Here is a 68,403-nt window from a genome sequence, read left to right as displayed (position 1 = left end):
TGCTGGGAATCCGTAGCTCAGTTCTTGCAGTCTGTGTTTTGGTTTTTTTGAGACAGGGATTCTCTGTGTAACTCTGGCTGTCCTGGAACTCATTCTGTAGACCAGGCTGGCCTCGAACTCACAGAGATCCGCCTGCCTCTGCCTCCCGAGTGCTGGGATTAAAGGCGTGAGCCACCACCGCCACAGCTAGCTCCTGCAATCTTAGAAGAGCTTGCTGGGTGTGGTGTGGCAGCCACCGGTCCTGTGTTCTGCGGGAAGGCAGACTGACTTCCCCCACCCCCAGTGATCCCTTGGCTGCTGTTTTGCAGATTACATGGCCCACCTGGTGGAGGTGCAGCATGAGAGAGGTGCTTCCGGAGGCCAGACCTTCCACTCGCTGCTCACGGCCTCCCTGCCACCCCGACGAGGTACAAGGCCTCCCTACACACACACACACACACACACACACACACACACACACACACGTTACTGACCCACACACGTTACACACGTTACACACGTTACTGACCAGCCTGAACTGCTTTTGGCCTATGTGTTATTCCCTGGCGGGTGCCAGCCTCCAGCCAGTGGGGCTCTTATTTTGGATCTACCCTTCATATGGGCCCTGGCGGACAGGACCAGAAGCTTATCAGAAAGTTTTGAGGTCACATGCTTCCTGTTTTTCTGCAGACAGCACAGAGGCTCCTAAGCCAGAAAGCAGCCCTGAGCCCCCACCAGGCCAGGGCAGGACTCGGGCAGGGACACAGGTCCCAGTGCTCGGCCCTGAGGACGACTTGGCTGGCATCTTCCTACAGGTACAAGCAGCACTCCCTGCACTTGTGACCCTCCCTGTCTCTTATGGCATGTGTGTCTACCCACTACTACATACTTATCTTGTACTCACCATGCTCTCAGTATGAAATCCAGCTCTGGGTTCCTACCTAGACCACATGGACTGTAGGTACCTCTGTCCTTCCCAGCAACTCCTGGGGTATTGGGGTCCCTTGCTACTCTTCCAGCCAGCTCCTAGGTCCCTTAGTCGTGCAGTTGAGCCCGAATCAGACAGACTTGAAGAATGGTATACATGGGAGCCACAGGGGTCTGGGACCTCTGCACTCTTCACTCTTCTGCTTTCAGATCTTCCCACTGAGCCCCGACCCACGGTGGCAGAGCTCCAGTCCACGCCCCCTTGCCCTGGCACTGCAGCAAGCCCTGGGCCAAGAGTTGGCTCGTGTCCGCCAGGGGAACCCCGAGGTGCCAGGCATCACAGTGCGCCTCCTGCAGGCCATGGCCACACTGCTGAGCTCCCCGCATGGTGGCACTCTGGCTCTGGCTATGCACCACAGCCACTTCCTGTCCTGCCCACTGATGCGGCAGCTCTACCAATACCAGGTACATGAGCTGGCGGGAGGGAAGGGCAGCAGGAGACTGGTGACCCAGAATGGATAGACTCTGCTTACTGCAGGCAGCTGGACATCTCCCCAACCCAACCTCAGGCCTGATACAGTCCCCAGCATGCCTGAGGCTTTCCTCAGCAGGCCTACACTCCCTTAAATACAAAAAGCCAGCTACCTTGGGGCAGGGGTGGAGGTGGGGGTCCTGCAGTGGAGGGTGAGTGAGGTCTCTCATCCTGTCTGCAGACTGGTCTGGGTCTGTCCTGTCTGCACGCACATGTGAGTGCATCTATGTGTGTGCTGTGTATGTGTGCACACCTGTGTTTCTTCTCCTCGCCATGAGTTGTTAGTGGAGGCACCTCCTCAAGGGACAGGCTTTTAAACTCCTTCAAGGTCATCCTGGCATTCAAGAGACTGCTTTTGAGTGGCAAGTGGGATGATCCTGGGTCCTGGCCCTGGACTCCGGTACCAGGTTGCAGACTACTTCCCATGCAGAGCTGTTGCAGTTCTGTGTCGGTCAGTGTGCTCACATATGGCTGACTGTCCCCACAGCGTGCTGTTCCTCAGGACACCGGCTTCTCCTCGCTCTTCCTTAAAGTGCTTATGCAGATCTTGCAGTGGCTGGACAGCCCCGCTGTGGAGGATGGGCCCTTGCAGGCCCAACTCAAGCTGTTTGCTACCCGCTTCTCAGCGAGACGCAGGATCAGCGATGGTGAGCACGCTGAGGGCAGCAGGTGTGCGGGGGCTGGGTGTTGTTAATGCGTTGGGGCCAAGCCTTCAGAGAGGCAGGCTGTAAGTGTGTGGGCAAGCCAGAGCCATGGTATCGGTCCCATGGTTTGCTTCATTGCTCACAGTGCGCAGTGGGCTCCTGCACCTGGCTGAGGCCCTGAACTTCCACCATGACCTGGAGGTGGCCAACTCCACTGTGAGGGCTGTCATTGCCACCCTGAAGTCCGGGGAGAAGTGCACTGTGGAGCCTGAGCTCATCAGCAAAGGTACTGCCAAACCCAATGCTGTTCCCTGTCCCCTATGCCCCACATGGAACCTCTTGAGGTGTGTGTGTATCTGCCTTGGGGAACTCCAGGTTGTAAGCCTACTCCGCTCAGCCAGCTTCCTGTCCCACAGTGCTCCGGGGCCTCATTGAAGTGCGCTCCCCTCACTTGGAAGAGCTGCTCACAGCGCTTTTCTCAGCCACCGCAGAGGCCTCCTGTCCGAGCTCGGCCTCTGGGCCCATTGTGGTGGTGAGCTCCTTGCTGCTGCAGGAAAAGGATGAGCCCTTAGGCCCTAGCAAACAGGATGCAGAGGGTGCCAGGTAGGTGGGGTGTGACTAGAGAGTGGGAGGGTGGTGACTCTGCAGCCTGCTCTCTGTTCTGATCCTTCTGCCCTGCAGCACGGAGACCATGCGCCTGGGACCAGCGTCTGGGCTGCTTGTGGACTGGCTGGAGACGCTGGACCCAGAAGTGGTCAGTAGTTGTCCTGATCTTCAGCGGAAGCTGCTCTTCTCACGAAGAAAGGTAACAGGGACAGTGGCCAGTGCCCTCCAACAGTGCTGCTGATTTTTGTGTCTTTTATCTCCCAGAGGAGGGCTGGGATTAGCCAGGCCTGGGCTTCCTAGTACAGGTAGTGTATATCTCTTTGAATCAACATTGGCAGCCACATCTGGGACTAGGGCTGGAGTAGGGGTAAGGTAGGACAGTTCCACCAGACCTTAAAATCTAAAGAACGCAGGTCAGCTAGAGGTATGGGGAAGATGAGAACATGGAAGGGTATTGACTCTGCAGTGCCACTTAAGCCCAACCCTGCCCAGGGGAAGATGGAGAAGGTGGGTAGAACCGGGGGCCTTGCCTTGCATGGTGGAGAGGAGATGGTGCCAGGCCTGGCCCCTTGCTGCTGTTTCCAGGGCGGCCCCACCAGAACATGGTCAGCTGACATGACCTATCAGAACTGGTTGTCCCTGGGCCCAATTGAAACCATCCCAACCTCTTTCTTCTCCAGGGTAAAGGCCACATAAGTGCCCAGGTGCTGTCTTTCCGCCCCTACCTTCTAGCCCTTCTCACACACCAGGCCAGTTGGTCTACACTGCACCGCTGCATCCGTGTCCTGCTAGGCAAGAGCCGGGAGCAGAGGTGAGGCCAGCCCCAAATCCCTGGGCGCCATGCATTATGCCCCTGCACCTTGCTTCAGGGCAGCAAGCCCCTCCTGAGGGTCTCCTGTGTGCTCAGTGCCTTAGGACACCAGTGTTCCCGCAACTGCCTTTGGTGCCCAGCCCCTCACCAAGGGCAAGACAGTCCAACCTCTCCTATCTTCTTGCCACATTTTCTCTTGTGGAGAATTTGGCTTAAGTCCATGCTGTGGTGTAGGTGGCAGAGGGACCGTGAGAAGCTGCCTATCTAGCCTGGTGGCAGGCCCCTAGTGAGGGCATAACCTGTGCTTGAGTTTTGTCATGGGAACCCAGCTCACACACACAGGACCTGGGAGTGTGGGGGTCAGGGAGACCCCTGTTGTCTGGCCATTGTGTACCAGCGCCTCCTCAGGACAGTGGTGGCCCTTTCCAGAGGCCTTTTCCAGGAAGTTTGCCCTGGTTCTGGCTTCAGATACCTGCTTGCTTCCTCCAGGCTCGACCCCTCAGCCTCCCTGGACTTCCTCTGGGCCTGCATCCATGTTCCACGGATCTGGCAGGGCCGGGACCAGCGTACTCCACAGGCAAGTGTCAAGAAGTTGGCCCAAACCTGCGGGTGGCAGCTGCATGTCCTGGGACTGACCTGTGGCCACCTGATTGCAGAAGCGCCGGGAGGAGCTGGTGCTTCATGTCCAGGGCCCAGAGCTGCTCAGCCTGGTGGAACTGATCCTGTCTGAGGCAGAGACCAGGAGCCAGGATGGGGACAGTGCCGCCCGCACTCTCATCCAGACCCGACTGCCCTTGCTGCTTAGCTGCTGCCGTGGCAACAGTGAGAGTGTCGGAAAAGTGACGGAGCACCTGACCAGCTGCATCCAGCAATGGGGGGACAGGTACCTGAGTCCCCACTGTGTCCCCTTGCTGCAGATGACTGCTCTCACTTGAGTGGCTTCTTCAGCATATGGCCCTCCCCTGGCCACATCACCCCGTAACCCAGTCCCTCTGCCCTCTGCTCTTTGCAGTGTGCTGGGCCAGCGCTGCCGAGACCTACTGTTGCAGCTGTACTTGCAGCGGCCTGAGGTCCGGGTGCCGGTGCCCGAGGTCCTGCTGCAGAGTGAAGGTGCCACCAGCAGCAGTATCTGTAAGGTGAGGGACACAGCCTATTGCTGTAGCCTTGCAGCCCACAGACCCTGAGCAGGGAAGGGAGGGCCGTGCTGCCAGCCTCACCTGACCTTGTGGAGCCTTGAAGGGTGCTGTGGTGGGCTCTTGCCTGGAAGAGCGGCCTGGGTACATAGGGTTGCTTTCCACTGCCCTTCCCCACAATGTGCTCAGACAGAAGTTGGCACATATCTATCGTGTAATGTGGACACCATGGCCTCCGTCAGGAGGGGAGTGCCATGCTACCCCAAGAACGTCCCTGAACCTGCCTGCCTCCTACACATCCTGGCCAGCGCCACTGTGCCTTGGCAGTGTGATGAGCTGTGTCCTCTGGAATTTTGTGTGAGGGGCCACATGAGTGCTCCTGCCTGTGGTGTGATCTCCAAAAGTCCATGCTGGGCATGATGCTGCCTCGTGGGATGGGACAGTTCAAGCGGTGCAGACCAGTGTTCTCCCTCACACACAGCTGGATGGGCTCATCCACCGCCTCATCACGTTCCTGGCAGATACCAGTGACTCCCGGTCTTCTGAGAGCAGAGTGGCTGATGCCAACATGGCCTGTCGGAAGCTGGCTGTGGCCCACCCCATCCTGCTACTGAGGTGCTTACTCTCACAGCTGTGGGCACACTGTGGGGTTGGGGTGTCTTGTGGGAAGATGTGACCAGGGGTCCCTTTCTGTTGGCCCCCAGGCACCTGCCCATGATTGCAGCCCTCCTGCATGGCCGCACACACCTGAACTTCCAGGAGTTCCGGCAGCAGAACCACCTGGCCTTCTTCCTGCACGTGCTGGGCATCTTGGAGCTGCTGCAGCCGCGTGTCTTCCAGAGCGAGCACCAGGGGGCGCTGTGGGACTGCCTGCGCTCATTTATCCGCCTGCTTCTGGTGGGTGCCAGGCCAGTTGTCCTCACATTCCTCAGCCCGAATATCCTGCCATGTTCCCGCTTGTCTTTGCTTGGCTTCCTTCTGCTCCCACAGGAGAACCTGGAGTGAGGGACAAAGCCAGACAGAGCTTCTGTCTCTGCTGTCTGAAGACCAACCCTATATTGAACCATAAGTCCCAGCATCCCCTGCCTGGGGACCCCCATATTCTAGACCCCTGGTGCTAAGCCCCTTTGCGTGCTGTTGTTGGCATCACATGCTCTCGTCTGTACATCTTTGATGTGATGTTACAGAGACAGAAGTCAAACTAGTCAGGCATAGCAGCAGTGCATAACTGCAAATAGCACATGGGTGGCTGAGGCAGGAGGATTGCAAGTTCTAGACTGGCCTTGGTTATAATATTGTGAGACTATATATAGGTTAGACAATCTCAAACAGAAAGAAAGAAGGAGAGCAAGACAGAAAAGGAAGGGGGAAAAGCCCAGAGGTTGGAGCTTGGGCTCAGTGACTAAGTGATTAGAGCAGCGGCAGCTCTTGCAGAGGACCTGGGTTTGGTTCCCAGCACCCACATGGCAGCTCACAACCATTTGAAACTCCAATTCCAGGGGATCTGTCGCCCTCTTTCAGATTCGGTACTGGGCACTCATGTGGTACACAGACTTAAATTCAGGCAAAACACTCATACAATAAAATCTAATAACCAAAGTGCCAGGCACCAGTCAGCCTGACTTTGGAACCGAGGCTGTCATGGGGGTCACATGTCATGTAGAGAGGGTCCGAGGAAGCCCCTGGTGACTCTGCCTTCTCTCCAGAACTACCGGAAGTCCTCCCGCCATCTAGCCCCCTTCATCAGCAAGTTCGTGCAGTTCATCCACAAGTACGTGGCCTGCAGTGCCCCAGCAGCCGTGGCCTTCCTGCAGAAGCACGCGGAGCCCCTCCAGTGAGTCCCCACACTTGCTGTGGCTGTCTGGTGGCTCCAGGCTTGAGCCAGGAGGCACAGTTCAGACATGACTGTCCTGCTGGAACTGGAGCCCTCATCCCCACTTGCTCCTCCCCTCCCTCCCTCCCTCCCTTCCTCCCCTCTCCCTCCTTCCCTCCCTTCCTCCCTCCCTCCCTGCCTCTCTATTTTCCACTGACCTCGCCCCAGGCAATCCTTCCTGCCCTGCTGCTTCTCCTCGCCTGCCCTCCTCGAGGGCAGTGGTTCTCAATCCTCCTAACTGTAATTTTGCTACTGTTGTGAATCATAATGTAAATATTTTTGGAGACAGGTTTGCCAGAGGGGTAGTGACTCACAGGTTGAGAGCCACTGCTCTAAAATGAACCCATGCTCTCTCCACAGTGACCTGTCCTTTGACAACAGTGACCTGGTGATGTTGAAGTCTTTACTGGCGGGGCTCAGCCTGCCTAGCCGGGACGGGAGAACGGACCAAGGCCTGGATGAGGAAGGCGAAGGTGAGGGGACAGGTGGGCTCCTCGGTGGAGTGCAATAAGGGTTCTGGTGGGTCTAGCTGAGCCCTGAAACCTCACCTGTCTCATGCCTGGGCATGGCAGTGCCATGACACACTGAACAGAACCATCCTGTGGGAATGTTGGGTTCTGCTCCCATGTCAGATGCTAACCTCGATGCTTCCTGGGCAGGCTGGTCCCTAGGTCAGGGTCTTTTGCCTTACTTGTGTGGTGGTGGCACATGCCCCACAGGCGGGCTCTATCCTTTGCTGACATGGTCACTGGCAGGTGAGTGACTCAGCCAACGATGCCTGTTGGCTTGATGATTGTGGCTAGGCCCTGCTGCCTGTGCTGGTTAGACTGACTGGCCGGCCTCTCTGAAAGCACACAGAAGCTATTTCACAGAGGACATACTATGTCCAGACACCAGTCTCCCATGTGGACTTGCACCTTGAGGGCAGAAGCAAGAGAATGCTCTCCTAGGCTGTCTGTAGGTCTTAGCTGTGTCTCCCAGGGTAGCCCAGCTCCTGAATGCCACCTTCCACATGACACTCCCCCACCCCGGTAACCACACATGTACCAATCATTTTGTTGCATCCTGGGTAGTGGCCAGTGTGCCTCTAGGGTGGGCATAGTCTTTCCATGGAGACTGCAGGTCTGGCTGAGTTTGTGTTCAGCCATTGCCTGACCCTGACTCACCTTTCACAGATGAGCGTTCAGCCGGCTCCCTGCCCCTGGTCAGTGTCTCCCTGTCCACCCCACTGACTGTAGCTGACGTGGCTCCGCACATGAAGAGACTCTCCCGGGGCCAGGCTGTTGAGGGTGAGTGAGCCAGCTGCTCCTGAACCACCCTAGATGCACTGTGCTGTTTGCTCAGATAGCACAATGAACCCCCAAAAGCAATGAGGTGCTTAAGGAAGACCCAGCAGGGTGGTTGATAGGAACGTCAGTTTTCAGAGGAGAACCAGGGAATGAGTAGAGGGGTCTGATCACAAGGTGAGCCGCTTGTCAAGTCCTCCCTGGAGACCAGTGTAAGGCCAAACAGGAAGGAGGGTGTAGTGTCGGGATAACCACTGAGCATAGCACACAGTGCCTGGTGCATCTTGGGGAGCCTCTAGAGGACCGGGATACCTGGGGACTACCCTTCCTGTCTCTAGAGAACCGGGATACCTGGGGACTGGCCCTTCCTGTCTCTGGTATCTTGGGATAGGAAGGAGGTTTCCCCCTAGGTCCTCCTAGACTTTCCAACCTGGCCCATTGTCCTCAGATGTGCTCGAGACTCTGAGCGACATAGATGAGATGTCACGGCGGAGACCTGAGGTCCTGGGCTTCTTCTCGGTGAGTGAGACTGGGAGGACCTGGGATCTAGGGTGGCACTCATCTTGCGGCTTGTGAGCTGGGCACTGCCCCAACCTGAAGCAGGAAGCCAAGCAGGCTATCCCATTGCCCCATGGCACCTTGGGAACAGGCCCTGTAGTTGCCAATAGGCTGAGTCTCCACGGTTGCCTGGTAACACTCCTCTCCCACCCGAGCAGACCAACTTGCAGCGGCTGATGAGCTCAGCGGAGGAGTCTTGCCGCAACCTGGCCTTCAGCCTCGCACTGCGCTCAATCCAGAACAACCCCAGGTGAGTAAAGCCCCAACCCAGGGCACTATCCTGCCCAGCTAGCTGAGCCAGGCCATAGGAGGCCAGTGCAGACTGGGGAGGCTCCTGGGGACCTGGGCCATGGGGCAGTACCCCTGGAACATGTCTCTTGCAGCATCGCCGCTGACTTCCTGCCCACCTTCATGTACTGCCTGGGCAGCCGGGACTTCGAGGTAGTCCAGACAGCCCTCAGGAACCTGCCAGAGTACACCCTACTCTGCCAAGGTGAGCCATCCACCCAACACCCACCTGCTGCCCTGGGAGGCACTGCTGGCCCAGAGCTGTCTGACTGCAATTCTTCCATAGAGCATGCGGCTGTGCTGCTGCATCGAGCCTTCCTGGTGGGCATGTATGGCCAGATTGACACCAGCGCCCAGATCTCGGAGGCCCTGAAGATCCTGCACATGGAGGCTGTCATGTGAACCACTGTGGTCATCATGATTGCAAGCTATACCAGCAAGCCTGTCTTGTGGTCGTCTCATCCCTGAGCCCCATGAGGCTGAGAACAACTCTCCAGCCATTGACTGGTGCTGGTAGTCTGAGTACTCGCCATTTTTCCAGTGACCGGACATATAGCAAGGAGAGATTGGTGTGCCAGCAAAGCACACTGAGGACCACTTTAAATGAAACATTAAGTCCCTGTGTGCTGTCTGGTGTCCTGTGTTCCTGTGTCCTGTGTGGCCTGGGTTCCTGTACGTGGTGCAAGACTTCGAAGGCGTTGAGCAGAGACGTGGGGGACAAAGCCTGAGCATCCCTGATGGACAACCCTGCAGACCACACACACTGACCAGTTGTCTCCAGGGGCATGGCCTGCTTGGCCCTGGGTTCTCTACCCCAAGATCAGCCAGGCGGAGTGATCTCACCCCAAACAGATGATGGAGCTCTGTGGTGCAGACAGCAATGGCCCTAGTGGCCTATGATTCTGGGAAGGCACTGTGGGTGGCCCCAGAGATAACCAGTTCCCATCCACCAGGGGACATCAGGGTGCCTGAGGGGAAATTGTGGGACAGACCATTCTGCAGTGGCATTTGTCTCTGACAGCTCTTGCCCTCCAGGTTAGAATCAGAGCCATCCTCAGGGTGGCCAGGGGACCTTCCTACTGACTGGTGCAGGCCATCTCCCCAGACTGCCCCTGCAGGATTGGCCCTGGTGGTTGGCTGTTCTATCTCTGGCCACCTGGGGGCACTGTTCCCCCAGAAAACCAGCTGCAGCTTCAAGTTCTCCAGAAGTCCTATCGCTTCTGGTGATGACCTGGGCTACACAGGCTCAGAGTGGCAATCCCCGTGCCCATGGTAGCCGCTGAGCCAGGTCTACTTACCCACACACCTTCCCAAATGCACTTGCTGACTGCTATTGTACCTGCCTCCCATCCTTGAGTCTTCCACAGTGATGTGGATTCAGTGACAGGGGCCCCAGTGTACTAAGGCTGGCTTTGTTCCCAGGAGGATTCCTGGATGATTTGGAGGACCAGGTTAGACAAGGAATGAGGACCAGGAACCAATGTCAGGTAGTCTGGTCCTTACCAGGCCTTCATACACCCATTCAAAGCAGCAGACCTGTGTCTCAGTACAGGTAGGGGAGGCAGTAATGGTCCTCCTGGATGGTTGAAGGCACCTGGGTACAGGGAGGTTCCTACTTGCCTTTCCCCCACCCAAACCCCCATATCACTGCTCTCTAGCCCCCTGGCTTCTGCTCTGGGCCAGCCCCACTTACACCTGGGTGTCCACAGCTCACAGTGTGGAAGCCACTGGCCCCCAGTGAAGGCCCTGCCAGGGTGGGGCCGAGCCTGGTATCGAGGAGTCCGCACACAGCTCCACCTGCATCTCATCTGCTTGCTTAGGGCCCGAGCCTGGCCTTGGGCCACTGCCCTCGGCACGTGACCTAGTTTCCTGGCGCTGCCATCTCCCTTAGACCTAAGTCACCTGACAGGGCAAGTGGTACCTTCCTGCCCCAAGCGTGGGAAAGCAGTGGGAACTCCATGATGGGAGAGCTGGGACTGGAGCTTGGCCCTGCCCCCGCCCCTCCTGGCACCACAGCATATGGGGCAATGGGTACTGAGTGACAGATGAGACTGCCTCTGGAGCAGGCGGAGGAATCTTGGGCACTTCCTATGTAGGCACCCAGCCAGAACCTGGGGCTCCCCCCAAAGACAGGGTTTCTCTGTGTAGCCCTGGCTATCCTGAGACTTGCTCTGTAGACCAGGCCGCCCGACTACCTGGGACACTCTAATTCAGCAGAGACCCAGGCTCATGGACACCATGGGCCTATGTGGATTGAGCAAGCCAGAAGTAGGTACCTGGGAAGTGTTTTCTGCTGCAGTGAGCAGCGGCTGGGTGCCCATCCCCAGCTACTAGGAGAGAAAGTCGCCATGTGACAGGGTCCAAGCAAAGGAGGTTTTTTATTAGGGGGAGGGATCATTAAAAGGGGAAAAGAGAAGGGGGAGACCGGCCTCTGGGGACAGGAGCAGTGGGAGAGAGGATGGGAAGCAGGCAGGACCCTTTTAAAAGAGACGTAGTGAATGTGCACAGGTGGTGCTCTTAGCGGCTGCAGATGAGGGCGTATCCTGTCAGAACCCCAAGAACAGCCCAGTACAGATGCCTGGATGCTAACAACTACCACCTGCTATACATAAGAGGCTAGGTGGCAGGGGCAGGGTGCCCCTGGTTTAAGGAGATGGAGCCTAGAGGCAGCAGGGCTCCCAGCCTAGTAGCTTGTGCAAAGGGCAGAGGTCTGTCCCCACCCCGTGCTGGGCTCACGAGACAAGACAGGGTTGCGGGCAACGCCCAGTCCTGGGTGTGGGTGTGTAAGGTGTGCAGTGCCACTCACAAAAGCCATGTGGGTGGTAGAGGGGCTGGTGTCTCGAGGTTTGTTTGGTTTCAGGATAAGCCCGAAGGTTGACCTTGGTGTCAGCCTGGAGCCTGCAGTAGACCACACTCTATCTTCAGATTCCAAACACATCCTTCGGGAAGGTGTCTGCATTCTGCACTCAACGCCACTTCCTTCTCAGGCAGCCTCAGGGCCTCTATTCTCACTTGCTCTGCACAGGGCTGGGAGATGGCCAGTGTCCAACTGCATGGTAGAAGCTGTGTCTTAAGCAAAACCCAAACCAAGGAGAGGAGATGAGATTCAGCTTGGGTTTGTGAGCCCGGATGCTGGAAGGGGTACAAGAGTTAATCACGGCCTTGAACCTGAGTCCAGAGGGACAGCTAATGCTCAGCTCCATGCCCAGCCAGTATCCCTGGTATACAGAGAAAACTGGCAGGAGCTGAGGTCATCTCTAGGCCACTCTGGTCTGTTTCCCCTCTCGTTGTGAAGGGCAATGTTCACACTTTCTTACAAGGCTGCAAGGCTGAGCAGAGCAGCTGAAATTCTGGGGGAGAGGCGGGGCCAGGTAAAGGGTGCCCTGCACTCCATGTTCACTAAATAAAGAGACCTGTCTATGCCCCAGATAGCCAGGCTGTTGAGGGCAGGGCCCAGGGAGGGCTCCTGCCTGTACATGCACCAAACTGACGGCTTCCATAGTTCCTGGAGGACAGCCTGCCCCCAGTTCAGAGGGAGCCACAGTGTAGCCTAGCTGAGATGGACAGGCCTGTGGTGGGGTGGCTGCAGGGTCCCTGCCAGTGAGGGACTGTCCGGTGGAATTAGGGTCTGGACAATATCAGGCCAAATGAAGACAGACACACAAGGGGTGTAGAAGGACCCAGAGCCAGAGACCCCGACCCAGACCGTGTCCCCCACTCCTGGCTTTGCCTCCTCCCCACCATCAAAACCCCAGAGGTCTGTCTGCTGTTGTGCACCTGATGGACCACAGGACAACCATGTTCTGGAGAGAGTCTGGGGTCAGCATCCTGCGTGGGGAAGTCCCCCCAGGAGACCCAGGCTAGACTCAGGTCTTGCCAGCCCATTAGCCTTTGATTCTGAGGAGGAAAAGAAGGTGGTTAGAGGACCAGGTCCCAAGCCCACTCCCTTCCCTGTGGCTGCTGACTGTGCCTGACTTGGGGTGTGGTGTTGTCATGGTGATGAACATACCTGCTTCCTCCTTGGCATTAAAAAAGCCTTTAGGTTTCATTGTTAGCCCTGGGCAGCTGTGACCCACACATGGGGATAGAGCTCTGGTCCCCCCACACCTGGGAGGCCCAGGGATACCTGGGAGGCCAGGTAGACAGAACACGGGGACCCATGGTGGCTCAAGGTCGAGCTTGTGGATGGGCACCTGAGAACTGGGAGGTTCTGGGTACTCAAGCCTTTCCCTCCCCATTTCTTCCTGAGGGCAGCCAGGAACTCTGACTCAGTTAGCCTGTTCAGGTAGGCTAGGGTCATGCCAAGTATCTGCAAGTGCCTCCTGGGACGGCAGCCCCTTCCCTCCTGAGCGGTGATCTGCTAGGAGGACGAGAAGGCTCAGAAGTCCAGGATTTCTCCCCTTACCCCTGCACAACTGTAGATCTGAAAGTACAGTTTTTCAGCTGTTGGCTGCCTTGGGCTTGCTGGGTCAGTGGCTTACTGGAAGAAAGAGAAAGTCGCATGTGGAAGGGACCTTAAGGGGTGACGAGAAGCTGGGTGTGGTGACGCACACCTTTAATCCCAGCGCTTGAGAGGCAGAGGCAGGTGAGGTGCAGGCCAGCCTGCTCTACAAACTCAGTTCCAAGACAGCCAAGGCTGTTACACGGAGAAACTGCCTCAGAAACAACAACCAAAACAAAACAAAAGCAAACAAACAAAAAAAAAAACCAAAAAACCCACCCCTCCTAAAACTAAAACAAAACAAAACAAAACAAAAAACAGAAAAAGGGGGGATGAAGAGGGGTTTCCCAGATAAGTTCTTCAACACATTGATTTCTGTTGAGGACTCGGGAGTCTCACTGACCCTGTGGGCATTTGCCCAGGGAGCAGTCTGATCCTGTAGCTCCATGAAGGGAAACTAGGAACCAGAGGAGAGAAAGGTCAACTAGTAGAAGCTATGTCCTCCTTGAGACAGGAAGATGTCACTTAGCAAGGCTTGGCCTCACTCACCCAAAGTCAGGGTCACCCAGAGAGTGGGGCTGGTCCAGGGCAGGAACTTCTGCAATGCCCAAGACCCCACCAAACCCTAAGTAGAGGGGCCTCATGCCGACCATCAGTGGCTCTGAGTTTGGCCCCTGCTGGGGTCCTGGGTCCTGGGAACAGAGGTAATGGGGACTGTGCTGGGTCCCTGGTCTTCTCATCCATGGTGGTAGTACAGCAGGGCACCACAAGGTTCCTGTGGAGACCTCTGGGTGTGCTGGGTAAGGTGTGTCCCTCTGGGAACTGAGGAGTCACCCAGGAAGTCACCTTGGAGGTTGTTGGCCAGGGTTTGGGCCTGCTCTTCTCTCCCTGGCTGGCCCTCAGGCACACTTTTGGGCCACAAGGAGGCTGTGGGGAAGATACACGTGGTGTGCAGAAGAGCTTCTGGTGCTACGTGAACAGAGAGGGGATGTAATTTGACAGGGCCACACAGCCAACAGCACAGGCCAGCTCCCTCCATCCACGGGTCCTGCTGCCCTCAGTACTGAGTACTGTTTGCTCTGGGTGTAGAGGGTCGGGCCCTATTACAAGAGGTTCCTATCAATGGTATGAAGAGGATTAATAATGTATTTATAGCACATCGTTGTGGTTGCTCAGAATGATCTATAAATGTGCGGTAAATGTTTTATAATGTTTTTGTAACCCGTTATAAATGATAAATGGCTGACTCTAGATGCGGGATCAAATATTTATAACGCATTGTGCGCAACGCTGGCCTGCAACAGTCCAGGAAAGCCATTAATAATAAAGTGGATGGAAATGTAAAAGTTACAGGCATGCCCAGCAAAGCCATTTATAATGAAATGTAAAATTTGGCTGTTGGAAGCAGCCCATGGCCAAAGCTCCAGCTGTGGCCAGTGTCTCCCAACTCCTGGAGGCCAGAAAGATGTGAGAGGGAATGTCCATAAGGCCATTCAAAGCTATTAATGTATCCACAGTGGCCAGTGGGTACACTCTTCCATGGAACATAGTTAATTAGCTAGTAGGTCTAAAAACAGGATTCACAACCTGCTCTCCCTTTCCTGCCTGGATCCATAGGGATAGTGGCCTTGGGAGTTGCGGGGGGGTGGGGTGGGGGGGAGACTCCCTGGGGCCATTCTTCAGTGTATGAGGATCCAAAGTGATACCTCCCTCCTTAACTGTCCACAGTTCCTCTGGGCAGCATCATGTAAAGGCTCTGACAAGTCCTGCAAGAAACAGCTCACTCTGGGCCTTGCTGGGCTGTTTCTTTTGTGCCTGCTCATTTCCTGCCATCCTGTTGTCTCCCCTCATCAGCCCTGAGGCAACCACCGCTTTAGGGGTACATTCACCAGTTGAAGGTCTACAGGCTCCACTGTATGGAGTACCCCACTCAGAGTGAAGCTCCAAAGCCCCACAGGCTACAGGGAGCAGTGGATCATTGTGTGTGTGTGTGTGTGTGTGTGTGTGTGTGTGTGTGTGTGTGTGTGTGTGTGTGTGTGTGTGTATGCATGCAGGTACCCTCAGAGGCCAGAAGAGGGCACCAGGTCCCCTGCAGCTGGATTTACAGGCCATTGTAAACCACAACACATGAGTTTGGGGTGCCAGACCTGGGTCCTCTGTGAGAGTAGCAGGTACTTTACAGTTGAGCCTACTCTCCAGCTCCCATGCTGGCTTTTGAATCGATGTGAACAATAATACTTCCTTCTCTATCCTTTCCAGGTACCCAGCTCTGCTTCTGCTGCCTTAAGAAGATGCAACACAGGTGGAAACAGGAAACAGGGAAATTCAGGCTGGACTAGAAGTTCTGTGCCAGACCAGGGAGGCCACACAGAGAAAGACACCACTGGTCAGCCTGGATCTCCAAGCCCCTCCTCACATTGGGATGGGGCAGGGCTGGTGTTGGAAACTTGTTTTCTTCATCCAGAGTGAAAACATGGGGTGTGAGAATAGCTGAAGAGGCCAGGGAAGGGTTGCTGTCTTTCCTAGCTCTCCCAAATCACCCAGCTACACTTCTGTCCATTCCTACCCCCAGAGCCTCTGGCCCTTCCTCCTCCTGAAGTGAGGCTGATGCACACACATCCTTCAGGGCTCAGTTCCGACATCCTCTCCCTGGAGAAGTCTTCCAGCCTTCCGGATCCTTGTCTTGCCTACACGACATCACACACCACACACCACACACACACACACACACCTCCAAGATACCACTGGCTAGCAAGCGCTTAACTTGCCCCATGGGAGCCAAGCAGAAGGGTAGTTTCACCAAAGCCCCATGCCCATCTGCTCTCAGTGAGGATTCAGTGGCTAGCCAGCACTGACGGAAAAGCTCCAGCATGCCTGGTGCTTGGGGATACAGCAGGGAGCCCACAGACAGCTGAACTGGCCACAAGAGGCTGCCATTATAACAGGTTGGATGGAAAACGGTGGGGGGAACCTGGGGTTCAGTGTTAAGCACGGGTGGCAGTGGGCTTTCAGCAAGAAGGAAATATTTGAGCATCAGTCAGCAGGAGGTGAGGGGGAAACTAAGTGGACATTGGGGCAAAGGTCCTGAAGCAGGAATGTTGGACTGCCTTCCAGGCACAGCTGTGGAGGTCGTGTGGTGATGATGAAGAGACTGCAACAGAGCACCACGCTCTGATGTGAGTGAGGAGGGTGGGGACTTAGGAACAAGGATGGGACCAGCAATGGGGTGTCCAAAGCGACAGACAGCCTGCCCCACTTAGCAGGTTCCACAGAATCCCAGGTGAGAACTTGGGGAGCCATGGAGGTGATCTGCAGCAGGGAGGTTAGGGGCTAGAGCTGAAGGCAAATCTCAAAAGTGTCCAAGAGTCAGCCTGTCTGTCATCCAAGCAGCTGACTGGAGTAATGGCCTCAGCTGTGTGGGGCTGGGATGTGTGGATCTGGGCCAGAGAGTCAGGCCTTCACTGAGCAACATTGGACTTGAGGCTGCCTGGAGTCATCTAGGATGCTGGGCTCAGGCTAGAGGCAGATGCCTGTGATTCATCAGCAAGAATGTGAGTTTAGGAGCTGGAGAGATCACTTGGTAGTTAAGAGCACTTGCTGCTCTCACAGAGGACTGGAGTTTGGTCCCCAGCACTGAGTCAAGTGACTTACAGCCACTGTCCATGACTTCCGCTCCAGTGACTCCAATGGCCCTGGCATGTGGGCCCTGCTCTAACTCACATGTGGACATGTACATAATTTAAGAATAAATAGCCAGGCGATAGGAGTGTATGCCTTCAATCCTAGCACTCAGGAGGCAGAGGCTAGCCTGGTCTATAGAGTTCCAGGATAGTCAAGGGTATGCAGAGAAACCCTGTCTGGAAAAACAAACAAACAAATAAACATAAACACATTTTTATTTGTTTCTTCAAGACAGGATCTAACTATGTAGCTCTGACTGTTCTTGAACTCCCTCTGTAGGCCAGGCTGGCCTAGATCCACGGGCCTCTGCCTCCTAAGTGCTGGGATTGAAGGTGAGTGCCACTATGCCCAGGTTTAAACATAAGGCTTAAAAAACAAGAACAACAAAACTAGAATGTTCAACTAAAGCTGGTGGTGGGTACATACCTGTCACCCCAGCACTCAGGAAGCTGCGCCAGGAAGGAAGGAGTTCGAGGCTAGCATGGGTACACAGCAAGACCTTGACTCAAGCGTACAAGAACCAACAAGAGAACCGGTCGTGAATTCACTAAGGGAACAGAGGGAAGGCAGTCAAGACTGGGGTGGGAGGGATTCAAGAGTGGAGTCGATGGCCTTGGGAGCTGGCTGTAGCCTGCAATGTGAAGCAGGACAGACTCACCGGAGTGACTTGTGCATTCCGTGGTGTTGTTGTGTGGGGTTTCCTCCCAGACTGAAACATTCATCCTGCAGGGAAGTACATTAAGACAGAAGGGGAACAATGCTAAATAGTTTCCGGAAGTTCCTGAAACTGACCAGAATCACTAGGTCCTTCCCTCCCATCATTCAGAGACAAGTTTAGATGCAAAGAAGACTCTCAGGCTAGACCAGCTAGCTGCCTGGAAGAGGTGTAGACCGAGTCACCCAGGAAGGACACTCTTCAGTCAGTCTGTTGAGCTGCCTGGAGACTGTGTAGTGTGCTTCAGGTCCTCAGCTTTGGTGACCCGTCCCCCATGCTGAGGTGTGTTTTGCTGATGGAGCTGCCTTTGAGTTATTTCTGCTCCTGTAACTACCCACTCACATCCCTATAACTAACCCCAATAAGGCTCATTGGTTCACCAAGTTAGACTTTGGTCTGTTGTGGGCTCCCTATCTGAGGTGAGTAGATGTGTGTGTTGTGTCTCCCCAGCAAGTCTTGCCACACAACAAGTGCCCAATGATGTCAGAAGGGGACATCAGTTCCCCTGGGACTAGAGTTATAGATAATTGTGGGCCACCTATGGGTGCTAGAAATGAAATCCAAGTCCTCTAGAGGAGTAGCCAGTGCTCTTAACCACTGAGCCATCTCTCCAGCCCCTTTTCTTTCTTTTCTTTTGGTTTGATTTTGTTTTGAGACAGGGTTTCTCTGTATATCCCTAGTAGTCCTAGAACTCACTGCGTAGACCAGCCTGACCTTGAATTCACAGAGATCTGCATGTGAGTGCTGGAATTAAAGGTGTTCGCCACCCCTGCCTGGCCAAGCTCCTATTATTTTATATACTTTTGAAAAGTCAAATCTCCTGGAACTGGAGTTACAGGTGGCTGTGAATCACCATGTGGATGCTGCAAACATATCCCGGGTCCTCTGCAGAAACAGCAAATGCTTGAAGCTTTAGCTGCTGAGTCATGGAAGTTCTATGAACCTTCTCCTGGGAATTGGTCAGTGTTCCTTGCTTCATTCCTCTAGTTTCTACATCCTTCTGTAAGCTGTATTTATCTGTCCTGAGTCTCTGTCACCATCTCTCTCTCTCCTAGTGTCTCTGTCTCTCAGTCCCTCTGAATATTTTCTCTTTGTCTTTTTCTCTGTTTTTGTCTTTGTCTCTGTGGGTCCCTCTGTGTTGGTCACTCTCAGATTGGAGTTAGCAAAATGCCCTACAGGGTCCAGACATCCCACCACTACCCAGGGGACCAATGTGAGCAAGAAAAACTCTACTGTGAGCACATGACCCTGCATTCATTGAGTGCCTACTGTGTCCATACTCCATTATGGGGGAAAAACTAAGCTTTCCTTTGCAGTAGGAGAAACGGAGGCTGAAGGTGGTTGGGAAGGCAGCGGGTTTTATACCCATCTTCCTGGTCTCCCAGGGCAGGCCAGTAGGTCTGTTACCCCAGAAAATGGCCATCACATATGAAAGCTGTCTTGGTGAGAGCTGGGGCTAGAGCCCCCAGGGTAGAGGCAACAGGGAAGAGAAAGTTTTCTCAGACAGCCACTGGGACCAGAATTTGCACTGGTGGTAGAGGCTTCCAGTAGGGTGGGCAAGCATCAGCTATAGCAGGAGAGTGTGGGCTGAAGGGGACGCATGAAGGAGCAGAGAGGGGCATCCAAGAGACCTCAGTGGTCCTCTGGAGCTGTGCAGTAGGCTCATGGAGAATGCTTTAGCTGGGGGAACCAAGGCCCAAAGGGAACAGACAGGGTGTGGCCTGCCTAGGCACAATAAGCAAGACTGGCAGGTTCTAGTAGCTGATAAGGTTCCTGGACTTTATTAATAACAGCTGGCACGAGGGGCTTCTGGAACATTCAAGGAGGTCTCCAAAGAGGACAAAGGTTCTGGAGGTTCTGGTGTCATGTCGGGACAAGACGTGGGAAGGCTGGCAATAGTGGACAGACTGGGGTGTTCTGGCTTTGGGAACTCTGGAGAGACATCTTTGGTGGCCCCAAGGGACTATCACAAGTGCTTTCCACAGGTTACTATGGCAGTAGGAGCTGGGGGTGGGGAGCGTGCAGAGGCTAGTCACATGGTGACCCTTGAGATGTGTTTAGAACTCAGACCCTGGCATGGCCTCCTTGTCTTTGCTTACCCTTTCTTCCTGGCAGTTGTCTTCCTTACCAGCTTTTCCGGTTCTTGTAACTGCTGCCCCGAGGGCTGGGAAATACCTGGTTCCGGGACCAGGCTCTAACTAAATGGGCGTGATGCTGCACTTTGTCCCCTTGATGAGAATCCTCAGGCAGATCAGCTGCTTTGACTGGGTAAGGGTTGGAACTATAATCCCAGCCCAAGGGCTTGTGCACTGTGGGACAAGAACCTCGCTGCCCACACAGAGACCCCACACCTGCTGCCTCTACCCAGGTGCTTCCTGATGACCTGTTTTCACCCCTTGTCAAGGGTGTAGAGAAACCACCTGGCTCCAAACCAGATGCTACTTTTGGGAAAATCCCTACCTTTCCAGAGGTGCTGCCTAGACAAGCCCTGGGTCTCAGATGGGGGGGGGTGTCACCTCATTGTCTGGTCCTTCTGACCACATACAGATTCCTGGGTGGTTGTGTTGCAGGCCTACAATCCCAGCACTCTGGATGCAGGCAGATCTATGTAAATTCGGGGCCAACCTGGTCTACAGAGTGAGTTCCAGGACAGTCAGGGCTACAAAAAACAACCAAACAACCAAACAAGATTCCCAAATCATAGAGGGCAGCTGCCTGGTTAATTAAGGATCTGAGAGAGGTACTTCCCTTAATCACCCCTGTCATGCAACAGAGGTTCGAAGTAGAAAACAAATGCAATAAAAAAGCAGGAGGCCAAGACTCTCATGTCTCCACAGAGGCCTCGGGAGAGTCCCCCACAGTCTCGGTTTCTTCCCCTGTGAACGTAGAAGAGTTATTCTGGCTGGCTTGGCACCCTGAAGGTGAAGAGAAGGCAGGCAGCGTTTTAATGTTTGAGACAGGGTCTCAGGTAGCCCAAGTCAACCTTGAACCCCATATGTATCGGAGGATGAGCTTGAATTTCTGATCTTCCGGCCTCTCCCCGCTGAGTGCTACCTGACACAGTTTATGTACGCAATGTTGAGGTTAGTACGAGGACAGTATATGATAGGCAAGGACTCTACCCACCAAGCCACCCAGCCTCAAACACCGGGCAGCTTTGTACACCCTGAAACACACACCTCATTCTTCTCTGAGGTTGCATTTACCCTAGGCTCTACTTTCCCATTTGTCAACAGGCCCCTTCTTCTACTTCTGCACTGGGGGCCTGGGAGGTGCCTGGCAGTACAGGACTGTCATCCCAGCAACTCCAGAGATTAAGCCAGGAGGACGGCAAGCTCAACAGTTAGTTCAAGACCAGCCTGGGCAACTTGGACTCTATGTTAATTTTTTTTCTTTTTAAATAAAACTGTGGTGGGTTTGGGCTGGAGAGATCAATCAGTGGTTAAGAGCATTTGCTACTTTTCCGGAGAACCTGGGGTTTAATTTCCAGCACCCACAGGGCAGCTCAACTGGCTCTAACTCCAGTTCGAGAGGAGCAGGGGCCCTCCTCAGGCCTCTTGAGGTACCAGGCCCACAAGTGGTACAGATACACGTGCCAGCGAAAGCCCATACACATAAAAAAGAAAAGAGAGAAAACTGTGGCCGGGGATGTAGCTCAGCTGGTGGTACACTTGCCTGGCATGCAGGAAGCCCTGGGTTCCATGCCCAACGCTGTGTAAACCAGGCATGGTGTGTGCATGCCTGTAAGTCCAGTACTAAAGGAGGTGGAGGTAGGGGCAGCAAGCGCAAGGCCAGCCTTGCTTATATAATGAACTAGAGGCCAGCCTGAGCTACGAGGTCCCCGTCTCAAGGAAAACAAAAAAGAAAACCCCAACGCCTCAGTTGGGAGTCATGGCTGAAAGCCAAGGCGGGAGCCGCCGCCCAGAGCACCCCGCCTCTATTCTCCAAGTCCCAGGAGGGAGGGGGCGTGGTCTTATATGGGCGTGGCTTTCCGGGGCGCGGGTGTGGTCTGAGCAACCTGGGGCGGGGCAACCAGAACAGAGACGCCTGTGTGGAGTTTGGGGCCTGTGAGCGTGGCTTCCAGGGGGCATGGCTACAGGGGGCGGTCCGAATAGGAGGGGCCTCCAGGAGGCGGGGCCGGAGGCCTCGCAAGCTGCTTCAATGTGGGGCACCGGTCGCGCGCTCTTCTTCTAATCCGAGTGGTGGTCGGCGGGTCCGGGCCTCGTCCCCGTCTCGGCCCGAAAGGGGCCTGTGGCCAGCTCCACGAGCCACCGGCTCGGCCCGCCGCCCCTATGGCGGCCATCAAGGCCCTACAAGAGTGGTGCCGGCAGCAGTGCGAGGGCTACCGGGACGTGAGCATCACCAACATGACCACCTCTTTCCGCGATGGCCTGGCCTTCTGCGCTATCCTGCACCGACACCGGCCTGACCTTATGTGAGTGCTGTTTGACCCCTCTGTCTGGCTCTGAAGTGCCGCTGCAAACGGGAAACTGAGGCCACGCCTGCCCCAGAATCCGGGTCAGAGTTTGCAGACACACCCCTTTCAGATGGGCCACCGGGGCAGGAGAGAGTACTGCAGGCATAGCCCACTCGGTGGCCCCCAGGGCTACTGCAGTCAAGTGGCCTCTGTGCAGGCCACCAAGTGCAGCTGGGCCAGGGGCCAGGACGTGGGCTGTCCAGCCGGCTTAGTCAGTGGTGACTCAGGATAGCGTCTGCTTTCTCCTGGCTCCCTGAGAAAGGGCAAAGGAGCAGCTCCTGGGGGGCCTTCTGAGACCCTGTGCTGTTAGAGGTTTGGAGCCCAAATCAGGGTCACTTGGGGCTTCTAGTGGGAATACTGCCTTTTCCCCTTCTTGTCCAGGCATCTTTGGGAAAGCCATCAATGAGGGAAGCCCAAGCCTTTTAGCACCTTGGGGTTATAGGGGGTGGGGGTGACAATGGAGACTGTGCCACCATATCTGGAAGTTGCAGGAGTGGGCAGGGGATGGAGTCTAAAGTCTTTTACCAAAGAAGAGTCTTGGCATAGGAAGTTGGGAAGCAAGCTGGCTCGGTTTTGTTGAGGCACCTTGGCCCCACAGCTGATCCGTCAGTAATTCACTCAGCTAACGCTTTGACAGACTGTCTGTTACAGGGACCTAACTTAGGCTGGTGACCAGAGTCCTGGAATGGGACAAGATCACCTGTAGCCCATGCTCTTCGGAGAGAAGCTTTGTCCTGAGACATGGTAGCTAGAGTCAGAGTGGCTGGTCTGGGAGTGTTTCTCAGGAGGGCTTGAGGCTGAGTGAGGCTCTAGGCAGCATTTGTGGAGAGCTGGGAAAGTGAGGCTCAGAAAAGGAAAAAAGCAAAAACAAAAACAACAGCAAGAAGAAACTCTTGTTCAGGCCACACAGCACAGCAGGCAGAGCCAGGCCTGATACCATCCAGATCCCTTGTGCCAAGCTTTGCTCTGCCCCGGAAGTGGGAATCTTGAGCAAGAAATAATATTCTGCCCTATGGTTGTGAAATATGCGCCCCCCCCTGCCCCGAGCTGCTTGGAGAGGCCCCTTGGCATGGGCCTGGGTCACTCTCAGGGAGGTGGATGTTGTGAGTTCAGTGGGCCATCAGTTACACGGCAAGTGGAAAGCTTTGATGGATGTTGGACCAGGGATGTGGACTTGGTGGGTCCAGGTCTCTCCGGATGGTGCAGTGTGAGGCTGGATGATGGTCCAGAGCAGGGAGCCTACATGAGAACTGTGACAAATTTTCATAGGAGGAGACGATGGTGTGGGTTTTGGCTGGCCTAACAGCCTCAGTTGGTAACTAGACAGGGCCAGGGCCTTTGCAGATACAGGGTTTGCATCTGCTCTGAGGCAGGGGATATGCATGCTCCTGGCCCGACACCTAGTGCCCACAGAGAAGGAGAGATGCACATGCAGAGGTGTAAGCTTGTGCTTGTCTGTGTACTTGTATATACACACATATGCCGGCACCAGCAAGTGCCGAATGTTTGCTGGCTTAACTGACAGTTACTGAGTGCCTGCTGTATACTGTGTAAGATCACCTCAGTCCCCAGTGTGCAGGGAGCAACTTCCTGGTCTCAGAGACAGAAGTTCAAGGTGATGACAGGGAACCAAGAGGCTGTGGCAGGAAGGAGGCTGGAGGAAGAGGCGCCCGCTGAGTTCCATCCTGGGTGGGTTATCCCGCACATGGCTGACTTCCTTGCTGTCTGTCCCAGCTGGACTGGGAGCTCAAGATGATGGGGAGTCTCTTAGATAATGCTGTGTGCAAGCTGGAGGTGGCCTGTCTCCCTGTAACTGGAGCTCCACACGTAAGGGCATGCCGCTGGAGCTCAGTAGATGTGGTAGACGCTTGGGAGGAGCCTCTGTGGATTTGGAGTTTGGAAGTGACAGAACTAGGGAGTTCAGGGATGGAGACATAAGCTAAGGGACACTCTGGAGCTCCCAGAAGCTGGGAGGGATAAGAAGGACCCTTCCCGTGAGTATGACTCTGCTACACCTTGACGCTGGATAGCTGGCCTTTGGGAATCAGAGGACACGTATTCCTTGGTGTGGACATCTGTAATAGCAGCGGTGGGAAGGGAGTGGGGATTTTGGCAGAAATTTCAGTGGTCGGTGCAACTCCAAAGCAGTGGTTCTCCACCTGTGGGTCTCGACCCCGTTGTGGGTCAAACGAGCCTTTCACAGGTCATGCATATCAGATATCCTGCATATCAGATATTTACATTACAATTCATAACAGCAGCAAAATTACAGTTATGAAGTAGCAATGAAAATAATTTTATGGTTGGGGGTCACCACAACATGAGAAACTGTATCGAAGGGTCGCAGCGTCAACCACTCTTCTAAAATGTGTCTGAGTACAGGAGGAGGGGATGCCATCTAAATCTAAGCCTTAACACACCCCCCCCCCCGGCAGTGTGGGCTGTCGAGATGACTCAGTGGGTAAAGGGGCTTGCTGATGACCTGTCTTGGATCTGCCAGGACTCACCCACATGATGGAAGGAGAGAGATGACTCCTCCAAATTGTCATTTTAGCTACACACGTGCACACTGTTTTATGTGTCTCCTCCTCCAAATAAATAAACGTAATTTAAAAAAAAAAGCTCCCAGCCTGTGTCCTGCTGTGCTCTGGCCCAGGTGGTGGGTGAGGTGGGGCCGGAGGATGTCTCACGGCAAAGCTGGGTGACTACCGGAAGGGGAGGAAAAGTATGATGGACCACGGGTACAGAGGGGCTGTCCTCTGAGGAGCCCTGAGGTCAGGTCTTGGCAGGGATGGGGTGAGGTCCCAGCACCCCAGCACTCTAGTTCACTTCTCCTTCCCCTGAAGACCCTCTGGCAGCAGGAAGGTGGACATCCTGTCTCCTTGTCACTAGCTTTGCCACCAGGAAGTCCTTTCCTTTGTCTGACCTCAGAGGTTCCTCCTGCCTGCTGAGTGTGCTTCCTGTGGCCCTTGGTGGAACACAGCTGTGAGGGAGCAAGTCTGGGCATGGGGCCAGCCAGGTGGGGCCAGGCTGCAGACAGTGAGTTCACGTGTGCTGTGTCCCTGACGTCCCTGACCCTCCCACTAGGCCCACGGGACTGAGGAAACAGGTTTTCCAGTGAGGCCACCTGGGCCCGCTCCCTGCCTCATGCCTCAGAGCCTGGGTTTTCCACGGAATTTAAGGGTGCCTGCCCACAAGGACGTTTCCGCAATGAAGCAACATTGCAGCTGCCAGGTGAGAGAGCTGGGGAGCCACCCAGCACAGCAGCCAGCCCACCCCTAGTCAGCAGCCCTGCCCCACAGAGGGAGCTGCAATGGGGCCTGCTTCCCTTTGGACCTCACCCGGAGCCACCATAGGGCTAAGTGGAGCCACGGGGCCAGAGGCATAGTATCCTATGAATCTGAGTCAAGAGGTGGGAGAGGTTGCTGCAGGGAAGCTCCTCTCTGGAGGAGAGCCCTGTGGGACCCTGAGATTGAACTCAGGCTGTCAGACATGTATGGAAGAGCCTTTACCCGAAGAGCTGTCTTGCCAACCTGTCTGTGTGTCTGTGTCTCTCTGTCTCTCTGTCTTTCTCTGTCTCTCTCTGTCTCTGTCTCTCTGTCTCTCTCTCTCTTTCTCTCTCTCTTTGAGACAGTCTCATTATATAGCCCCAAAGGCTGTGTAGACCAGGCTGGCCTTAAACTCACAGAGATCCACCTGCTTGTGCCTCCCAAGTGCTGGGATTAAGGTGTGTGTTACCATGTCTGGCATCTTTCTCTTTTGTTGAAACAGGGCTCTCATGTAGTCCAGGCTGGCTTTGAGCACACTATGTTGCCAAGGATGACCTTGAACTCCTGATCCTCCTGCCCCCATCTCCTGAGTGGTAGAATTACAGATGTGCACCACTATGCACAATTTATATAGTGCTGGGCATTTATAGAACCCAGAGCTTCATGCATCCTAAGCAAGTATCCTACCAACTGAGCCACACCTCCCCTAGCCCCAATGATGGCGTTCTGTCGTTTATTTGGAGACAGGGTCTTGATATAGAGTCCAGGGTGGTCTAGAACTCACTGCATAACCCAGGCTGTTTCAAACTTGGACCAAGTCTCCCGCTTTAGCCAAGAGTGCTGGGATTATGTATGCACTGCCACACATGCTATAAAGCCAGAGTTCTGTGGAAACTTCCAGCTCATGGTCATTGGTGGGGTGACCTTGAGGAAGGCCCCTACTGCTCTGGAAGCTAGTGTCAAGGCCACTGCTAGAGGCAGTAGGTGGCTGAGGCAGCCTTTGTAGGGGTCCCTTGGGTGGGGCCTCTGCCTCTGTCTAGACTATAGACTCTCCCGCTGAAGGTCAGGGGTTTCCCAGGGTGTGCCCTATCTCAAAGCTTCCCTGGCTAGAGTTGAGAGTGGACCAGGAGGCAAGGCCAGCTTCCTTCCCTCCCACACAGGCTTCGGCCAGCAGGAAGCTGCTTAGGCATAGAAGCCCTCTGTTCTCCAGCCTGAGGCTGGCTGCCCAGACCCCTGCCACTGCCATCCAGCTAAAACTGTCCAGGACTGTGGGAGGGGGCTGCAGCCCTCCCAGGGGACAACCCAGCGGGGTGCTGACCTCCTAGAGACCTTGTACCCTGTGCCTGGTTCCCAGGCTCCTAGGAAGCTGGTCTCCCTGCCATCCCGCTTGCTCCTCTTGGTTTCCACACTCACCCTGGACCCCCCTCTCCATTTTGGAGCTGCAGGCCTCTCTCTAGCTGTCTCTTCTCTCTGCCTTCTTGCCAGTGGGATTAACTCCAGATGTGCTGGATTTGCCTAGAGATAACACTGAGCTGGGAATTCCCCTTTCAGCCTGGTGCTTACCCCTGCATAGTAGAGTTTTCTTCCAGGAAATACAAGAATGCAGAGTCAGCCATGTGGGAATTTAGAAAAGGGGGGGACTATTCCCAAGGCCCCCCCGGGAGATGCTGGGGGGCTGGAGGCTGGCTTTCTCCACAGCTAAAGTTTATGGGGGGGGTCATTGTGTCTGATGGGTGGTGGCCTGGTTGTTCATGCCTCAGGCTATTCGGTCATCTACACACTGGTGGGTGTGCATCTCATAGTTTACCCCATAGTTTGTTTACAATATTTATTTACATTATTTATTTGCAATAGGGGCTGGGGAGGTGAGGACACAGTTCACTCCCCAGCACCCATGTACAGAGACCAGGGATAGTGGTGTGTACTTGTAATCCCAGTGCTGGGGAGGGAGAGACAGGAGACGGCCAGAACTTGCTGGTTAGCCAGCCTGTTCTAACTGGCAAATTCCGGGCCCCAGTGAGAGATCCGGTCTCAAAAATGGGATGGACGGCTCCTGAGGAATGGCACCTAAGGCTGATGTCTGACTTCCATATGTGTTCACACATTCATGCCCCCACAGAAACGTCCCTCCTATACACATACGAACGCAAAATAAAGGAACAGACGGAAAACTAAAGAAAGAATAAGAGAATGACAGAGTCTTCTTTCAGATGGCTTGAACAAAGGAATCTAACAAGTATAGTGTTGTGTGTCTCTGGCCCCAACCCAAAGAGGCTGAGGCAGGAGGATCTCAAGTTCCAGGTTAGCTTGGGTGGTGCCTAAATTCCAAACCAGCCTGAGCTACACACTCAGGGAGACTTGGTCTCAGTGACTGTGAGGCTGACAGCTGGGGGCTGTAGCTTTGCGGTAGAGACCAGCAGTGTGTGTGAGGCCCAAGGGTTGATCCCGGGAACTGGAGAGATAAGTGAAGTTGGAGGTTTGAGATGGGCATATGGGCAGGGCCTGTTCTTCAGAGGCTATGGAGAGGAGCTTTGCTTATCTCTCTGCTGGTTTGTGTACAGCCTGCTGTGGTCCCTCATGTCCTCACACCCTCCCACCTCTGTGTGTGTCTCTGTCCAAGTTTCCCCGAAGCCCAGGGGACATAGACACCTCAGGTCAGGCTACCCCAGTGACCCCATGTTTACTTGATCACATCTCTGATGACCCTGTCTCTAAGTCCAGTTATACTGTGAGTGCATGTGTGTTGCCACATGTGCCCTTGACATGCATGTGTGTATGTTATATGTGTGTGCATGAGTGCATGTATAGGGCATCATTCTTGGATGCTAACTACCTTGTTTTTATTTTTGAATTTCTTAAAAAATACTTTTAAATTTTATGTTATGTTCATGAGTATTTTGAATACATGTGTGTCTGTGTACCATGTGCATGCCTGGTTCCTGTGGAGGTCAGAAGAGGGCTGCAGATCTCTGGAAATGGAGTTACAGACCATTGTGAGCCACCATGTGGGTGCTGAGCGCTGAGCAGGTCCTCTGCAAGAGCAACAAGTGCTTTCAACCGCTGAGCCCTCGGGCCCCACCTTGTTTTTTGAGAGAGTCTCTCCCTGACTTGGCGCTCACCAAATAAGCTAGACTGGCAGACCAGAAAGCCCCAGAAATCTTCCTGTCTCCACCTCCGGAGCATTGGAGTTACAAGTTACAGCCACCACACCTGGTTTCCTACATGGGTTCTGGGGATTGAACTCAGGTCCTCAAGGTGGCACACATAGTACTAGATGAGCTGAGAATTTCCATCCAGATCCACAGGCAGCAGGAAGAGAGACACTGGATCTGGCTTGAGCATTTGAAACCTTAAAGCTCATCCCCAGTGACACACAGTCCAACAAGGCCATACCTACTCCAACAAGGCCACACCTCCTAATCCCTGCCAGGTGACCACTCTCTAATGGCCAAGCATCCAAATATGTGAGCCTATGGGGGCCATTCCTATTTCTACCACCCAGGGGTTATTTGGCTTATACTTTCAGTTCACACCATGTCATTGAGGGAAGGCAATGCAGGAACCTGGAGGCAGGAACTGAAGCAGAAATCATGAATGACAGCAGCCAACTGGCTTGCTCCCATGGCTTGCTCAGCCTGTTTTCTTATAGCTCCTAGGACCTCCTGCTCAGGGTGTGTGGATGCACAACCCTCAGGGGGATATGCCCTACCACATCAATTAAGAAGATGTCCCACTGGCTTGCCTGTAGGTGTTTTCTCAGTTGAGTTCCCTCTTCCCAGATGACCCTCGCCTGTGTCAAGTTGACATCATTACTAACTAGCTCAGCTACCTAGGGAGCCCAGCCTGGACTATCTGAGACCCCGTCTCAAACTTTAGCTCTGATGTAGCCACTGCAAGTACTCAGTTTGGAATATGATGCTGCATCCATGCTGGGTCCTTGATGCTTTTTGGGAAGCTGGCCACGAAGGGCTTCCTGCAAGGATGCTGAGTCCCTCCTTGGTGGTCTCAGTCAGAACTCCAGGCATGGTTCACACCTGTAATCCTAGCACCTGTAGGAAGAGGTAGCAGGATCAGGAGTTCAGGGTTATCCTTGGCCACAAAGTGAATTAGACCATCCTGGGATATGTGATATCCTCTCTCAAAATTGAGGAAGTAGGAGCCAGAGAGATGGCTCACCGGTTAAAAAAGCACTGGCTGCTCAACCAGAGATTCAGTTCCCAGAATCCACATGGCTGCTAACAACTGTCTATTACTCCAGTTCCAGAGGATCCAAGGTGGTGGTGGTGCACGCCTTTAATCTCAGCACTCCGGAAGCAGAGGCGGTCTGATCTCTGAGTTGGAGGCTGGCCTGGTCTACAGAGTGAGTTCCAGGACAGCCAGAACTGCTACCCAGAGAAACTCTGTCAGGGGAAACAAACAAACACCCAAAACAAAAAAAAACCCAAAACAATGGATAAACAAATCTTTAAAGCATACATAAATAAAGTTACACAGAAACTCCAGGACCAGAGAGGTGGCTCATGGGTAAAGGTACTTTCTGCACAAACCCAGTTTGATCCCCAGGACCCACATACAAATGAAGGAGAGAGCCAATTCCACAGAGCTGTCTTCTGGTGTCTACACATGAAACATACATATCACCCTCCACATCATGTGTATACACGTAATAATAATGAAAAGGAATTCTAAGGTAGTTCTGATGGACTGCCTTGTTGGCTAGCTCAGGCCTCAGCAACTGAGGGACAGAAGTACTACCTCCTGTACCCCATGCCAAGGGGGACTTGAGGTCAGGGAATGGGTAAGCAAAGGCATATACATGTCCACTTGGGATCTGAGTATCCTCGGGAAACCTTGGCCAGTGTGTCAGGTAGAGGTAAGGAACAACTTGACTTGAGGTGCAGAGGCTGGGCTGTGGTGACTGGCCAGGGTGCTTCTGTTTGGTCATGGAGACCTTTGGGCCCCGGGAAGCAGTTTACACTTGGCCCTGAGAGTTAGCTGGAAATGAATGTGCTGTCTCAGTCTCTGTACCGTGCGCCGTCTCAGAGTGTGGCTGCACCGTTGAGGTCTAGAAGACTCTGGAGTACATGAAACTGTCTGCTAGATGACAAAATGGAGCTGCAGGGAGGTGCTGGGCCCCCTGGGTGTTCAGAGGCGAAAGTAGGAGGCTGGTAGCTGGCCTCTTCCTGCTCTGTTTGGAAACAAAACACAGTTTGTTGTCCAGCCTCCTAGCAGTAGCCATTTAGGTCAGTGACCCTGGGCGCTGGAGAAGAACTTGTGCTTTCAAAGGGGTGGGGGATGGGAGGGACCAGTGTGGCTGGAGGACTCTGGATTGCCGGCTGCAGGCTGGACAGTCCACATGCCCACCCTTGGACAGTCTAGCATCTGGACACAGGCTCAGGTAGATGGTGCCCACTGAGGTGCATGGAGGCCACCCCGACTTCTGGGGTCTGAAACCTGCCCTTCCCAATCTTGTCGTTTGTTGGCTTACCTCTTACTATGCTGGTGGTCTTGGCATCTGGGATGCGTTATCGGAGGTGGTCCTGGCCGGAAGTGCCGAGAGTTTCCTGAAGGGCTGGGCAGCTGGCAGCTGGCTGGGCTGAAAGCTGAAGAGGGAGGTTTTTTTAAGGAGGGAGGGGGGCACATTGCAGTCCACCCCACCATGTGACAGGACTGACCAGTATCATTTTACTTGGTCTATAAAATGAGCTCACAGCTCAGGCTTCTGAGGGTCCTCATGACTTAGAATTGGATAAGACCTGACTTCTGCAGGCAGACCGGCTTCAGAGCTAAGCCATCCCGGGCCAGGTGGCTGTAGGCACCCAGGACCTTCCTGCGTCATTGTTGAGACATGTCTGTGTATTGGGGACATGACTGTCACATCTGGTCAAGTGGCGTCCTAAACAAGACTCAAATTTGGGGCTGAGATAGAGCTCCAGTGCTAAGAGGTATTTTTAGCATGGATGAGGGCGAAACCTTGGGGAAGGAAGGAAGGGAGAGAGGGAGTAGCAGGATGAGGGGAACAGGGGAGAGGAAGGGAAGGGGGAAAGAAGGACTGAGGAGATAGCTCAGTTGGTAAAGCTTTTGTCACGTAAGCATGGGGCCCAGAACCCATGGAGACAGGCAAGTGTGGTGGCACACATCAGTAATCTCAGGGCTGGGAGGTGGTGGTTGGAGACAGGAGGATACCTGGAGTTCCTGACCTTCTAGCTGAATCAGTGAGCTCCAGCTTCCCAGAAAGACCCTCAAAAAGTAAAGTGGAGAGTGACTGAGGAAGAGAGGTGACATTGACCTCTGGCCTCCACACGTACCTGCACACACACACATGTACACACACACACACACACACACACACACACACACACAAATGCATAGAAGACTGAGAGTATAACACAGTAGTAACATACTTACCTAGCATGTATGAGTCCCTAAGTTCTATTCCCAGCACCAGGGGGGAAAAAAGGAAAAGAAAAAGTTTTAAGCTTGGGTTGGCAAAAATAAGTCGATGGGTGATGAGCCTGCTGCCAAACCTGATCACTTGCGTTCAGTTAGGATCCACATGGTGGAAAAAGGGAACCGACTCTGTCCCTCACACCTGTGGTACACCCATACACACACAAGCACATGACTAATAAAATGTAATAAATATTTTAACTAGAAAAATAAGACTAAGAAAAGAAAGAGAATTCAGTCTCTGAAGCAGTGTTGTCCTCACAGGCAGGGAAACTGGGGTCCCAAGGGAAGTGGTTTGTCTGAGGCAGACACTAAGAAACAGGACAGTGTTTAGTCAGAGACCCTTCCTCTGTGCCAGGAAGCTTCTGGAACAATTTAGGTCACTCAAGTGGCAGCAGCTGCCTCCTGGGACCCACAGACAGCAAGTGGGTGGATGGACAGTTACTCTTTAACCAGCTTCCCCAGGGATGCCAGCAGGCTCTGGCTGACTTCTCTTAGCAACATGGAACTGGGCAAGGCAGCTTTCAGGTGGGCTGGGATGTGTCATGTTGGGGTGTGTCCGGGCATGTTGTGGCATGCACATGGAGTCTAGGGCCCCGCTGGATACCTGGGTGGGTGGCACCTTTAGCTTCTTCAAGAAAGCTCTACTGTCTAGGTTGCCTGGGGTACCTTTTTCCTAGGACCCATGATCACATATGGACTCGTTTCTGAAGCCCTCCCAGGGGCCAGGTGGGGCATCTAGTGAGTACCAACTCACACCTCGTGAATGAAAGATGGAATGGTTGGCCCTGCCTCCTGCTGAGTGTCTCGTGTGTGTCCCCAAGCCTCTATGCCTTCAGTGTTTCAGCCCCCAGGACCTGTAAGCATTGAGGAATTATGTGTTTATGAGCTGGTCAGAACGGCACCCTCTGCAGAAGGTGCCACAAAATTGTAAGTGGTGACCATGGGCAGAGTCACCAGCTAGTCCTGTGGCATTCTATCCCTCTATATGATGTTCCCCGCCTTAGGGCCTCCCGTGTTAACCCCGTGTTGTCCTTTCTCCATTGGAAGGGACCCACTTTGAGCTGTTTTAGCTGGACCGCCCTGGACTGGTGGCTGTACTTTTCTGGATTTGTCTCCTGCTGCTTCTGATGGGGTCAGGAATGGCGAGCAAGAGCTCAAGCCTCAGGGGCTGGAGGTGAGGGCTGATCTGGGGGCCACTGTGAGTCACCAGTATCTAGATGATAGGAGGTGGCCACATCATTATGATCAGAGTAGGTCATAGGCTAGACCTGGTACCAGCCTGGCCATCATGCATTTGCTCAAGACCTGTTTAATTCGCAGCCCTTCTTCTCCTAGCCTCAGTTTCCCCATTTGGGCAAGATGGCCCCCGGGGCCCTGCTTCCTTCTTAGAGTTGAGTGGCTTTGGATATAAATGCTTTATTTTGTTGAGACCAAGTCTCCCTATATAGACCTGCCTGTCGGTACTCTCTGTATAGTCAGGCCAGCCTTGAACTCACAGAGATCCACCTGCCTCTGCCTTCTAAGTGCTGAGATGGAAGGCGTGCACCATCACACCTGACTTGACATAAGTGTTTTTACTTTCCAGAAACTTCAGTGCCCTCCGGAAGGAAAACATTTACGAGAACAACAAGCTGGTGAGTTGACTAGCTAATGCCCATTGCCCTGCCCTCTAAGCCCTCTGTCTTGAACTCTCAGCTCTTATCTGAATGGCCACTGCATCTCAGTGCAGTGAGCCTTCCACTAGGCTACCCAGGGGACCGTTCTGGAGATTTGGCCTCCCCACAGCTCTTCAGCCAGTTCCAAGCTGGGCAGCCTGTGTTCTGAGAGCAGCCTTTGATCTTGGATCCTAGGCCCCATGGACTACTCTCTTCCTTACTGGGACAGTGGAGTCCCAGGGAGTAGCAGCCAACCTCCTTCTCTGTGGATGGCCTGACTGTTCCACCCAGGGCAGAGCAACGCCCCAGGAAGCTGTGGGAGGGTCCTGGGGGTAGGCAGGACCACCTTCCCTGGCCCCTTGATTCCAGAACTAACTACCCTGTACTGCCATTGTGAGACCCTTCCCTTTGCCAGCCTAAGTCTCCCTGCTATAAGATGTGCCCCATTGTCTGTCCCTTGAACTGACGCACATCTGTTCTTACTCTGAGGCAAGCATGGTCCTCATGGGCTCCTGACACTGGCATCTCTGGGGAGGACTGAGACAGCAGACATGAGATGCTTTACCTGCCCAGACAGGGCAGTCTCTGTAACTTAATTATCATGAAATACAGTTAAAGACTCAGTTCCGGGCTGAGCATGGTAGCACTTGCCTTTAATCCCAGCACCGGGGGCTAGGGATATCGCTCATTGAGTAAACTGCTCATGGAGCAAACATGAAGACCTAAGTCTTCTCCAATACTGCCCGATGAGTGTGGCAGCTGGCTTGTAGTGTTGGCAGATCTGTGGATGCTCTCAGGAAGTCATCCTGGGTGGAGTGACCGTGTGGGCGGAGGTCCTGGGTCTGCAGAGTGCTGGGCAGGGCACATAGTTGAGGGGCCAGGGTGGGGTGGGGTCTTGAGGCAGGTGCAGGGAATGGTGGAGAAAAGACTCTGAACTTTCCCTCCAAGCCAGTGAGACTGGGCCTCTGGGAAGTGTAGACCTGGAGGCTCTCCTTCAGACTGCAGGAGAAAGGAGTATCTGGTGCAGAGGTCACACAGAGCGTACACATGATCTTTGTGGGAGTGGCCAGATCCCGAACCTGTTATGTGGGTCAGAGAAGATCTGAGACTTGGTATGAGTGTGTTATGTAGGCCTGAAGGGGCTGCACATGTGGGAACAGCATAGGGACTCCAACTCGGCATCCTCATGGAGGTCACACAGGCATCTAGAAGAGGAGCCTCAGTGAAGGGAACTGCAAGAGAGCCCTGGAAGTCACCAGGGGCTGGGCCAGGACACCAGTGACCTCTGTCCTGGCTAAATGGAGCTGGTGGAGTTTTACAGTTTTTAGATTTTATGTATTTTGTTTTGCACTGTTGAGATTTAAACTTGCATACATACTAGGCAGGTGCTCTCCACTGAGCCACACCCCAGCCCCTCACTGGGGGATTCTAGGCAGAAGCTCTCAGGCTGAGCCATATTCTTAGCCTACTTTCTACCTTTTTTTCAAGACAGGGTTTTTCTGTGTAGTTTTGGAGGCTGTCCTGGCACTTGCTCTGTAGACCAGGCTGGCCTTGAACTCACAGAGATCCACCTGCCTCTGCCTCTCGAGTGCTGGGATTAAAGGCATGCGCCGCCAATACCCGGTTACTTTCTACTTTTTATTTTAAGATAGTATTCCTAAGTAGGCCTGGCTGGCCTTGAACTCACTCTGGAGCCCAACATACTCTTGAACTCATGATCATCCTGCCTCAGACTCCCAAGCAGTTGACAGGCCTGCAGCCACAGCTGGCAATTTGAGAAGGACTTGAGTGGGTAAAAGTCATCAACAACCACAGGTGGGTGTCTAGGTGAGGTCAGGAGTCAGAAGTGGACAGGAAATATAGAGGGAGTCCAGAGGTTACCTGGTGAGAGAAGCAAGTTGGGAGGGCCAAGCAAGGACGTGGGTCAGTGCTCGGAGCCTCCTTGGGGCTTTGGTGCTGGTGATGGGCAGCAGGCGGTGGGAGAGGCACTGAGTTGGCAATCTACCCAGATGGTATTCCGTGGTGCTCTGTATGTGTAGGCTCCTGGCCTTCCTATCCTGGTGCAACTTGTCCCCATTACAGGGTGTCAGCCGTATCGTGACAAGCTGCTCTAAGTGGATGACACTTGGCCCAGCAGGGCTGTTTCTAGAGTGATAAGCTTCCGGGGTAGGGTGAGCACATACCCCAAGAGCCTCTTAGAACCAGGCTGTGTGGGACAAACCCATACCACCTAGTCCTAGCTATTCATGAGGCTGAGGCAGGAAGATTACAAGTCCAGGACCAGTACTAGTACTGGGGGCATGGCTCAGTGTTAGAGCACCTGCCTAGAATTCCCTACAGAGAGGTTGGGGTGTGACTCAGTGGTAGAGCATCTGCCTAGAATCCCCCTGTGAGGACTGGGGTGTGTGTGGCTCAGTGGTGGGGCACCTGCCTAGCAAGTTGGGGGCCCTGGGTTCAATTCACAGCACCTGCTCCCAACATACAAGCCCTCTGGGGCTAGTCTCCTGAGAAGCATCTGTTGGGACTTTGAACATTTATGCATGTGGACACACTGAGCCTGAGAGGTCACTCGGGAAGGGGTCTTTGAACTTGTAGCCCAGGCTTCTTTGTACCTTCTCTTTCATCTGGGCTGGTGGCCCAGCAACAGTTCTTTCTGCTGCCTGTCCTGCTGATTTAAACCCTATCCAGGCCTTCCAAGTGGCTGAGGAACATCTGGGCATCCCAGCCCTGCTAGACGCTGAGGACATGGTGGCCTTGAAGGTTCCAGATCGGCTGAGCATCCTCACCTACGTGTCACAGTATTACAACTACTTCCATGGCCGGTCCCCAAGTGAGTCCCTGTCCAGGAGGGCCCTCCAGTGCCAGGAACATGGCCAAAACCGAGAGTACCGTCAGGACCACCAGTCCATGCTGGAGTCTCCCTTCTTGGGCTCCGTGCTCACCCTCAGTCCTCATGTCACAGCACTGAGCCCGAGGGTGGGTAGTGATGCAGGAGGGTAACTTTCTCCAACTACTCCTATGGATCCTCGTAGCTATGTCTGTTACCAAGGAGACCAGAGGCCTTTGTACAAGTATGGAGTGAGGTTCCTGGGCTCCCTTATTCCCCAACCTCGTCATGATGGGGAGCACTAAGCAAGGCTTCTTGTCATAGTGTTTCCACCCTGTTTGCCCATCTCAACCCCCAAGCTCTTAGCTGCTGGAATCATTTGGCAGACCCTGGGTGATGCCTGGTTGACTGTGGCCATGGAAGCTGTGTGGCTCAGGCAGGGCTGGGCAGGGGGCGCTGGACAGACCAGGACTTCACCCAGCCCTATAACTGAGGAGCTGTTTGGCTTCCTGCACCACATTCCTCTTATAGCTTTAGAAATCTCCGGAATCCCCCCGGGCTGAGGGCCAGCCCAGAATGCTGGTTTGGAAACAGAAAAGTCCCTTTCCGTGACCCTAGATGGGGTTGTCGGCTGGAAGACGTGGTGAGGGCCAGGCCAGGGTTTGCTGGAAAGAATGTGCCCTGGGGCTGTCCTTCCCCAGATCTGCACCCCACCAGATGTCCAGGCCTTTCACAGTGGGCACAGCAACATGCTCTGGGTGGGACCCTCCTGACCTTATTTCCTGTGTCTCATGCCAGTTGGGGGCATGGCTGGTATGAAGAGACCCTCATCAGACTCCACTGAAGACCATTATGGAAAGAAGGTCCTGAACCAGCCTGCCAAGTTGCCCTCCCCTGCTCCAGCCCAGAGGTCACCACTGTCTCCAGCTAGGACAAACCCCGTGGTTCAGAGGAATGAGGGTGGCTCAGAGGGGCCATTCCCAAAGGCTGTAAGCACATCTTGGTTGAGTGGGCATTGCAAGGCTATGCATATCCCAAAACACAGAGCCGTGTGGGGTTTTCTCTTAGGGTACAGTACCCCTTTCCATGCTTTGTATTCAGCACACCTACTGAGGTGACTGCTAAGCTCCAGTTCAATGTAGCAAGAGTAGTGATTCCCATAATACAGATGGGTAAACTGAGACATGGGAGGTCATCCAGGTGGGATGGAGCTGGAACCGCAGTCTTTTCTGGGCTGGTTTAGATTGTCCTCTTTCCCAGATGGGAAGGGACGCCGGGTTGGACCGCTCATCCCTGGACAGCCCTGCAGTGCTGAGCTTGAGTGCCCCCTGCTGTCTCTTAGTGGTTACTGTAGGTTCCATGAAGCCAGAGCAAGGCAGGCCTGGAAGGGGGGGAGAGTGATATTGACTTGATCATAGAGCCTGGAGGGGCAGCAGAAGGTACTACGTTTGTCTCTAGCCCCACACTGTGTCCCAGGATCTCTAAAATCAGTCTCCTGCTCCCCACCAGGGCCAGTGTGGAGGCCCTGAGTGTGCAGCCACGCCCGTGCCCTGACTCGGCTCCCCAGGGTCTCAGGTCTTCAGCCTGGAAAGTGGGATCTGTTGACCACCTTTGGGTTCAGGTGGGAGTCTGGAGATGCCAGCTGCACCTCAGCAGCCCCTGACACTTCCCTGCAGGCTCCAAGAACTGCAGGCAGCTCCGTGAGCAGCATCTGTGGGGTCTGTGGTAAACACGTTCACCTTGTGCAGCGGCACCTGGCCGACGGGCGGCTCTACCACCGAAGCTGCTTCAGGTACGGTTCCCGCTGCATGTCTGGGTGCACCTTTCTTACCCCCACACCGCCACAGTTCTTGCATCTGTCTTCCACTGGGGATGGTACGATTGAACCTTAATGTCCTCCTCTAATGTCCCCTTGGGGATATCCTTCTAGACACACTGACTCAGTCTCCCCTGTCATCTCAGCCCTTTGTGTTGGGCTTTTTGATTCTGTGACCCCTAGTAACCTCCTTCTTGCCTCCCTGAAGCTTCTAGGTTTGGGGGGGGGGCAAGGAGTGAATCCCATGGTAATCTTCTGCGAGCTTGGGGTAGTTGGACTCCTGAAAATGGGGCACACTATGTAGTCTTTATGTACGGATCCGGTGACATGTTTGAGCACTTTCTGTGGTGTCCACACCTCTGGCAAGTGTGCCAGTGGAAGCTGCAAATCACAGTGATTGAAATGTCTAATGAGCACTTGTTGACTTATCAGCGACCGCATGACTGGATACAGGAGTGTGGCGCCGTGTGCTTGTGGGAGAGGCAAATGAGCAAGGGCGCAGGCCCTGAACCTTGTGGCTTCCTCCCACAGGTGTAAACAGTGTTCCAACACTCTGCATTCAGGGGCCTACCGGGCCACGGGAGAGCCGGGAGTCTTTGTCTGTACTCATCACAGCCCAGAAGCCACCTCTCTGAGCCCCAAGTTGTCAAAACTGGCCTCCAGACAGCCGGGGGCTGTTGCTGTAGACACCAGGCCCGTCAGTGCCGCACGGAAGGTTCAGGAGGCAAATGGACTAGGAGAGGTGCCACCGTCAAGGACCAGGGCAGCAGACTGGGAGCCCGCTGTCGGCAACAAGACTGCCAGAGGCTTTGCCCAGACTGAACTTAACCCTCCAGCCACCTCCCGTGTCCATGTGGGGAGCCCTGCAGGGTCCAGGCTGCCCACAAGCCCAGTGGCCACTACTTCTTTGAATGGCAAAGCCATTACCCATGTGACTAATAGCTCCCCGACAGGATGGCTGTCACCTGCCCAGAGCAGCAGCCCAGCAACCATTGGCTCCCGTCCTGTTGTGTACCCAAGTGCTCTGGACTCTCACCCATCTGTGCCCCAAAGCCAGGCAGCTTCAAAAGGTGTCAAGACTCAGCTCAACTTGAGCACAACATCTCCAAAGACAGCGGCCACCCCAGCCTGGACCCCCGTAGCCTCTAGGACCCAGCAAGCCCGAGAGAAATTTTTCCAGAATCCTGCCCCAACCCCAGCCAGCAACAGTCCTGCCAGCAAGGTCTCCCCTGTGGTGAATACCTCCACCAGCAGCAAGGTCCCCCCTGTGGTGAATACCTCCACCAGCAGCAAGGTCACCACTATGGTGACTACCTCCACCAGCAAGGTCTCCCCTGTGGTGAATACCTCCACCAGCAGCAAGGTCCCCTCTGTGGTGAATACCTCCACCAGCAGCAAGGTCCCCTCTGTGGTGAATACCTCCACCAGTAAGGTCTCCCCTGTGGTGAATACCTCCACCAGTAAGGTCTCCCCTGTGGTGAATACCTCCACCAGCAGCAAGGTCACCACTATGGTGAATACCTCCACCAGCAAGGTCTCCCCTGTGGTGAATACCTCCACCAGCAGCAAGGTCCCCCCTGTGGTGAATACCTCCACCAGCAGCAAGGTCACCACTATGGTGACTACCTCTACCAGCAGCAAGGTCTCCCCCGTGGTGAATACCTCCACCAACAGCAAGGTCACCACTGTGGTGAATGCCCCCACTGGTAGGGTCTCCCCTATGGTGAATACCTCCAGCAGCAAGGTCTCCACTGTGGTAATTGCCCCCATCAGCGGGGTGTCTACTATGGTGAGAGCCACTGATGGCAGGGTCCCCCCTGTGGTGAATGCCCCCACCAGCAAGGTCCCCACTGTGATGAATGCCCCCACTGGTAGTGTCCCTGTTGTGGTGACTGTCCCTGCCAACAAGGTCTCTGCTGCTGTGGATACTCCTGCCCAGGAGAGCAGCCGAGAGCAAGCGCTAAGTGTTCTTCGGAAGGCCCTGCCGGGGCTGACGGGAGCTGGTACCCAGGCTCCCAGCAGGTAGGTAGGAGGTTTGTGGGGTGGCTGTGACCTGCCCACCAGGACATGGAGAAGTCCTGTCCTTCCATGACTGTGTGGCCTTAGCTTCCTTATCTGGAAAGTGGAGGTGGGGGACAGGATAGAAGCAGGGATGCAGGCCATGGTGGTCTTACAGGCTTTGGTGGCTGCGGGTGACCCACGTTAGATTGGTATTCCAGCATCCCTATGCCTGTCTGTGGGCAGGGAAAGCAATGTTGAGCTGGAAGCCACACTGCCTGGCTCCATACCTTAGATGACTGTGTGAGTGGAGCTGGGCTCTGAGCGTTTCTTTGTGCCTGGCAACTATAGTGTCTTCCACTAGACACTGACCACATGGTGTACACAGAGGGGGACAGTCACCCCTCGCAGGACAGCTTCAGTGGCAGAAGCATATCCTGTGGCAGGTCACATGCTCCACCAGGGCTCCAGGGAAGGGTCCTTTCACTTCAACATCTGGATGTTTCTGCATCCTTTGGTTAGTAGCAGCCTCCCTCCATCTCTGATTCCATTGTTGGATGGACCCCACTTTCCTCTGTCCTTTTTTTTTTTTGAGTGCTGGAGATGGAATTGAGGGTATCCCACATGTGAGGCAGGTGCTCTATCACTGAGCCACGCCCCAGCCCCTCACTGGGGGATTCTAGGCAGGTGCTCTATCACTGAGCCACGCCCCAGCCCCTCACTGGGGAATTCTAGGCAGGGGCTCTACCACTGAGCCACACCCCTGGTCTTTTTTTAAAAAATGTGTGTGAGGGGAGGGGTGCATATGTCACAATGCCTGTGTGGAGGTCAGAGACCAATTTATGGAGTTTTTTCCCCTTCCACCTTTATATGGGTTCTGGGGGTTGAACTCAGGCTGCCAGGCTTTCGTGGCAAGCACTTTCATCTCCTGAGCTGTCTCACCAGTCCAGTCCTTGTGTTTTTGAGACAAGGCCTCATGTATCCCAGCTGCCCAGCTTATAAGATGACCTTCAACTCCACTGTTCCAGGGCTGGGATCGCAGGTGCACACCACCACATCTATGTCACCTGTCTCTTAGATGGTTAGTGGTTTTGAATGAGGGCCACTGTACTCAAGTGTGTCTGCATTATAATGTGGTCACGTCTACTGAGCCGCCCATATCCTTTTTTTGAGACAAGCTTTCTCTGTATAGTCCTGGTTGTCCTAGAACTCCCTCTGTAGACTAGACTGGCTTCGAACTCAGAGATTTGCCTGCCTCTGCCTCCCGAGTGCTGGGATTAAAGGCATGTACCACAACCACCCAACACCTTCCCCCTTTTAAAAATAAGATCACACCTCAAGATCCCCAGTGGTTCCCCAGTAGATCTGAGTTTTAGGGTACCCATTCAATCCAGTACAACTGTCTAGTGAGTGAGTCAAGAGGTTCCATCCTGGGTTGGTCCTTGATTTCAGGGTGGGGTTTTCCTGGATTGTAACTGCCTGAACTCACCCTCATTTGGTACCCAGAGGATCCTGGGCTGATCCTAGGGTTAGGAGGAGAATACGCTGCTGCTCCTGGGCTGTGATAAATGCCTCTGTCTTGACTCTGCAGAATAGACTTGGCAGAGCTTGGAGTGGTGCCACAAGTTGCCTGGGCTCTGAGTACCTGCATGTGAGTTGCCTAAGGGAATGTAGGTAACCAGAGCCATGAAGCCCAGGTGGGGGCTGGTGCCTGGCTGGATTGTCCAGCCTATGAGTAACTTAATACTTATCTGGGCAAGTGTAGGCCAGCCTGTGACCCTCTTTGGTGCTTTAGCTCTGGTACCCCATGCATGGTATATTTAGGGGATATTTTAATCACAATGGACACCAGATTTAATAGCGTAGAAACAGCTACCAATGCATGTAAGTGCCACAAGGAGATGCCATGGACCATTTGGCCTGGGGTAAATTGTCCTCTGTTCATTGGGGTCACTCTGGAAACAGCTTCTTAGGGAGTGACTCCTGAGCCCATAGCTAATACCCACTCTCTTCCCCACAGGTCCTCCCCAGCCACTGCCTCTGTGACAATCACCCTTCCCAAGAATGAAGTGCCACAAAAAGCTCCCTCAGCCAGGCTATCACATTCAACTGTTCCCCGGGCCCCTGCTTCAAAGATGGAGCCTACAGTCCCCCTGAGTGTGGACAATACCCAGACTGGCAGCAAGAGCCTGGGTACATCTCCAGGGGCTGGGAAGACCAGTGCTGGCTCCAGGCCACAGGCAGAGATGGCGGTAGTGAAGGGTGAGAGTCCCTGCTGTGGGATGGGGAGGGGTAGCGAGGTGCAGGGCCCTGGGGTCGACCACTCAAGTGTTGCTATATATCCTGCTGTCTTTCTCTTTGAAGGGTGTTCTGGGTATCTGCTGTCCTGTGGCCCAGCTCTTAGGACCAATAGTTCTCTATGGGTCCTCATCTGCTGCCTCTATGTGACTGTGGCCAGTATCCTCAGGGTCACACCATGGCCATTGTCCTAGATTCATATGTAAGCCCAGGCCACGTGGCCTTCTGTCCGTAGCTGTGCCCCCAGGGTGCAGAAGGAGGCCCTGTCCACCTTCAAAATGGCTCTGCCTAGGACTTGGGTCCTGCTGTCCCTAGCAACTTTTCCCAGACATCCCAGTTCTGTTGAGTCCACTGCTATGTGTGAAGCAAGAGTGACTATGGGTAGGTAGCCATGCCCAGCCATTGCTCATCATGTCACCCATCACAGAGTCAGTCCACAGGGATTCCCTTCCGTGTCAACACCCATTTGACAGATTAGAAATTGAGGCCTAGAAAGCAACAGTGATTCCCTCAAGGGTACACAAAGCAGCAGCCAAGCTGGAAGCCTCACCTTTGTTCTGTGTGCTGGGTTGGCTCTGGGGGTGTTGAGAGGTGTAGTTGGCTATGAAGAGACATCCTAACCTGTCTCACCTACTTCATCTGTAGGTCCAGGTTCCACCTCTCAGGAAGGCCAGGAGGAAGGGCCAGAAGGATGGAGGGCCCGCCTGAAGCCGGTGGATAAGAAAAATGCTGCTGGGAGGTGAGCAGGGGTGGCAGCTCACTGGCAGGACCACACCCATGCCTGTGGGTCTGCAGTATGGGCTGAGCCAGCACACAGCAGGTGCCTAGTTAAGTATGTGTGGGAGCATGGCAGTATACATCCAGGAATTGGTACAGCTCTGGCCAGAAGGCATACATACACTTGGGCCTTTCAGTATCCATAGACAAAGTTGGTTCACACCAGCTTGAGTGTCCTGGGACTCTACCTGCCAGGTGATGGGGACAGAGTGACAGGGACACCTCATCTCAGAGGGACGACTTAAGGGATGTGGTAAATGCAGAGCAGCAGGTGTGCCATGCCAGGCAGCTTACATGAGGCTGGCTTGGAGTGGGTGTCAGTGCCTCTAGTCCTGGCAAGCCTGAGGCACCTCTGCCCCACACAGAGCATGGGAAGGCACACAGCCCTGTACTCTAGGGGTGGAAGCAGGCAGATACTGGAATTAGAGGCCAGGATGATGCAGGCCTGGCCAGGTAGCTTCCTTCAGACCATGCAGACCTTGGACATAGGCATATGGCTTTGAGACAGACTCCTGGCTGTCCCTGTCTATGTTGGGACTCACCTTCTCTTCCACCTAGGACTCTGGGGCAAAAAGAAGTCCTGGCAGAGCCAAAGACAGGGGACACTCCCAGGAAAGCCTCCAGCAGCTCCGACCCCAGCATTCATGTCATCTTGACTCCCGTGCAACATAAGAGGACACCACACCCGGCTGGTTCTGGGCCCAGCCTCCCAGGTAATGCTTATGGGTACTCAGGTGGGTCTTTGTGTGGAGTATGTGCTCCGACTGGGGTCAGGCAGAGGCCCTGCTCAGCCAGAGAGGGTGCTTACATATGGAATGGATGTGTGTGCGTGTGTGTTTCTGGGTGGATTTAATATGCACTCATGTATTCAGGCACAGTATATGTGTGTGCATACATGTGGTCATATATAAGACGTATATATGGGAGATGTGTGTACATGCCTATCCAGCCATAGGATTTATATATACACATATATTTGGATGCAGTGTATCAACATGTACATGCATGCTTAATATATATAAGAGATGTATAAGAGATATGTGAGCATGTGTTCAAGAATGAGATAAATGTGTACATGTGTGTTCATGCATGGTATATATGTGTACTAGGCATGTTCAGGTATAGTCTGTATGTCCATGTGTGTTCAGGCATGGAATGTACATATGCAGGCATGGCCTATACATATGTGTGTACATGTGTGTTCATGCATGGGATGTGTGTGTGTAAGGCATGTTCAGGTATAGTCTGAATATATGTGTGTGTATGTGATAGGCATGTATGCACATGTGTGTTTAAATGTACCTGTGAATGTGTATGTGTTGGACCAAATTTGCTTTTAGCATAGCTGTGCCCTTTGTGGGCCACTTCCCAGGTCATACTCTGTGTCAGTAGCACTGGTTTTGTGGAGTCGTTGGACACTACCTCTCTGGGTTTATGTGGCCAATCTCAGTAGGAACAGGGTCCTACCTTGGAGTGCATGGTACTGCAACACTGGCTGTCCTGGGACAGAGTAGAGGCTTAGAGTCCTGACTCGTGTCATGTATTCAGACACAAGATATATGTGTGCATGCATATGGTCATGTATGACACATTTACATGGGGGATGTGTGTGCATGCCTGTCCAGACATAGTATTTAATGTATGCACATATATTTGTATATGGTATATCAATATGTACATGCATGCTTAGGTATGAGAGATATGTGAACATGCGTTCAAGAGTGGGATAAGTGTGTGCATGCATGTTCATGCATGGTATGTATGTGTTCTAGGCATGTTCAGGTGTAGTCTGTGTGCCCATGTGTGTGTCAGTGTCAGGGCCCTGGCCAGAAGGCCTCACACATGCCTGTGCCCCACACCTTTGTGCCACAGCTCCCTCTCCTTCTCTGTCACAACGTAAGAAACTTGCTGTGCCTCCCAGCCTTGATGTTTCTGCTGACTGGCTCCAGCCAGAGCTCAAGAAGCAGGAACCTCAGGCCAAGAACCAGAAGGAGGAGGAGAAGACATCCACCTGGGGGACAAGAGGTCAGTCCCAGAGATGCTATTCTGTTTAGAAGGTGGTAAAGGGAGCAATGCCTGCTGGGGCTGATGGCCTAGAATAGATGGGTTGGGTCATGTCCAGGCCACACCCAGGTTCTGTTAGGCTTGGTGCCCTGAGATTGAGGGTCTCAGTCATCCGTCTATTTTCTAGAGAGGCCTGCAGTCCTGGACAGTGGCCTTGCTTCACATGGTGAGAGCATGACCTCTCCAATCAGGGTGAGTCAGCTGGGCATGAGGGATGGCTGGACTTTGGTCCTGTGCTTGTGCTCACTCTCCATTGGTCCCCCAGCTGCACCCCAACTACATCCCTCAGGAGGAGCTGCAGAGGCAGCTGCAGGACATTGAGAGTCAGCTAGATGCCCTGGAGCTCAGGGGTATAGAGCTGGAGAAGCAGCTGCGGGCAGCTGAGGGAGGTAAGCAGTTTGGGACATACCCCTACCAGTGACCATGCTCCACAGCTGACCATGTACCCACTGGTGACTGGTGGCCACACACTATCAGATTTCTATGCCCCTAAGTGATTGTCCACATGTCTACTGGCTGTCCACACTCCCAGTGGCTGGCCACATCTCCATGGGCTGACCACCTGCTACAGCTGGCCATGCCCGTGAGCTGGCCATAACCCTATTGGCAGGTCATGTTCCCATAGACTGCTCATACCTATGCCATACTGAATGTCCATCCCTTACCGGTTGCAGGTTGACCATGCCCCTTACTGGTGTTGACCAACTCCATCCCACACTAGTTACAGATTGGCCATGCCCAATCTGGCTGCAGGCCCTCCTGAGTACCTCTGACTAGATTTCACCCTGTCCCAGGTCTGCCCTTCTGCACCAGGGTGGGTGCCAGGCACTCTGTGGCTTCTCTGCTTCAGCTGTGTTTCTTCACAGATGCTACGGAGGATAGTCTTATGGTGGACTGGTTCCTGCTTATTCGTGAGAAGCAATTGCTGCTCAGGCTCGAATCGGAACTCATGTACAAGTGAGACACCTGAGCCTTGCAGTGCCCTGCTGGGACCAGCCCTTGGATGTGGTAGGAACAGCCTGGTCAGGCTGAGCCTCAGACATGCATGTCCTGCAGGTCCAAGGACCAGCGCCTGGAGGAGCGGCAACTGGACCTCCAGGATGAGCTGCGGAGGCTGATGGACAAGCCGGGTATGAGTCTGCCCCCAGGAAGCATGGCCTGAGCTCCACAGACCCATGTGCCCACTTCTCCATTTACCCTGCCTTGACCTAGGAGAGTCTGATGGTGATACAGTTGTGGCTAAGCCATCTGGCTTCTGGCTTTTGTTCCTATGTTTCTGGCTGTGTGACCTTGGACAAATGCCTTAGCTCTTCTGTGCCTAAGTTTGATGCTCTTCAAAGTAAGGATGGCACAGTGTGCTCCCTGCCCTGCCCCCAACAGCTAATATGAGGTCAAGGGGATGACATGAGAGGGGCACTGTGAGCAATGAGGACAGCCTTCACAACACATCCTGGCTGTAGGACCCCTGCCTCAGCCTTGCATAATAAAGACATAGAGACCAGAGGCCACACACTCAGGCTCTGCGGGCCCATTCCTTGATCCAACCATTCTGTAAGCTCCTCCAACTCACAAGGCAGTGTGACTATCCTGTCCCTGAGCAGAATGGGGTCTCCTACTGATAGCAGGCTGTCCCCACAGAGGGTCTGAAGTCCCCCCGGGACCGCCAGCGGGAACAGGAGCTGCTGAGTCAATATGTGAACACTGTGAATGACCGCAGTGACATCGTTGACTTCCTGGATGAGGATCGGCTCCGGTAAGGGACGAGGGACCTGGGGAGGGCGGTCTGGGGTCAGAGATGCTCCTGGCTGTCAGGCTACTCTGACTCAGTGGGACCCAGCGTGCATTTCACAGGAGGACTCAGGTTTGGGGAAACGTCCTCCCGTGGTGCCTTTTCTCACTCAGGTCCCTAGCCTTTAAGGACAGCACTGCCCGGTACAGCTAATGAAGGAAATAGACTGTCATCCATGCTGTCCAGTGTGGCAGCCATGAGTGGCTAATAGACCATGATTTTTGACCTGTGAAACTGAACAGTCGAGTCTAAAATAGCTTTGAAGTATGATTTGTTTATTTACTATTTTTTAAACATGTCTGTGTTTCTACAAGAATTTATGTGTACCACATGTGTACAAGGCCAGAAGAGGACATCTGATCTCCTAGAATTAAAGTTATAGGTGGTTGTGAGCTGCTATGTGGGTTCTGGGGACTGAACCTGGGTCCTCTGCAAGAGTAGTAAGTACCTTTCATTGCTGAGCCAGCCCCTAAAACTACTTTATCTTTATCTGGTATGTGTGTTGCTGAGGATTAAATTTAGCCTCATGAATGCTAGGAAGTACTCTGACACTGCACCCCCAGCCCCTCACTGGGATTCTAGGCAGGTACTCACCACTGAGCCACACCCCAGCCTCTCACTGGGGGATTCTAGGCAAATGTTCTACCACTGATCCACACCTCAGTCCCTCACTGGGACATTCTAGGCAGGTGCTCTACCACTGAGCCACACCCCAGCTCCTCACTGGGGACTCTAGGGTTGTGTTATAACCCCAGCACTATTGTTACTTTATTTTGAGACATGATCTTACTAAGTTGCCCAGGCTGACCTTGAACTTACTCTTTGGCGCAGGTAGACTTCGAACTCAATCCTCTTGTCTTAGATTCAGCTGGGATGTTATCCTAGAAGTAGCTGAGATGATAGGCCTACACCATCAAGCCTGGCTTAGCACTTAATTTTAACCAGATATGTGTAACTGTGTGTTTACTGGTGACTGCAAAGCTTCTCCATGTCTGGATGCCGGAACTTGAGACAGCTAGTGACGTCATACCCAGTCAAGAGCAGAGGGAAACGAATGTAAACATGCTGTGTTCAGCCTGCTCAGCTCTCTTGTGTCAAACAAGGCCCAATGTTCAGGGCACACAGGGTTGGCCCAAGGCTGAACTCAAGCCAAACTCTGTGTGACCCCAACAGGGGCTTAGCCACTGTCAGAATAGGTCATCTGTTATCCCCATGTCACTGATGAGTGGCTAAGCTGGGGAGGGCAGGCACCTGCCTGGAGATGGAGGGATGAATGGAGTCTCTCATGGTGCTGTGGGGTGTGGGGCTAGCCAGGGCCATGTGGGGCTGCCTCTTGTGTTAGTAGAGAGAGAGCATACATGTTCTCTGTAGCCCTCCAGGTCCCACGCCCCTCACACTCAGCCTGTCCCCATTCCAGGGAACAAGAAGAGGACCAAATGCTGGAGAACATGATCCAGAACCTGGGTAATTATGAGTACAGCAGGGGACAGGGAGGATGTCCTTCCCAGGACAGGGCTTCCTATGGAAGTGGCAGGAAGGAAACACAGGCGTTGTATGGGAGCTTCATGGCTCTGTCCTCCCTTCAGGCCTCCAGAAGAAGAAGTCCAAGTTCAGCTTTTCCAAGATCTGGTCCTCAAAGAGCAAAGGCGGGCAGACCTGAGCTGCCCATGGCTGACACCAGGGCCCTGGCCCTTCTCAGGAAGAGACTGGTGCTGTGACCCCAGATGGGATGTTTGGGGGCTGTGCTTCCCACTCTGCATCCTTGTATTCTCAATAAAGACATACCCTCCCACATTTGCCTATGTGTGCCACTGTGCCCGGGCCAGGACACCGTGTCCCAGCATGTTCCAGGCTTTGGCAAGGCACTCATTCTCTGTCCACTTCTTCTTAGTTGCTGTGATAAAGTGCAGACAAGGCAACAACAAAAGGGAGGAGTTTGCTTTAGCTCCCAGGTGCAGGTTACAGTCTGTCGCTGCAGTGAAGTCACAGCAGGCAGGGCTTGGAGCCGCTGATCACATGACATCCACAGTCAAACAAAAACAGGCAGATATAAGCGTGTGCACACTTAGAGCTGTTTTCTTTTCTTTCTTTCTCTTTTTCTGGGACAGGGTTTCTCTGGGTAGGCCTGGCTGTCCTGGAACTCACTCTGTAGGTCAGGCTGGTCTCAAACTCACAGAAATCTATCTGCCTCTGCCTCCCGAGGCCTGGGATTAAAGGTGTGAGCCACCACTGCCTGGCTCAGTTAACTTTTCTACTTTTATATAGTTCAGGTCCCAACGCCAGGGAATGGCACTGCCCACTTTCAGGCTGGGTCTTTCCATCTCAATTGAGGGAATCAAGACAATCCCTCACAGACTGTGCCTACAGACTAACCTGGTCTAGATGGTCCCTCACTGAGACTCTTCCCAGGTGTCTCTAGACTGTGTCCAGTTGACAATTGAAGCTATCCATCACCCTCTCTGGACGTATTTGTTGCTCCTTGTCTGTGCAGATGGACATGAGAACAGAGTGGGACACTATAGTAATTATGCCCCCATGGCCTGGCATCTGTGCCCTGGACACAGGTGACATGTGGGTGTGGGGCAGAAGATGCCTAGGGTTGATGATAGGGTCCCTGAGTAGCTGCAAGGGGATGTCTTCTCAAAGCTGAGGTGTGCTCCACGGGCTTGAGAAAGATCAGTGGTATGAGAGAGACTTGAGGGAGTCAGGCCACAGATGGGCAGGGCTGGTTCAATAGCAATGTGGTTGAGTGTGGCAGTGTGTTACCTAGTTTTATGTCAACTTAGCACAAGCTAAAGTCATCTGAGAGAAGGGAACTTTAACTAAGAAAATGCCACCATAAGATTGGACTGTAGGCAAGTCTGTAAGGCATTTTCTTAATTAGTTAGTGGGGGACTGCCCAGCCTATTGTGGGTGGTACCATCCCTGGGCTGGTGGTCCTGGGTTCTATAGGAAAGAAGTCTGAAAGATCCATGGAGAGCAAGTCAGTAAGCAGCACCCTCCACAGCCTCTGCGTCAGCTCCTGCCTCCAGGTTCCTGCCCCATTTGAGTTCCTGCCTTCTTTCAGTGATGGATTGAGGATGTGGGGGTGTAAGCCAAAAAGCCCTTTCCTTCCCAAGCTGCTTTGGTTATGGTGTTTCCTCACAATAATGATAACTCTAAATAGGAATGGGGTTATTTCTGTGACTAACCTGACCATGTGTGTTGGGGAGGATTACAGAAGAACTTTGGAATATTGAGCTAGAAGAGCGACTCAGTGTTGAGATCTCTGTGGGAGCTTGGAAGATAAGAGTGTTGAGGAGGCTTGGCTTGTAAAGTTCCAGAGTCCTTTAATGACTCTCTCAGAGTCATTTGCTATTTTGAGTTAAGAACCTGTGGTTCTGTTTAGCTGCAGCTGAAAATCAGCAGTGATTAACAAGATAACAGAACCACTGAAGTAAAACCTTTGCTTTACTGGGATAATGGATGCTGGCCAGCTGGGGCTGAAGAATCAGCTACAATTAAGAAGAGGCCAGCACCACTGAGGTGACATCTTCTCAGAAGTGTTTCCTGAGAGCACACAGAAGCTGGGTTCCAGAGGCATCCAAGGTTGCACCTCAGGCTGGCAGCTAACCTTGGTCATATGTAAGGGTCATCCAGGTGCTATTGGTTTTGAAGACGTGAAAAGGGACACAGAGAGCAGCGGAGGCTTGGCACTGTGAGAGGCCAGGAGAGGCCATTGGTGAGGGTGTAGCTGGAGTAGCAGTGGAAACCCCAGGACTGCAAGGGTCATGGAGAGAGTTGAGACTTGGCACCATAAGGAGAGCCTGTGAGAGGCTATTGGTGAAAGTGCAGCCAAGTTGCAGCAGATGACCCAGAATTTCAGAGATGCCCGTCACATGGGATGACCACCAAGAAGAGCAGTGGCTTGTGGAGTGGAGCTGGCCTGAGCCTGGAAGATGAACCGTGTGTGCTGAGGGGGTGGAGCCGGAGAAATGACCCAAGCCTTCTGGAGGTGCCCAGAAGATCCTGAGTGCATCCCAGATATTGAGCATTGGGTTATTTATACTGTTGAGGTTTGGTTTTACTTTGATGTGATTGTGACTGTTCCCTGGTTCTTCCCTTTTGAAATCAGAAAGTGTTTAATTTATCTTTTATTTTGTAGGAGCCCACAGTTGAGAGACTTTTTATTTTAAAAAGAGACTTTGGGTTCTTAAAAGAAACTGGGTTTTTATAAAAGAGACTGAATTTTTGGAGTGTTTGAATTTGTAAGACTGAGGGACTTTTTTCATCTGTAAAATGTTCTTTATTGTGATGTTTATATCAATGTATGATCTTGGGGATGAACAAGACAGAAAAGGTTGTGGGCTTTACAGCAATGTGTGTGTCAAGTTGGTCAGTTGTGCTAGATAGTTTTATGGCCCAAGCTTGACCCAAGCTAAAGTCATCTAAGGGAAGAGAATGTCAATTAAGAAAATGCCTCCATGCCGTGCGTGGTGATGCACACCTTTAATCCCAGCACTTGGGAAGCAGAGGCAGGCAGATCTCTGAATTTGAGGCCAGCCTGGTCTACTGAGCTAGTTCCAGGACAGCCAGGGCTATACAGAAACCATGTCTCCAGCACCGCCCCCCCCAGGGAAGAAAATACCTCCCTAAGATTGGACTGTAAGTAAGCCTGTAGGGTATTTTCTTAATTAGTGATTGATGAGGTGGAGCCTAACCCATTGTGGGTGGTACCATCCCCGAGCAGGTGGTCCTGGCAGGCTGAGCAAGCTTTGGGGAACAAGCCAGTAAGCAGCATTCCTTCACGGCCTCTGCATCAGTTCCTGTCTCTGTGTTCCTGTCCTGACTTCCTTCAAGGATGAGCTACAATATGGAAGTACAAGCCAAATGAACCCTTTCCTCCTCCATTTGCTTTGGTCATGGTGTTTATCACAGCAATAGAAACTCTAGGCAGTGTGACTTTGTTCCTTGAGTCTTGGGCACCACAGCAGCTTGGAGCTCCAGGACCTCTCCCATATTAAGGGCACAAGGCTTGGAGGAGCCTGGGCAGACCTATCTGGTCCTGGCCCTTCCTTGGGTTAGCCACCCCCACTCCATCACCCCTTCTTTTTATGTTCATTGGTGTTTTACATGTGTGTCTGTGTGTGGGAGTCAGATTCCCCAGAAACTGGAGTTACAGACAGTTGTAAGCTGCCATGTGGGTGCTGGGAATTGAACCTGGGTCCTTTGGAAGAGCAGCTAGTGCTCTTAACCACTGAGCCATCTCTCCAAACCCCCCTTAAACCATCCAGGGACCCATTGCAGTTCAGTCTCTTGACCCCAGGGGAGTCAGACTGGCACACAGCAAGGTTGACTGGGGGGGCTGCCAGGAGGTGCCAAGTGCAACTCAAGTTTACAGATAGGGTGATCAGTGAGGCTCAGAGAGGCTCTGCAGTGCCTGGGAAGTCACACAGCAGGTCAGCCTCATGTTGGAGACTGGAACCCAGAGGTGTCTGACTCTCTGAGCCCCTGGGATGTGTCTTGCTGGGGTCCTTTATTCCCATGGGGTGGTTACCTAGCAGGGTATGTATGTGGGAGAGGGACCAGGACACCCGTCTCCCCCCTGTTATCTGGGCTGCTCTCCATAGACCTCTGGTGTCTTGGAACTGCCAACAGTGTTTGGTAACCTATAGGATGGCCCAGAATCTGATCCAGGCCTGTGTGGCATCCCTGCTGTTTTCCAGGGGCCCAGTGCCTGCTGCCCCAAAGGGCACGATGGCAGAAGGGACCAGGAAGTCATCCTTAGAGCACAGGGGCTGAATGCTAAGTCCTTTCAGTCAAGAGGCAGAGCATGAAGGGCCCATGGAACATTGGGGTGGCCTTTGGGGACAAATGGAGCTGTCTTCACCTGCCACCCCCATCTTAGAATCAAATCAGCAGCAGCCTCTACCTGCCACAGGCCACTGGGATAGCTCACAAGGAGTTACAGCCCTGAGGGCATCAAGGCGGCATAGCTTGATGTTCTTTGTTGCCTGTGTATACAGTTAGTGCTTAATATATGTGCAATTTATATTCCCAGAGTTAACCCAGAGCAATAATATTCCTTTGTAACGAGTTGGGTACGGAGTTCCTAGGGGAGGGCATGTGTCCCCTACACTCATGTCCACGTCTGTCTTCACTCTGAGGATCAGAGGACTCTGAAAGATGCTCTGGGCTTTGGGGAGCAGGTGGGACTAGGGCCTGGCTCTGGGCTCCAGTGGCTGTGGTAGGGAGAAGTGGGGGTGGTGAGGCTGAGGATGGGGAGTCAGACACTGTACTGGCTGATTTTGTTAGTCATCTTAACACAAACTAGAGTCACCAGAAAGGAAGGAGCCTCAGCTGAGGAAATGCCTCCATGAGATCCAGCTATAAGGTATTTTCTCAATTAGTGATCAGTTGGGGAGGGCCCAGTCTACTGTGGGTGGTGTCACCCTTGGGCTGATGGTCCTGGGTCCTATAAGAAAGCATATTAAGCAAGCCATTGGGAACATGACAGTAAACAGTAGCACCCTCCATGGCCTCTGCATCAGCTCCTGCCTCCAGGATCCTGCCCTGTTCGCGTTTGTTGTCCTGCGATGAACAGCAACGTGGAAGTGTAAGTCAAATAAACCCTTTCCTCCCCAACTTGCTTTTTCGTGATGGTGTTTTTATCACAGCAATAGAAACCCTAAGACACACACTATGTCTAGGCACGTGGGCTTGACCTTGTCTTCACATGGCTTCGCCTCCCTGAAGTACCTCCCACTTCCTCCCCTGCTGCCAGGCTCCTGTGCTTGGGACCTTTGCGCATGCTTTCTGGATCACAACTGGCTCCCTACTTCCAGGTCTCCGGGTAACTCTGCCTTTTTGTTCTCACAGAGAGTCCCCAGAGCCAGGTTCAGATGTTGCTGTTTCCTGATGTCTAAGGTGGATGAACTTGAGGTCAGGGAGGTTCATTTCTCTCCCACTGTGGAGTAGAGTGCCTCACACACAGTGGAGGCTCCTCTGGTATTTTCTGGATGGATGAATGGATGGATGAAGAGGAAGACCTATGTCTCAGAGGACATCAATGCAGCCAGCATCCACTGGACAGAAACAGACCCTGGCTGAGGTCAGCCCTGCACCATCTTGCTGTGGGACCCTGGAATTTGGCCCTCGAGTCAAACTGGGGAGGATGAAGGGTAAAAGAGAAAGTGACTCAAGAGTCCTCTGAGGACTCCCTGAGAGCATCCCAGAGCTGGGGACTGTACCTGGAGCCCAGGGCTGGAGGGTGCTGTGGGCTTGCTTAACTGTGTCCCTTTCTCCAGGGACTGGGTCCTGCTTGCACAGACGCTCAGCCACAGCTGGTGTGGATACCCCAGTGTGGAGTCTCATAGGAGATGCACAGGGTCATTGGGGTGTGCTTAGGAGTTCAGAGCCCTGAGACGTTCTGTGTGCAGTAGATGTCACTCCCATCTTCCTGGAGGCTTCACCCTTCCAGGACTGGGGAAGCCAAGGGATGGGAGTCCAGCCGTGACAGTTGCCAGCCCCATCCTTCTTCTGTGTGCTGCGTCCCGCAGTCACTCCTCCAGCAGTGGCTGCTTTGGCTCCCACCTGCCCCGTGCATTTGGAGCCCAGCTCATCTGGCCTGCCTTGGGATGTCCCTCTCCTGCCACCCACACCATATCTCACCAGAGAGATCTCTGTGGCATGTGCCAGGAGCCAGTTGCCGGTCTACTGAGGTGTCCTCTCCTCAGTCTGGGCTGTGGAAGCACAGCCCCCTCTCTGTTCCCAGGTTGGAGTCCGGGGGTTCTGCGCTAACTAATCTCCCAGGTGATTGGAGCTGCTGATGGAGATGGATAGCCCGAGTGCGGGCCCGTTAAACTTCCAATAAAGAAAATCCCCATACCTTCGTCTGAGGCCTCTGGCACTTTCTGAAACACACCGGATGTAATCCAATTGAAGGCACAGCCTGGAGGACACCTTTATCTTATCTCAAATTGAAATTACATCATATTCTCTTCTTAAATTAAAAAGCAAGAATCTTTGTGTTCGTTTTCACATGGTTGTGTAAAACTTAATCAATGGTTTTCAAACATTAGATCCTCAATGTGGACCATTTCTAGCCTTGTTATTTACTGGGAAGAAAGCCCCAGAAAGGAGCGGTGGGTTTGTAGATGGAGGCATCAAATGCTGGGCTGGTGTCAGGTGAGACGGATGTGTCTGTGTCACTACAGGTCAGGTAGCTGAGGTCAGGGACTGAGGGACAGTGGGACCACTTTGGGATTGGTGCGTTGATGTTTTAAGAATTTCCCTCTGAGTAGGAGCTTAAGGTATAGGCTTTTCATTGCAGTTACTAGGGAGACTGAAGAAACACCATCAAGAGTTTAAAGCAGTGGTTCTCAACATGTTGGTCACAATCCCATTGGAGGGCAAATAATCCTTCCACAAGGGTCGCCTAAGACCATCAGGAAACACAGATATTTACATTACGATTCAACAGTAGCAAATTGCAATTATGAAATAGCACCAAAAACAATTTTATGCTTGGGGTGTCGCCACACCATGAGGAACTATATTAAAGGGTCACAGAATTAGGAAGGTTGAGAACCACTGGTTTAAAGCATACTTGGGTAAGTAAGTGAAATCTTGTTTCAGAATAAAAAGAAGGGCTGGTAATATGGCTCAGTGAGTAAAGGTGCTTGCTAGCAAGCCAGAAGACCTGAGTTCAAATCCCCAGATCCTCATGACTGAAGGAGAGAGCCAACTCCTACAGGTTGGTTTCCTCTGATTTCTACACATGTGCCATGGTTCATGGACACACAAACTCTCTCACAAACAATCACATAAATGTAATTAACTCTAACACTAAAAATGTAGATGAAAAACAAGTTGGGGAGTGTGTAGCTCAGTGGTAGAGCACCCACCTAGAATCCCCCAGTGAGGGACTAAGGATGTGTCTCAGTGGTAGAGCACTTGCCTAGAATTACCCAGTGAGGGACTTGGAACATGGCTCAGTTATAGAGCACTTGCCTAGAATCCCCCAGTGAGGAACCGAGGGTGTGTCTCCCAGTGAGGGGCTGGGGGACGTGGCTTGGTGGTAGAGCACTTGTCCTTCGTAGGCAATTCCCTGTATTCCAAATATAGCATCATAAAGTAAAGATTGCTTTAGCTTCTGGTTTCCCCAAACCCCAGTCCTGGCAGCTGAGGGTACTTGGCTGTCTTTTGACATGTGATAGATGGCAGGGGACATGCAGGTTAACCACTGCTGATGGGGAAACAGAATCCTCAATGCCCAGAAGCATGCCACAATGGCCACTGGCCACAGGTGACTGTTGAGACCTGAATCATGGCCAGAGGAATAAAGGTGTGCCAGGGGCTTTAAATAGGAGGAACTGCCTTCTTTTCTGTGATACTGGGGACCGTACCCAAAGCCTCTGGTACACTGGGCAGCTGTTCTAATACTGAGAGACATCACCTGGTCCCTCACTGGGGGATCCTAGGCAGGTGCTCTACCACTGAGCCACACCCACAGCCCTCTTTGCGGAATTTTTGAAAACACTCAACAGAAAGCATGCAGCATCTGGGTATAGTGGTGCACACCTTCAATCCCAGCACTAGGAAGCAGAGGCAGGTAGATTGCTATGAGTTCGAGGACAGCCTGGTCTATAAAGTGAATTCCAGGACAGCCGGGACTACACAGGGAGACCCTGTCTCAAACATCAAAAAGAAAGGGAAAAATAGACAGCATATCACTAGCACTTCTTTGCATCACAATTATTCAAACGTTAGCATTTTGAGTGCCTAGGCATGTGTGTGAGGTCAGAGGACAGTTTGGGAAGTCAGTTCTCCCCTTCCACCTGTTGGTCCCAGGGTCACACTCACATCTGCAGGCTTGGTGGTAAGCACCTTTACTGGCCGAACCATCTTGCCAACCACTTTACTGGTTTTTAAAATGTGGCTCTCCGAGAATGTCAGATCCTGCACATGGCCATTCCCTTGTGGCTGGTGTTGTGTATCTGTGAGATGTGTGACTCCACTGAGTCACTGGAGATCTTTTTGGGGGTGGTGTCTGCCTGGTGTCGTCTCACACACCCTTGGGGTGTAGGCTCTATCCCCTGCTTGGTGCATTTGCTTGCTGAACATTCCTGTGTGTCCATCCCGCCTCCTAGGATGCGAGCTGGGCTACTGTTGTCTCCTGACCCTCGCTTGTGTTAAGGAACTTCACAGCTGCTTGTCTCCTCCAGGCCCTTTTGTCACCTAGGAGCTGGTCACAGAGGGAGTCCGTCCTGTGTCTGCCAGTCTCTTTGATGTCAGTGAAAGTCTTGCCTCCCTCCCTTTCTCTTCCTTCTGTCATCCATCAGCTGCCCACCCAACAGGTCTTCTTATTTTATGTTTTCTTTTTTTCTTAAGGTAGGGCTTCACTATGGAACGAAGTCTGGCCCCAAACCCGTGATTAACCTCAGTCTCCCATGTGCGATGGGTAGCAGGTCTGTACCACGCTTAACTCCAAAGGGTTTATTACTGCTGGCTAGTACAAGTCTAGCAGTCCCGTCATCAAGGATGGATGAGTACAGAGGGAGTCACATGCAGTCTGGGGACTCTGGGATCCATGAGGAAATCATGGGGGCTGTGGAGCCCTGAGGAGGAAAGAGTATGACGTCGAGTGAAACCCTGTGAGACCTGAGCAAAGGTCCCAGGATACACAGAGGCCGGCTTGTCAATACTGATGGGGTGGGGGTCATGGGAGCAGCTATAGGAGGCCCCAGCCCAGTCCATATGGTGCCTGAGTTATCATCTCATCTCACACTGGTGCTGGCTGCCCTGTGGAGGGAACAGAACCCTTGAAGGGAACCTGATAGTGCCAATCAGATGACCTCATAACCGCTGATGTAGCTTTTTCTCTTCTCATTGGCCAGAGTTTAGTCACAGGGGACTGCATTACTCTCCTTGGTGAGGGTGGTCTCCTTGTGGCCCTCACTGCTGGCTGAGGATAGCTTGGTTCTGAAAGAAGTCTGAGTATAGACATGGGTGACAGTCATGTGCCCCGTGACTGAAGAAATGAAAGTATTCTTTGGGGGTTTAAAATAGCAAACAATGTTTTTCAGAATGAGATGTAGGAGCCAGGGTGAGGTGCCGTGAGAATGCGCAGTGGGGGATCCCACTTCTGCCAGTGTGGGGTGACTGCCAGAAGTCCTGACTGTGAACTTCCCTTCCCAGTTTTCTTTCTACTCGTCCCACTGGGCATCCTTCCCTGTGCCAGTGTGGGTGCCAGCTATGGTCCCGGGGCCCAGGACAGCCAGGACAGCCTCTGCCAGTCAGCCTCGCTGTTAGGGGTGCCATGTGAAGTGCCCCTCTGAGGCTCCCGGTTGAGAGCGTGGTCCCCAGCAAGTGACACTATTTTGAAGGCCCTGGAGCCTTTAGGAGTTGGAGCCTGGCTACATGAAATAGATTGTAGATCACTGGGCCCAGGCCTTGGAAAGTTATACCCACCTCTGCTTCCTGATCCAATAGGATGTGAACAGTCTCCACCCTCATTTCCTCCACCATGATAGACAGGAACCCTCTGAAACCGTGAGCCCAGTGAATCCTTACTCCCTAATGTTATTTCTGTTTGGTGCTTTCGTCATGAGGATACAGCAGCATGAAGTTACTAATACCTTACTTAATTACACATGCAAAAATTATTTCCAAGGAAGAGCTTTGGGGTACAGCAGCAACCCCTGTCTAAACCTACATTGGGTTTCACCACGGCTGGAGAAAATATAGAAAATATTCCCATGCTGGTCTGCATTGATTGCCTCCCGTGGCTTTTAGGAAATGCAGAGAAAGACAGACAGAGACAGAGAGACAGAGAAACACACACACACACACAGAGAGAGAGAGAGAGAGAGAGAGAGAGAGAGAGAGAGAGAGAGAGAGAGAGAGAGAGAGAGAGAGAGAGAGGAGAGAGAGAGAGAGAGAGAGAGAGAGAGAGAGAGAGAGAGAGAGAGGAGAGAGAGAGAGAGAGAGAGAGAGAGAGAGAGAGAGAGAGAGAGAGGAGAGAGAGAGGAGAGAGAGGGGAGAGAGAGAGAGAGAGAGAGAGAGAGAGAGAGAGAGAGAGAGAGAGGAGAACTGTTAATGGCAGTCACTTTGAGATGGCAGATGAGAACACTGTCTGAAAAGACAGCTATGCTGGCCAAAGGCTGGGTGAATTGGTGTGAAAGCTGATGCGATGGAGGTCAGAACTCAAAGGCTTAAAAGGAAGAAGCCTGGAGGTTCTAGTTCCTTCCTTTTCCTTCCTTCCTTCCTTCCTTTTTCAAACAGGGTTTCTCTGTGTAGCTCTGTAGCCCAGGCTGGCCTCGAACTCACAGAGATCCACCTGCCTCTGCCTCTGCCTCTGCCTCCCGAGTGCTGGGATTACAGGTGTGCACCAGGTTCTAGTTCTTTCTAAAAACCTCCTGTTATCTTAGCTGGTGGTCACCTGGGATGCAGAATGCTTTGGTGGGATGCGGGACTCAAGGAGCCTCAGCAGCCAGATTGGCACCATGAGGGGTGAGAGGACCGCTAAGCTGGCCGGACAGAAACGGGGAATGCTTACTGGATCCCCGCTCATGTCCCTGAGCCATCAATGAGGTAATCTGGAACTTTCTGCCATACAGACTTCTGGTTTGGAGGGGGAAATGAACCCAGAATTCTTTGAGGTACTTGGCAGGACAATTCTAATGGCCTACTTAGGCTCCAGCTTGATCCCATCCACCTTGTGCCAACCTCTATCCTCAGACTGTGAGCTCCCCAGAGATGGAGCCCTGGCCACTTGGAGCTGTCTCTGGGTTCCCTTCTACACTGTCTAGGAGTCATCCAGGCCCACAAGCCCATGAAGCAGGGAGGCTGCAGTTTGGGAAGACGGTGATCATTCGCATGTTTTCAGGGACAGAGTGGCTAGCTTCAGCCTGTCTCTTTCTCCTACAATCCCCTCTGTCATTCTTCTCGTCCATTCTGGCCTCCGAAAGGATTAGGAGGGCTCAGGAAGTTCCACCTCTTATCTGACCAGTAAAGAAGACTGAGGTGTTGCTGCTAGGGGCCACTCTATCCCTTTTAGACTTGAATGCCGGCCCCTGGTGGAGGGTGAGTGGGGTGTAGGGGTGTAGGTATGTGGGTGTTCCTTGCCTCTCAGCCCCCCGCACTCCAGTGGGTGAGCTGTCAGGCAGGGACCCTGTATTCTGAGGGAGGGGACAGTGCCAGCTTTGCCCTGAGGCCTCGATGGACTTGGCAAGGCTCCAGGTAACAGCCAGGTAGCTGGCTATGTGCTGCCTCCCCTGGAAGTGTGTGTGTGGGGAGGGGGTCCCAGGGGAGGCCCCCCCCCCGCATCACATGACCCCGTCAGCTGACGGAATAGGATGACTCAGCCAGCAGCTGTCGGCCCCCTAGAAATAATGACAGAAACAATTAGCAACTCAAGCAGTAGCCTTTCCTTAATTATCTCCTCCGAGTTTAATTAACTAGCTAAATTATCAGCAGTAATGTAGGCATTAATTATGTCAAATTACAGCGTAAAACTCACAAAGTGTGGAAAACGTCAACTCAGCTAGCCTCACCTGCCAAGCTCAGTGGCGGGTGCTCCGTACCTGTGCGCTGCGACTGGGGGCTGCCAGTGTCCTGGGTGAGGGGCTCAAGCACTGGGAACAGGGCAGCCAGGTCCCTGAGAACTCATGGGGCTGATGCAAAGTCTTGGCTTGGGCAAGAGCAAAGGAGAGTACCCTGCTCCTTGGCCAGATGGCCAGGATATTGAATTATTAAATTATGAATATTAACACAAATCAGACACAAAAGAGGTAATAATTTTGGTGCCTTAAAGAAATAATTAACATAATTTTGATAAATTACATGATAAAGGAATCTCAGAATGGGAGGAGATTTATCTTAATTAATATCTTGGACTGGCTTTGGAAGGTAAATGGCTCCTGTGGGGACAGGGCAGGTGAGGCCAGGTGGCGATCTGGCCCAGCCGGGGACACACGTTTCCCGCTGTTGTAAAGTTTCTGGGGGAGAGACATGGGCAAGGTTCACAGGAACTTCTCAGCTCGGTGCCTTATTTGCCCTTCTTTGAAGTCTGGCTGGATTTCCCAACGCCTTTAATTCTGACCCTCTTTGCTATTTAAGATGATAAGATTATAGTCTGCTCTGGCTTCTGGTAGAATCAGTAAGTTCTACCTCTCATTTAACCACTACAGAAGGTGCAAGCACCACTGTAAGGGTCGGTCTGGCTTTGGTCAGCCTTTCCCTGTGAATGTTCCAGTTGCGCAGGATCCCCATTAAATAGTTTCAGTACTTCATCCCTGGAGGACCTAAGCTGGGGCTTCCCCACTCAAGTGCAGTGAGCTTGGGTTGCTTGGACTTTGAAGATCGTTGGCTGCCCCTTCCCCTACCTCTCCATAGGTGCCAGCCAGTCCTGTGGGGACATTCTCAATCATAGGCACCTCCAAAATTGGTGGGCCAGACTCCTGCAGTGTGGTTCCCAGGGTTTCTCCAGTCCTGACTAATGCTCCCTGTGCTTAGTGTTACTTTGCTGTAAGAAGACACCATGACCATGACAACTCTTAAAAAGGAAAAACGTTTATTTGGGGCTGGCTTACAGTTCAGAGGTTCAGTGCATTATCATCATGGTGGGAAGCATGAGGCAGACATGGAGCTAAAGAGGTAGCTGAGAATTTTACATGCAGATCGGCATGTGACAGGAAGAGAGAGTGACACTGGGCTTGGCTTGAGCATCTAAAACCTCAAAGCTTGTCCCCAGTGACACACTTCCTCCAAGAAGGCCACACCTCTTAAAAGCACCACTCCCTGGTGACCAAACTTTAAAACATATGAGTCTATGGGGGCCATTCCTATTTCAATCCACCACATCCCCCTATTCCAGAAGACTGGCGTCCCATGACCTGGGACCATGAGTGTCTAGCTGGAGAACTTGCTACCTGGAGGCCCAGGTTGAGTCAGGGCATACGGAGCCACAAGGGTCGAGAGGCTCTCCCTTCATCCTTCCTTTGACCCAGCAGCACAGATTTCAATAGATCAGCATCCTCCCGCCCCTGGGCCTTTGCGCTGTCTGGTTGTGTTGCCTGGTGCTGGCATTCAATTCCCTGCCACCCTGGCTGTCAGTTTTCCAGTGACCTTTTTCGGTTCTACCCTGGAGTCCTGTCCCCTCTCCTCTTGTTTGCCTCCCCTCAGTCACCTTGACATCTGGCTATTGGATCTCATCAGCCTTCCCCAGAACTTGAGTCCCGGGAACACAGGGTCTGTCCCTTCTATCTGTTGCTGTGTTTTGGTGCCTGGGACTCAGTAGATCTCAGCAAACTCACAGAACATGATGAATGTTTTCCATGTTCCCAGACTGGTAGATCTGCCACAGTGCCTGGTCCCTAGGCTTAGCAAGACATGCCTCAACAGCCACACATGTGTATGCCCTGCTATCATGCTCCACTTGGCAAAGGGCATGTCACCTATGTGTATTGCAATGTGTTTTCTGTGGCAGACACAGGACATCCATGGGGCATTTGCCACACCACACATACCTGTGTATCTCAAGCAACAGAAGCCTGGGAGGAGACTGAGACTCCCCACTCCTAATGTATGCACACATATGAGTATATATGTGTGCGCACATGTCATATGTTCTTGTATGTTAGTTTTACAAATGTGTGTGTGTGTGTGCGCGCGCGCACTCACTCACATGTATTATCAATAGATACTGAGAACTATGCTGTCCTTGAAGCCCTGGGCAAGGCCTATCCTTCTTGCTGGGCCTCAGTTTCCCTGCCTCAGGATCACTGTCTGTTCTGGACTATCAAGCGTGGGTGGCAAAGTCCCTGGGCCTGTCCCTACCACAAGGGTCATTTGGGGATAAGATGTCAGCCATGAGAGGAGGGAGTTGACACTTGGGCTATATGGGGCCCCCAGCGTCACACAGATCACTGTGTGGAGGGATGGGGGGGCTTCTGTGGCTAGCGTGTGGCCTGGTGGAGTTGACAGGACAGCAGGGCCTATCCCTCCTGCTTGCAAGCAGTACATCAGTTCTGGGATGTAGGGCAGAGCATGGGCACCCAGTCAGGTTGACCCATAACCTGATCCCTACGTTGGCCAGAGAAAGCTCTGCTCCCAGAATGCCCACCATCAGGCCCCCCAGCACAGCCTGCATTTAGTTCCTCCTGGGAAAGGAAGCTCACCACCTGCCAGGGCTTCTCCAGGTAAGTGGGGTCAGACAGACAGTGATGGGATTAGAGTGTAAGCAACTGTGAATTTTAGTCCACTCAGGCTGGGTGCACGGGCAGATGTAGGGATTATGGGAAAGAGTGGGGGAGTAAGTGGCACATGGGGAGGGGACTTCAGTCTAGACCCTGCTCTGTACTTGACTGAGCCTCAGATCCCAGCAGAGGGCCCTGGCCCAGGGCGGAGACAGAGTTCAGAATGCAGGAGTGACTTTCAGGTCTGTGTGCTCACCTAACTCCATGTTGGGGAGCCACACCAGGAGAAGAAACAGATACAGCGCCCAGCTGCCTCTGCCTGCAGCCAGGTCTGCTCCTTTCTCCTAGCCTGCTCTGCCAACCCAGACCAGAAGTGGAGGTCCCCTTGTCCTCCTCACATCTATCATACACCCCAACCACTGCAGACTACAACCCATGAGGTCTAAGGTGGGCTACCCGAACCTCACTCCCACACCTCACATCAGCTCCTTCCTAGTCCCTGAATCACCTCCCACCTCAGCAGACCCCTCCCCACCCATGCCCCCGCCCCCGTGCTAAAATGCTGGCATGTGCCCATCACCCCTGTTCCATCTCCTACCTCCTGCTCCTCCACAGTCACCACACTGGGTGATCAGGTTCGTCTCAGGGTCCCAGTGAGGCCACAGGGTGACTTTTTCTCTCCGGTCCCTTCCACCCAGATCCTCAGTCTAACCGTGACAAAATCCTTAGTGGTTCTCAACCCTCCTCGTGCTGTGACCCTTTAACACAGTTCCTCATGTGGTGGTGACCCCCCAACCATAAAATTATTTTCATCGTGACCTCATAGCTGTAATTTTGCTACTGTTATGAGTTGTAATGTAAATATCTGATATGTGACCCCATGAAAGGGTTGCACAGCCCCTAGGTTGAGAACCACTCACTACCTTAGGAGAACCAAGTCAGGGTGTCTTACAAAAACACTGAACATGTGCTCTGCAAGACTACTCAAAGTGGAGCCTAGGAGATGGCTTAGTGGGTAAAGTGTTTGCTGTACAAGCATAAGGACCAGAGTTTGAATCCCCATAACACATGTGAAGAGCAGAGTGTGGTGATGTACTTCCATAATCCCAGCTTTGTGAGACGGATACAGGAAGATGCCCAGACAGCCGAGACTACTTGGTGAGATCCAGGCCCATGAGAACCCCTGTCTTAAAACACAGGGTGGACAGCTCCTGTGGAATGACACCTAGGACAGACATTTGGCCTGCATACCCACACACTCACTTGGGCACGCATGCTCTCACTGTACACTCCCGTGTCAGCCCCCCTTTCAAAGACTGCCAAGGTGACTTATGACAAGGAAAGCCACAGGCAGGTGGCTTTGTGGCTCAATTGGTAGAGAGCTTGCCACTTGCCAAGTCTTGGTTTCCAGCCTTCATGCCACAGAGAGTATACCCACCTGTGAGCCCAGCACTAGAGGAGCAGGATTTCAAGGCTAGCCTGGGCTACATAGTAAGAACCTGTTTCAGCATCAATCAAAGTGTAGCAAAGCTCTCACTTTTCATCTTGGCGGTGCACAAGCATCTTCCTGTAGCATTGCCTCACTTCTCTGGGTTTGGAAGTTTCAAACTGTTCAGAAGCAAGCAGGCTGGAGCCCTGTGTTTCATTTCTGTCTGGTACCTTCGTGTTTGGTTCACAATCCATTCTGTTCTGGCATCATGAGGAACCTGGCCATTTGTAAAACTGCTTCCTGTGGTTGCACCCCTTGAGATGTCATCATTAACAGGCCACAAAGTCATCAGGCCCCCTGCTGGAACATCTAAGGAGGTCCCTGTTCAATTTAAAAAGTTCTACACAGCCTGAGTGTAATGCTGCACCATCCACAGTGTGCAGTCTCTGGCCCTGCAGAGTCCAGAGGGATTGAAGTGAATTGGGTGGGACATCTGGCTTCCTAAGGTGCTGAAGGACAGTGTTGGAGAACTGCTAAGGGGGCGGCAAGAGACGGGGAGGGGCTTGTCCCTGGATGGACTTTAAGAAAGGGAAGGTCTCAACAGCCTTCTCTGTGAGGTCCCTGCTTGTAGATCTGTAGTCCAAGGTCTGTATGGCTGCAGAACATTGACCTGGTCCAGGCAGGTGGCTTTCAGATGGCAGAGTCTGGAGACTCTCCAGAAGCTCAGTCTCTTCCTGCCTCTGCCTCAGTTCCTCATCTACATGATGGGGCTCAGTAAGAACAAGAGGAACCCATTTTCACTAACAAACAATGACCATGGATGAAGCCACACAACATCCTTCAAGTTTTCTATTTCATTATCCTCTCATCCTAATGTCAACCATCCATTTATGAACCCATCCATCCATCATCCATCCATCCATCATCCATCCATCCATCATCCATCCATCCATCATCCATTCATCCATCATCCATCCATCCATCCATCCATCCATCCACCCACCCTTTACCCAGCCATCCATCTTCCCACCATCTATCCATTATCCATCCATGCATCTATCATCTATTATCAATCCATCCACTTATCCAACCACCCATTATCCATTCATCCATCCTTCCATCTGTCTTTTATTTATCCACCCACTTGTTCATCTTCCCACTACCCATCCACTCACCTACCCATCTACCTACACATCTACTCACCAGACTATCCATCAATATTCCTCCATCCACATAGCCATCCACTGGTCCTGCATCCTCCATCCATCCTCCCTCCCCCATCTCCCTATCCCCTCATCCTCAGCTGTGTATATATCAGTGCAGGTGTGTAACTGAGCTCAGCCGGCAAACACACCTGCACCCAGCAGGCGAGGTGTGTGTATGGACAGTGTCAGGCAAATGATCACACCCTGAAGGAACATCACACTCAGTTGTGAACAGAGCTGACCACACTCATGCAGAGCTGGGGAAGAGCAGGCCCCACCCCCTGAGCCTGCTGTGACCTATGCCCAGCACACTTGTGTGGTATTGGGGTGTGGTTGGTATTGGTGTGTTGCGGTCCATCTACCATGATGTGTGCAGTCTGCTGCTGTGGTCTTTGGGGTGCACAGGGCTCTCCCATATTCATTTCAGCCTCGGCTGCTGACCTAAAAACGCACTGAGGGGTCTAGTCGAACTGCTCGCCTCAGAGGTAGCACAGCCAAGTGTTAAGCCTTTGTAGGGTGTGTGCTCTTTCTCCTGCTCCCCCCTCCCCAGTGTGTGACCAGGTCCTGGGTCTGAGGATGAGATGCAGTTGATTCATGCCTAATTTCCTGCCTATGCTGACTTATGGATTGGAAACCACTTCCCAACTGTCTTCATAGAAGTCTCCATTTTCCTGTCTTTAAACTGGGCATGTGAAGGCTGGCTGTGAGGCTGGAATGGCCCAGCAAGATGAACACAGTGCCAGCATACCATGGGCCTCATGCTGTCTGGGAACAGGCCTGGAGGCTAACCACTCCACTGCCTTGCTCCAGGCCTAGGTTTTCCAGATGAAAATCTAGATCGCCAGGCTCAGACAAGTTAAGCAACTTGCCTAAGCTCACAGAGTCTGTTGGCACTGCCTGGGTGTGAAGGGAGTGGGGTGTGAGCAGGGTCCTGAGATGATGTGCGGGTGAATGGGAGAGCCATGGCAGCAGAGACTGGGGAGGGGCAGGAGAGGAGAGGGGGGCCTATCCAAGGCCATGCTTGTGAGAGACAGCACCAAGCCAGGTCCCCACATGACCTACCCCCACCAGGTGCAGCCAGAGTTCAATCCTGCCACAGTTCTTGGCAGTTGCTCACAACAATAGCAGGCTCTGCCCGGATCCAGCTGGGTTGGCACCCGGACCAGCACCATCTGTCCCTTACCCTCCATCTGAGATGTGCCCCCCTCATTGAGGCCAGCAGGGTGTAGGAGGGCTGAGGGCAGCAGTAAATGGGAGCACTAGACTTCTGCAGGTAACAGTCATAGGCTCGGGGGACCGTGAGGGACAGGGCCACCTCAAACCCAGCCCTGCCCCAGCTTGGCACTGTAGAGGCTTCTGCTTATACATCCTCTTTCCCACACATAGTTCAGGTAGGGAAACTGAGGCACACGTGTCTAGATGTTTTAGAATGCCACTCGGAAAGTTTGATACCATAGGGTGATGCCTGGGACCATCCACTGCACGCGCTGTCCTTCAGTCTCCTGAAGCTGAGGTTCTTACAGCCCTCCCCTAAATGCCTAGACTCGGAAGGTTCTTGGTACTGCTCAGGATTTGGGGTATTGAGACCTGTCTGTGCCACTTCCTGGATACTGATACAGGGTATGAGGTTGGTAGGTATAACATTGCAAATAGTTATTGACTCTGCAGCTGGGTGGCAGGGTAAACCCATTTGGTTGCTTTCAATTGAGGTCATCTTAAACTGTCTTTTCTCGCCTCAGTTTCTTCATCAGCAAAATGGAGTCAAAGAATCAAGGGCTAAGTGGCACACCTAGCAGCATGCTGGTTGGGTGAGAGGCCCCAAGTCCAGCCAGCTGAGCACCGCCGAGTGTGGCCGGCAGGTGGCGCTGCGGCGTTTCTAAGAGCGCTGGTCTCTGCGGGGTGGTGGCCCTGCTGATGTCCCAGAGTCGGTGTAAGAGGCAAGCTCCCCTAAGCCGCACACCCGCGGATGCCTGCACAAGGGTCCAGGGGCACCTGGCTGAGCCACCCTGAGGACCTACTTCAGGCTATTGTGCTCCAGGCCTGCAAGCCTCTTCTGGGGGGCGAGCTGGTGTCCTGGGCTCCATGAGGCATCATGAGAGAGCTACATGCTTGCCCTGAGGCCTGGCAAGGAGAACTGACATGTCCACAGATGAGGCCCACAGGGCAGTAATATGGCTGGCTCAAGCGGTGAATTCAGGAGGTACAATGTGTCACTATGTCCAGTAAATAAGTCAGAGGAGTGGGCGCTCGCCTAGGTACTGGGCAATTGCTGGCCTCAGACAAAAGGACTCTGGATCTTGGTCCTCTTTAGTCCCTTGGGGATAAGTGATTTTTTTCCTAAGGGGTGCAGGGTGGGGCCTGGAGGGCCAGGGAAAAGCCCAAAACTATCCCGTTGCATATAGGGAGGCGAGCATCCCTCGGCCTCATTGTCTCTACCTGTCCACTTGGGTGGCAGATTACCTTGGCTTTCGCTGCGGACAGATGGCGGACTCTCTCCCTGTATTACTATCTGACTGGACTCAGCCTAACCTAGTCCTTCCTACCTCACAGGCAGGCTCTACACTACCCCACCAAAGGAAGGACCCTCCCACAGCACAGGAGAGCCCCGCCCACTGCAAGGATAGTCCGCCCACTGTGCAGGATAGCCCCTCCCAGTACTCTGAGGAAGCCTGGACTTGCAATACCCACAAGCAC

The 68,403-nt window shown here is 53.1% G+C and overlaps 2 protein-coding genes and 1 long non-coding RNA gene across 9 annotated transcripts in view; 2 read left to right on the top strand and 1 right to left on the bottom strand.

Moving 5' to 3' along the window:
- The window catches only part of Ints1 (integrator complex subunit 1), a 24,973-nt gene extending 15,714 nt beyond the window's left edge, over nt 1-9,259 (top strand). For all 4 annotated transcript variants that reach the window (XM_040751257.1, XM_040751256.1, XM_005079986.4 and 1 more), the window contains exons 28-47: nt 309-407; nt 670-794; nt 1,117-1,371; nt 1,926-2,085; nt 2,228-2,368; nt 2,499-2,685; nt 2,764-2,887; nt 3,369-3,499; nt 3,989-4,076; nt 4,156-4,382; nt 4,512-4,635; nt 5,114-5,247; nt 5,337-5,529; nt 6,339-6,466; nt 6,866-6,978; nt 7,681-7,794; nt 8,240-8,310; nt 8,508-8,599; nt 8,733-8,842; nt 8,924-9,259. In XM_040751257.1, coding sequence (XP_040607191.1) covers nt 309-407; nt 670-794; nt 1,117-1,371; nt 1,926-2,085; nt 2,228-2,368; nt 2,499-2,685; nt 2,764-2,887; nt 3,369-3,499; nt 3,989-4,076; nt 4,156-4,382; nt 4,512-4,635; nt 5,114-5,247; nt 5,337-5,529; nt 6,339-6,466; nt 6,866-6,978; nt 7,681-7,794; nt 8,240-8,310; nt 8,508-8,599; nt 8,733-8,842; nt 8,924-9,039 — 2,732 coding nt within the window. In that variant the 3' untranslated portion in view covers nt 9,040-9,259. The remainder of the gene's footprint in view (nt 1-308; nt 408-669; nt 795-1,116; nt 1,372-1,925; nt 2,086-2,227; nt 2,369-2,498; nt 2,686-2,763; nt 2,888-3,368; nt 3,500-3,988; nt 4,077-4,155; nt 4,383-4,511; nt 4,636-5,113; nt 5,248-5,336; nt 5,530-6,338; nt 6,467-6,865; nt 6,979-7,680; nt 7,795-8,239; nt 8,311-8,507; nt 8,600-8,732; nt 8,843-8,923) is intronic.
- A 12,342-nt stretch (nt 9,260-21,601) lies between these two features.
- Nucleotides 21,602-48,689, top strand: Micall2 (MICAL like 2). 4 transcript variants are annotated; one of them, XM_040751255.1, is made up of 18 exons: nt 21,603-21,909; nt 33,259-33,307; nt 36,017-36,158; nt 36,954-37,144; nt 37,832-37,947; nt 38,503-39,193; nt 39,506-39,993; nt 41,990-42,231; nt 42,913-43,006; nt 43,603-43,757; nt 44,917-45,069; nt 45,236-45,300; nt 45,374-45,497; nt 45,975-46,065; nt 46,165-46,238; nt 46,747-46,861; nt 48,315-48,361; nt 48,484-48,689. In XM_040751255.1, exons 1-18 carry the CDS (start codon nt 21,767-21,769, stop codon nt 48,555-48,557), a joined length of 3,054 nt encoding a protein of 1,017 aa, XP_040607189.1. In that variant the 5' UTR covers nt 21,603-21,766; the 3' UTR covers nt 48,558-48,689. The 4 variants fall into 4 exon arrangements, with proteins under 4 accessions (XP_040607186.1, XP_040607189.1, XP_040607187.1 ...); XM_040751253.1 differs by adding an exon at nt 32,721-32,847 and having other exon boundaries at nt 21,805-21,909; nt 38,503-39,993; XM_040751252.1 differs by having other exon boundaries at nt 21,602-21,909; nt 38,503-39,993.
- Nucleotides 29,671-32,133, bottom strand: LOC110342759. Its single transcript, XR_002384925.2, has 3 exons — nt 31,629-32,133; nt 30,709-30,823; nt 29,671-30,408 (listed from the first exon to the last, which is right to left on the bottom strand). It is a non-coding gene; the product is annotated as an uncharacterized LOC110342759 (long non-coding RNA).
- Nucleotides 48,690-68,403: the final 19,714 nt, after the last annotated feature.

Source organism: Mesocricetus auratus, unplaced genomic scaffold (assembly GCF_017639785.1).
Source record: "Mesocricetus auratus isolate SY011 unplaced genomic scaffold, BCM_Maur_2.0 Super-Scaffold_100008, whole genome shotgun sequence".
Classification (NCBI taxonomy): domain Eukaryota; kingdom Metazoa; phylum Chordata; class Mammalia; order Rodentia; family Cricetidae; genus Mesocricetus; species Mesocricetus auratus.
Note: the sequence above shows the minus strand (reverse complement) of the source record. Positions and strands in the feature narration are given on the sequence as shown.

Coding starts and splice junctions, on each gene's coding strand:
- Micall2 (XM_040751252.1), top strand. CDS start 21,767: ATGGCGGCCATCAAGGCCCTACAAGAGTGGTGCCGGCAGCAGTGCGAG. Junction 43,758..44,916: donor TTCTGGGCCCAGCCTCCCAG/GTAATGCTTATG, acceptor TTTGTGCCACAG/CTCCCTCTCCTTCTCTGTCA. Junction 46,066..46,164: donor GAATCGGAACTCATGTACAA/GTGAGACACCTG, acceptor CATGTCCTGCAG/GTCCAAGGACCAGCGCCTGG.